The following is a 72,089-nucleotide window of genomic DNA, read 5'->3' as shown; positions in this document are numbered from 1 at the left end:
TTACTTTTTAATACATTGTATATTGTATTGTTTTGTTCTTTGATTATATTAATAAAAGACATTTCGTGTTGCATTTTTACGGCTGAGTTGATTGTTCCCTTAAGATATTGGGCATTCCAGAAGAACTGGAAAATTATTTTATATTAAATATAAATGTATAATTTTCGTCATTGCTAAATATTCAACTAGGAGTTATTTTTCAAAATCCTTAAGTCGACAGAACTCACCTAATTATAGATGGGCTCACCTCTAGTACTAAGAACTCTTCCTCAATGATGCCAACCCGTGGGAAAAATCCCATTTTGTGGGATTGATGACATTAGTTTTTCGGATAGGGATAAAGATAAATAGATTCTTCGTAGAAATCGGCAACATAGATAGGATTTTTCATATATTTATTACATCAACGTAGACAAAATTATCTACGAGTAGGGATGCGCACGAGTCGAGTAGCGTTGTCAACGGCTCGAGCGGCTCGGCTCACTACTCACTCACCAACGAGCCGAGCCAACAGCTCACCAAACTGAGCCGATGGCTCACCTAAGCCGAACCGAGCCGATGGCTCATCGCAACCGAGCCGGCCCGAGGCGATGGCTCAGTTGAACCGAGCCGAGTCGAGTCGAGTCGAGATTTAAGCCTGTCTCGAATCGTCTCGAGAAAATGTTGTCTCGACTCAAAAATATGTTTCTGCCTCGACTCGTCTTTCGACTCGACAGGTTCTGTCTCGACTCGAGCCAAATTCGAGACGAGACATCCCGAAATTCGAGTCCAGACAAAATATACGAGTTAAAATATACGCACACATCAGACAGAACATTATGACTACCTACCTAATTGTCAGTATGTCTACCTTTGGCATGGATAGCAACGGTGACGGGTCATGGCATGGACGCAATGATCCTTGGTAGGTCGCTGGAGAGACTTGGCACCACACACACATGTCACCTAATTCCCATAAATTCCTAGAAGGGGGCGATGCGCTCTGACGTCACGTTCAATCACATACCAGATATGTTCGATTGGGTTCAGATCCGGCGAGTTGGGGACCAGAACATCACTTGGAACTCGCCCCTGTTTTCCTCGAACCACTCCATCACACTCCTGGCCTTGTGACCTAGTGCATTATCTTGTCGAAAAATACCACATTCCGTTGGGAAACATGGTTGTCATGATGCGGTGTAAGTAGTCGGCAAGCAGTGAGCGATACGCCTAGGCCGTCACGGTGCCTTGCTCGAGCTCCAATAGACACCTGGGTTCTCACCTCAATGTTCCCCAGATAATAATTAAGCCGCCGCCAGCTTGTCTCCGTCCCGAAGTACAAGTGTCAAGGAGCTCTTCCCTTGGAACACGACGGATTCGCACCCTCTCATCGTCATATTAAGTTTATGCATTCTATACCTTCTAAAGTGATAAGTGCTGGAATTGGTTTCAAGGCTGTTTCTGAGTGAATACTGTCTTCAAAATAATATTAAAAATTATAGAAAGATTTTTGAGACATTTGAGTCGAGTCGAGATTTTTACGAGCAGTCTCGACTCGTCTCGAAGTTTACAAAGTGTGACTCGACTCGAATTCGAGTCGAGATTCGAGACATGTCTGGAGTAGTGCTCATCCCTATGTACGAGCTAGAAGTAGGCTAATGATACTTGAAATAAACGTGAAATCGCTTGAGTTGATTTTGAGTTTAACGTCCCTTTCAGCAGCGAGGTTGTATGAGACGGGACTTACTTTTTAACGTGGAATCCGAACCACATGAGCTCCCGCCGGGAATCGAACCCGGGTCTTCTACGCCTAAGGTGCGTATGCTAATTGCTTAGCCACGAAGGAACTCAACTTGAAATCAGCGTTCTGAAATTTTGCTATTTGAAAGTTATTTATGCAAGAGAAACAAGCAACCAGGAACATAAATTGAGGAGTTTGATGCAATAAGGGCGTAAGTCTGAAATATGCATTTGGAGGAAAACGATGTTGAAACTTTAAGTAGTGTTTTTTTTCTTTCACATTTTATTTCGATATTGAGTTGAAATTTTGACAGGAGCATGGTGAAAGGCACTTATGTGTTTGATGCAAAATGGGTGTAAGGTTGCTTACGCCCTCATTACGTCAAACTCCTCAACTGTACTCTCGACCTTAAAAACAAATCATGAACGAAAGGAAGTACATTAACACAGCACAAACTGCCAATTTCTAAAACGTCTCACACGGAATAAGTAAAGAATGAACTTTGAGTACGTTATGTTCAGTAGAACATTATGGCACAAAAGCATGATGAAAATTTTAATTTCTCACAACAAAATGTGCTTGTTTTCAACAATTTCTTAAGACTCATTTAATTAAGAAAAATGCTTACTAAGAATTTGAGAGATCTGAATTTACTAATAATTCACTCAAATATCGAAAAAAGTAAGTAGCATATACTAGTTACACTGTTCATATTTTATGAATTTTGAAAATTATGTAATTAGGATAGCGCGTGGAAAACTTATGAGCAAAATGGGAATTTATGCCTTGCAAGGTGTGATTTTATAATGTAGATTGGCATCACTGCTTTTGATTAGCTTCTAGCCCAGTGTTCGTAGTTTGAGGGAAATTTCCCTAATATAGGGAAATTTCGTAGATAATTGTAGGACAGGGAAAAAGGGAATTTTTCAATAAAACGTGAAAATCCAGGGAAATTCTCGCGCTGCCTGATTGACCAATATAAATGCTTAAATTTTTTTGTTTTGTTTTTTATAAATAAGCGAATACAATAGCAACTGTTTATATATATAACTAAATTGATATTATCTCATAACTTTTGTCATAGATATTGAATACTCAACAAACTAGTGAAATTTTGTTGAGAAAAGGGAAAATTTTGAGTCAGTTGACGGAAATTTTCTTAAGGAAACCTACAAACACTGTTCTTCTCCAGTCATGGTCACACCACAGTAGTGGGTCTTCTTGAATCTCCCATTTCCTAAGTCTGTCAATTCTACCATCGTCGTTCTATCGCATTCAGCACCAGCAATTAGATGCCAAAACGGAAAAAAGACAACGAAGCTTTTATAAATTATAAAAGACATGAAGAATTGTAGTCCAATATGGTTTTATTGTTATTACGTATCTCTCGATTTAGCGGGTATTCATCATGGGAGGTATTGTAAGTAAATAATTCAAACTGTAAGTTAGTTACATCTTTTAATCTATTGTGTATGCAAACTAATTAAAATGAAACTTTAGCATTAAAATATCATAGTGTAGGGGAAAAAAGAGAGTGGCAACTGATTCGCATCTTCATCTTCTGGAGTATAAAAGTGAAATACCATAAAATGTCGGATTGAATGTTTGGGAGACACAGTGGCTTCATGATAGATCGCTGGTACAGTACAAACAATTCCTGATTGGATCTCATCCCATGTGAGTTTATAGTAAACAACAGTGACTGTGGGTTTCTTCAGGATTCCGTTCTCTCTATCTCTCCCACATTCTCATTCCACCATAAAAATTATCTTCATTGATCATCCATCCCCTTTAGACTAATATTTCATTCTTTCTCCATCTTCTAATTTTTAAAATCAATATTCTTTCACATTCGAAAGCACAGCTCATTTTAGATTCACAAGGTCATAGAGGTCATTGTGCTCAGGGTACCGTCGTTCTCTCTATTTAATCATTGTTCAAATTAAGTAATAGTAATTAATTTATCATGTACCCCCTTCTGCCCAAATGACTTTGTGATTTGAAAAGAAGTGCAATCACTTTACATTAAATAAAAAAATAATAAAGAATCCTATTCGTTATCTTATTATTATCTTCGAAATTATTTCTTTATAGGCCTACATATTTGTGGGCATTGCCGGCATCTATGGGTTAAGCCCGTATGAAGGATATGATGGATAACGTTCAGCTAGGGTTGGCAATAGCCCGGTATTTCACCTGCCTGGCTGGAAATATTGCTGTTATTTTAATTAAGGCCGGTGAGTGATACAAGCTTCTTACCAGATCCTTAATGACCCGTATTTTGAAATCTGTAATCCAGAATAAAACATCGAACGTCGAAATTCTTCAACAGTGCCTTCACAAATACAAATTTCCGTTGTATTATACATTAAGCGATATTTTTTAATCTATGGTAGTTTTTTTTTATTTATTTAACATAAGAAATTTCATAATTATATTTTGTTGTGAAACACTATTTTTAACAATAGAGACAGAAGTGTATAATTGTTCATAATTTTTCGGCATTAATATAGCGATAAATTTAAATTGTCCATCGATTCTTGGCAAATAACTCCTAGACATTTTTTGCATTGCTTAGTTTCACGTCCATAGCTGCTGCATACGACAACTTTCCTTAAACTTCCAACTTCCTTCCTTAGGACTTCTTAAAGCAATTTCCTGTAGTTGAAATGTAAGTTTAAAGAGTAAATTTCATTTTGTAAATCCAAAATTGTCACGTAAGGATTAATATAATTTTGTTCATCTGTTTCGAATTTAAAATGAGTGTAGCTATTAGTAGGTACAATAAAATGATCAGTACCGACTTTAGTTTCTCGTTTTTAGCACAATGTATGTAATAAGCTTATCAATGAATGTACTAATGATATGCATAATGAAAATCTAATGTACTTTCATCAACGATAGTACATTTCCTTCCAATGAATGGGTCCGAACACAGATAATTAACAATTAAGCCAATGTGATAGGGAATGTTGAGGGGGAGCCTGTAATTTTATTTTCCGGAGTTGGCAACCCTGCGTTTCACAGCGAGCACACCAGCCGGGGGAGAGGAAAGAAAGGAAACTACCTGGAACACGTATGTTAGATATTATTCCGGCATTTGCTTGCCATGAATGAGAAAAACCCAGGAAAATCTCACTCAAGATGGCTGGTCCAAAAAAGCTGTAACAACTTTTCAACCGAGTGTCCCCATGGGGCATCCAAAGTCTTCTAAACTAATAAAAATAGTTCAAGGTATTGCAGTTGGATATCTTTTACCTCTTATTTACGTTATTGTTATTAAGTGGAGAGCTTGAAAACCTAATTGTGTAGTGCTTAGTTCAATACGTTACAATGTTATTAGTATATTGCACTCTACTCATTTTTTTCGTGGGTACAATTGGCTTTAATTCAGGGCGTCATTTAAAGAAGGCAGGTGGGGGCAATTGCCATTCTCCCCAAGAGTTTGAGGAATACATATGCTTTAATCGATTCTCTACTAATATACTAGTACAAAACGTGAGATTCTTATGTTAGTGCTGCTCTTGCCCCTCCCAAGCGAAATCTGAAATGACGCCTCTGCTTTAATTGCTTAAGTGCTTCACGGATCACTATCGTTATTATTAAAAGATGAATAAATATACATTTTACCAAGCACTTCTTTCAGTTTAAGCCCTTGAGGCTAATGGAGACGGATCATTAAGGTCAGTGAATTATGATGGAATGAGATATGTAATTATTTTGTAATTTTGACAACTGTATGCGTGCTCGAGGATACTCTCATTTGTATGCAAAACAGGTAAATAAATAAATAAACAAATAAATTGGGGAAGGAAACTGAAGTATCCCGAAAAAACACGGACACGATAAAACAAACTTGCTTAGCTGGGGATAGAAACAGTTCCCCCATCCACTAGAGGTAAGCGCTCTACCACTGAGCCACCGTGGCCCCCAAAATTTCGTTGCGTTGACGCAAACCGATGCGGAATGAGGCTCATGTAATAGTTCACAAAATGAGATGTAAAGTTCCATGAAGTAAGTGTAAATAATCTTTTAAATAGCCATTATCTATTGCTTTTACATGACAAGCTCGTAACGAGACGAACGGAACAAAAGTCAGGTAAGGATCAAGTAGAGAAACGAAAACGAATTTAAACAACACAACGAGCATTGGGAAGACGTTTTTAAAAAGTGCAAAAAGAGTTGCAGCGTTTTGAAGAGCAAAAGTTAAAATGTTACGAGTTTCGCGGAAAGTCAGGAGAGTAAAGCAATTTAAAGTAATTAGTGAATTTTTTTAATAATCCACGTTAAGGCGCTTGCTTCTACGATACATCACCACGTTTCATGTGGAACTTTAAGTTTGTCTCTGCTCTGAACCGAAGGAGGTAAGGAAGTAAATTATAATTCAAGGATTTCAAGGATGTTATAAAATAGAGGATCTCCCTATACAACAAAATGGTGAAGCCATACGTTAGAGTATCGCCACCCCCACCCTGCCCACGCCGTCCCAAAAAATCGCAATATTTTAAGCCAACTTTCATGGCGGAAACGAAAAATGCTCGGTTGTTTTTTGGCTTCATTGAGTTAATAGAATGAATATATATATATATATATATATATATATATATATATATATATATATATATATATATATATATATATATATATATATATGTATGTATGTATACAGTATATGCTCAGATCATCTATTTTAAAACATCCTTGTTATAATTACTACCATACAAGTTGTTGCCCAGTGTTTCTTCCAGACATGTTTTTGGAGGACACTGCTTCCCGGAGCTCTGAGAGTGCCCTCCCGGAGGAGACCAAAATAATACATCTATAATACAATAATAAATAGAACAACACCAGCAGTGCCCCCCGGAATACTAAGTTTGACCCCTCGGAACATTTTTTTTCTGAAAGAACGACTGGTTCTTGCCTGATTTTTATATTTGTCTGATTTACGCTGTGTGTTAACACTATTTTTATAACCAGTGTTCGAAGTGGAAAAAAAGCAGAGGCAGTATGTTTTATTACGATTTTGACCCGATATACCGGGTACCTAATTGTTGATATGCAGTGGGTGATATGTTGCCTAAAAGATTGCATTTCTATTTACATAAAGATTGAAAATCATTGAAGAGCTTCTCTGTAATTAAGGGGGGGGGTCATGGGGAGACTTTGATCCCTCGCTAACAACTTGCAGAAAATATTAAAATATATATCCCCTTATGTTGTATTATAGAGAATTATACCGAAAATGCTCAAAAGCCTAGTCAATGAACTTAAAAAGTTCGTTACTGAATTCTCTTTGTGTGTCTGTCTGTTATTTGCGATTTTTTCAATCTTGATAGAGCATCCTCCTCCATTCGATAGAGCATCAAAAACTATCTGAGAAAGTGATGGAATATTTCGCGTCACTATTACCTTTCTAAAGATATTGGCAAAAAAAAAAAAAAAAAAAAAAAGAGCCGATTTCTGGAGATTTAAGGAGCCTCGAGAATTGTAAGTCATAGACAGATTATTTTGGTGTTGATCAATACCTAAGAGGAGGATGAACATTTTGGTGCCAATAGTAACCGGTAGCCACTGGACAACTGGCCACCGTTCCCCAGATGTTGGCCAAAAAAGTTCGAATTTCGAGAGTTTTAAGGAGCCATGTCTCGGGAAAGGTAAGTCATAGAGAGATGATATTTTGCGAATTTGTGCCAGAAACAGAAGAAGGTGTGGATAAAAAGATTTGCTTTTAAATGTAGGAAAATTACAGTTATCATTTCGCTCCATCTCTCCATTCTTTTTAAGTTCGTTCTGGCAAAGCTCTTGGAGCATTCTCAACTTTTTTATATATTAACAATTTCGTGCGGAAAAACTCCCGGACCCCCCAACCGACTAAGAAGTATTACAAAGAATATCCGTCCCCCACAGCAGACAACCCGTAAATCCGACCATGCAGAAAACATGACATTTATATGCATTAAGGTAAAAAGACACACCTAAGAATGAAGCAATTCAATATGGCACATTAAAATATAAACTGGATGAACTTCTTTGAAGACAGCTGAAAGAAATAAAATCTTTTTACGTGTAAAGCTATTCGTTAATTAGTGTGTGTAAAAATGGGTTTGTTAAAGGTATTTGGCACGAACTCTCCAATGATGGTATGTCTTGATCACTAAAAAACCAGAGGCAGTATGGCATACCACCGCATACCGTCTCACTTCGATCAGTGTTTTTACACCCTACAGTAGCATCTGTATTGCATATTTTATAAATTGATTGTATATGAGAGCAATCCGCAAGTTTTTTATTTTTAATCATTCATAGACAAGTTTTTTTTTTTTGGAATGTAATTTTCTTGACAGAATTATTTTCTACTTTTTAGTAATATTTCTGTTATTTTTTACTTTTAATATGATTTCTTTTATTTTTTTAAAGGAAAGGGTGTTTCTAGAAACACATTTTATTTTATTTTATTTCTCAATTATAATTTTGATCGGTATCTTTCACGAACTTATGTATACAAAAAGAGGAATTCCACTGTGAAATAAAACATTTAAAGAAAAGAAGAACAACAACAAAATTATTGATCTGAATTATAAAAACACAACAAAATTATTATATACTTTATTGATGTAAAGGTGAAGGAAATGTCGGTGCAAGTTTAGTCGTAATGGAGCAACATTGGAATCTTCAACAGCAGGGGCGCCAATGGAATAACTCGCAACACAATGTGCTTAATGTTTGTTGAGTATCAATGTAATTGTAGATAGAGTATTACATTTTCTGCTGAGAGAGAAGAAAATACCCACAATTCTTTAGCGACGTGACGTCACGTGGAACAGAGCGCGAAGTAAACATTGTAGGAGATTTTAGTACCTGCCGATTGGTGCGTAAAATTTAAATCCAATGCATTGTTATAGTTGCGAATAATAATAATAATAATAATAATAATAATAATAATAATAATAATAATAATAATAATAATAATAATAATAATAATAATAATAATAACTGCTGTTGCTCAACGTGTGAATTGGGGAAAGATGTAATGTTTCATCGCTTTTCAAAAGAGTTACTAATACAAGGGGAGTTCGTGTCTTGATATTAACTCGCAGACATGACTAAATGTAAATAATGCTCGTATTTGTTTTATTAATTTTTACCTGAAGGTTATGAGAAGGACTTACAGCACGAACTTTTTGAGAAACCTTTCAGAGAAAAAGCTCTTTCATGATGCAATTCCTTCCTTGCACACACTGAATTAAATACAGGTATGTTGTTTACTAGTTTACAACATCAGTACAACGAACAATTCTGAATGAAAAGTTTTTTTTGTTTAACGTCATTCGGTTACGCTTCTTTAGGCTAAAGATGATGAATGATTAATGAAAGTGAATGACTTTGAAATTAACCGTCTTATGCAGAGTCGTTTTGACGTATGATTAGCATCATACTAAAGGTCTGACTACAGCAGGAAACATGTTAGTCAAACTCATTAGTATAGCACTAATCAAACGTCAGAACGACTGCATAAGGCCCTAAATATTTTGAACTCTTCCACCAGTAAGTGAAGCAGGGACACATGAGCTGAAGGCACGAGTTAGAATAGAAGGAGGGCGACGAACATAAGTATTCAGATTTTTTTTTAAATATAAGGGGCCATATGCAGAGTCCTTCTGACGTGTGATTAGTGCCATGCTAAAGCGTTCGACTTACATGTGCTTCCTGCAGAAGTCGGGCGTTTAGCATGACGCTAATCATTTGTCAAAACGACTCTGTATAAGGCGGAAGAAATATAGAAGATTCAAAGGGCCTTATGCAGAGTCGTTTTGAAGCGCTATTAGTGCCATACTAAAGAGTTCGACTAAAATAAGTCTCCTGCAGTAGTCAGTATCTTAGTATGTCTCTAATCATACGTCGAAACGACTCTGCATAGGGCGGAAAGAGATTAAAAAAAAAAGAATATAAATACTTAGGACGTTATTCCGTATCGGTTTGCGTCAACGCAACGTAAACAGTGTTGTAATTTGCGATATTCGATATTCAGAGCCATATTTAATGCATGAGTCCGATGATTCACTTGCCTTAGGACCCCTGTATTTCGTGGCTTGTATTCCGTATATAATTTAGTTGTAGGGAGTGCAAGAAACATGTCTCGAATCCATAATGCTGCTAGGAGAATACTGATGATGTCACGTACTTACTAATTTTTGCTATGACGTCACTAAGTCAAATTTTATTCCCTATTGCGTATTGATAGGCAAATGATCGTTTGCAGCCGTTGGGACCGCATTTTTTTCTCACACACAATCATTTATATTTTTCTTAAATGCATATTTTATGTTTTCGGTACGCAAATTGCCGTAGACTGATAGGAAATGAGGCTCATAGTATAGATAAACGTCGAGAAAACTGACTATAGTGAGATGCATACACAGAAATTTTTGTTGGTGATATTGGTCCAAAGTTGAAAATATTTCTACTATTTTTTTTTAAGTTCCTTATTTCTTGTAATACATGTCCTAGTACAATACGTCACTATTATGTTTAGTGCTTAATCAGTGGTTCCAAACGTAGAGCGCACAAGAGGGGAAGAGCGCAAGCTTCTGGCTGAAATAAAATGCGATATTAGGAATAAATTACCATATAATGACCAAATAGAATTTACCTTTAGCAAATTTCATGCATACGACAGACGCTTCGATGTCTTTCTCTTCGGAAGTATATATGCTTGGAATATGCAGGATTTACGAAGAAGGGCACCAGGTAAGCAAGGTTGGAAGCTACTGTGTTAATTGTTTCGATATGCAAAAATAGTATGGAACTTTTATGTTCAGAAATATGTACAAAATATTCCAAAGTTAACAGAAAAACAAGCGAGTCTCCTTTCACTGTATGAAACTACGACAGACTCTACACTATGTGAGTCGAGTTGATTTTAACATCCCGTTCAGCAGAGAGGCTATATGACACGAGAACCTACTAACTAAAGTGGAATCCAAACCCCTGAGCTTTCGCGGGGAATCGAACTCGGATCTCCCACGCCAAAGACGCCTACGCTAACCCTTAGCCACGGAGTAGCTCTCTAGACTATCTGAATTCATTAGTCAAAATTATAATTACTTTATCAGAGGAGTAAAACCAAAAGATAGAACCTGTTTCTCGGACACTTAATCTATCTTTTGCTGTCTCTTACTGTTTTTGCTCTATGGAGAATTATATTGAAACCGGAAGTGCTAATGGAAGTGGAAACCGGATGTCTGTCACTTTCTATTACAGTAGAGGAATAAAATCAAAGCTGAGACATATTCTTTTGGTACTGAATGCATATCAAAAACTGTGTGTTGCTATTTATTTCTCTTTTATCCATTATGCAAGCAGTATTGTAACAGAAAATTGCAAATCACTTCCGGTTTCAACAGATAAATAAGAATCGAGACAAAACTCAGAATCTGTGTAAAGAAAAGTTTTTCAATTTCTTTTTACCATTTCTGCACGATGCAAATAAGTATTGAGCCCAGAACTTCTAGTAAATTCCAATCATTTACCATTTTGCCAATGTTCCGGCTGCTAGTGGTATACCGTATTGTCTTGAGACGCTGAATCCATTGCAAAAAGAACCGCCTCTCGTAATCTATGACCGTCTTTGTTTTATTGCGACCACTTCCGGTTTGAATTGAGGGCTAAGAGTTGAGACGAAGCCTGTTCTTGGGACACTGAATCGTTTAAAAAAGAAAGAATGCTTTGTGGTATCACTTACGCTTTTACTCTTATACCTGTCGACAAAAGGACGGACGAACGGACATGAGACTTCCGACACATTGAAACATATGTTGAAGCAAGCAAGGATATTTATCCGTTAGAGCAGTGATCAATTCACAAGGTTTCTCCTCGGAACAAGTTGAAAGGGATTTAATTGACTAAAGATCATATTTTCGCCGGATTAAAGCGGTACTGCGAAAATATGATAACCCAGGTTAAGAGGCCTCATCCCGGCGAAATTAAAATACCGGTAATTTTACAGTAATTATGTGATATCTTCAAATAGATAAAAGATAATTGAAATGTGGAGCAAGAGCGCCCTAGACAATATTATTTTGCGTGAGGTACCGTTATCACAAGTCACCTAGTGGCTTTCCGTTTTCAGCTGTTTAGAAACGCGAAAATAAATTGCGATTTTCAAAATGGCTTGAAATTGAAAGCAGATAAGTGAGTCGTGATAACGCTATCTAATGTAAAATGATATTGTCTAGGGCGTTCTTGTTCCACATTTCGGTTATCTTTTATCTATTTGAAGATATCACACAATTACTGTGAAATTAGCGGTATTTTAATTTCGCCGGGATGAGGCCTCTTAAGCACGATCGGAGAATCCAGGGGATAATTTCGTAGCTCCGAGCAGAATTCTCCCCGGGGCACCTCCTGGCATCGTCATTGCGTGTGACATATCTCAATAAAAAAATATGGAGCAACCAATGAAGAACAAAAAGAGGCACGGTGGCTCAATGGTAGAACGCTTACCCCTGGTGCGGACGGCCCCTGGTTCAATCCTCGGCGAATTAACTATGCGTTGGACAACATCGCGTTCGCGGGTTTCCTCGAATACTCCCGTTTCCAGTAGCGTACGCAGGAATTTATTTCGGGAGGGGTCCAAACTCAATATGAGGGTATTTTATATTAAAATTCTTAAACTTGCCCCTAAAATTAGGATAAATTTACACAAAAGTAGAAATTTCGGGGGGTTCGGACCCCCAGGACCCACCCCCTGCGTACGTCCTTGCCCGTTTCCTTCGCCAAGTGAACTTTGTGTTGGACAAACACCGTGTGCGTGGGTTTTCTCGGAGTTCTCCTGTTTCCCCCCACTTTCATTCCATCATTTCATTCATCTCTTATCACCACCGTCTCCTTTAGCCTAACCGGCATAATCGTAGGACGTAAAACACAAAGATATCCTTTCATTTTTTGTATCAATATTCCTTATCATTAGTCATTACTAAAATAAACAAATTAATTCAATTGGATTATAATGTTAATTTATATTTATTATTATATAGTAATTTAACTTGCTTATTTGTAATGTTAGAATTAATGATATTTTTATATCTATGTTTATTTTAAAAAATCAAAGAAAATTTGAACTCGTTCAGAGCATAAGAAAAGTATATGATAAAGCAGAAGACGCGATTTCCTCGCTTCCACGTGACGTCACGTACCGAGCGACCAATACCAGTCCGAGTTGCATTGTTGGTGCCACCTAGTTGAGTAAATTCGTTGTTATTTGAAAGTTTAGCTGGTGTGTTGTGTGGACGGTTATGCACGTCGTCGTGCTTTGATATGTCAATAACCGTTATTGTTTTAATTCGATGTTTGCTTTTAAATTGTTCCTTAAACTGATAAATGTGAGCGTCTGTGTTACGTGTGTATAGTTTATTTACGTCAAGATTTGAACTTTTAGACGATGTCGGGTGAACGAAATTTGATGGTTTACGACCGTCGTGGCCAGGACTTCGTGACTAAAAGGGTAAGGAATACTAATAATTAGGGAAGTTCTACTTGAAGTTTTGGATGAACTTTATAATACATGCTCCAGCTACAGATTAATAAATTGGACCGGATTAAAATGGTGCTAGGGTACCGGTCCAACTTAAGGTAGCTTAGGGAAGTGTAGGTCCATTTTGTTAAAATTAATAAGTGTAATTTTTCGTATCAGCGTAAGGTTACCAACTAGAGTAGCTACTGTGAATTTTACCAAAATAATGATGGCATATATTCCGAAGTTGGGCGTCCGCTTTCGTCAAGTTTTTTCGCTGTTATCTCCTTTCCACACTTTCTGCAATTTGTTATTAAGTTCATTAATCCGTGCTCTTCACAACCTTTTAAAAGATTTTGCTCGTTATCAACGTATTGCTTCACAAATGTTAAAACTGCTAGTTCATTGCCCTTGTACATTCGCCATGTTGATAACATAAATGCTCGTTTCTTTCCCACAATGCAACTGTTCGGTTACCTTGCGCCAAGTAGTTCCCTCCGCTCGCCGTATAGTCCCATGTTTATAACCGCTTATATATAACAAATAAACAGGTTTTTCGAGACTTTTATATATTATCAAGCATAGAAACGATCAAATTATCCATATCTTTCCTGTAAATTTTAAAAATTTCGCTGGAAACGGACGCCCAACTTTGGAATTTAACCCATAATGATAATAATATTCAAAGATAAGTTTTAAATATTTCCAATTTAAATTTGACTCAGTAATAAAGATTTATGGATTTTAACAGAAATTGAGATGGGATTTAATGCAGAGATGAACATAACCTCTGCTTGTGTTTAGTACAAGGGTTCCAGGAGCACGTAAAAAACACCAAATTTACAGGAGAAATGAATGATGCAAGTACTTAGACGTAACCTAACGTAACCAAATCTTACCTAACCTAACATAAACTAACCTAAGCTAACCTGAACTAACCTAAACTAACCTAATAGTAGAAATAAGCGAAATTGTACCTTTTTTTTTTTTTTTTTTTTGGAAAATTATGCGGGAACCCTACACTAATATAACAAACTAAACTAAACTAACCTAATCTAACCGGATGCAAACAGAAATTACCAAAATTGTAACATTTTTTAGAGAAGAGAGCAGGACCCCTTCTGCTAAACATAGGCCGAAAAATATGTGTGCGTTATGTCCGATATTTATGGATTGCTCAGTTAGTGCAGCTTTACAATACGGATCCATAGTAGTAATAGTAGTAGTAGTACGAACGGGTTGGAAGTCCCGCAGAGGTTGGCTGGGTTGTGTTCTCGACATAAAATAGACAAATTAAAGACTTGCCCAAATTTTTCTATACATTTTCCAATCTGTGGATCTGTATAGTAAAACTGCACCGACTGTTTTTGCGTCAAAATTCTTGACGTCTGTTGATACGTTTGTTGAGCGGATTGTAAGATTTTTCGGGGAAGGTTCTAGAACACAGGTCCCCCTTCCCATTTAACTATAATAAAGACAAAAAAAAAAGAAGAAAAAAAAATGCCCTGCGGGGCTGTAACCCGCCTTCAGTCGTTCTCTCTCGCTCGGCAATACTATGTGAATTAAATATTGAACTTTGGTACAGAAAGGAACGAACCTAGCTACTAACTTATATGGGGGGACCTGTGTTCTAGAACCTTCCTGATTTTTCGTAACGTTTAGTCTGATTTGTGGACATGTTTTGCGCACAGAACAGCGGTGGCCATGATGTTCTTTAGTCATTTCATACCGTAGTGGTGAGGCTTTTCTCTTCAAATAGTTCGTGCGAGATTATATTGTGTTTTCCAAATGCAAACTTTTAATTGATGATAGGGAGTGTGGAGTATACATAAGTACTTTGCAATCGAATGAGTCGTGTGGTCGGCGCATTAATCTATATCAGTTATGTCTAAACAAGTCCGTCTAACATGTCTTACTTCCTATATTGAATCATGTCATGCTGTAATTATTACAGAGATTATTTACAAAATATAAGCTAAATTATTATTATAGGCATTTTTGGCAGGGTTTGCCCAAGTGGGCCCAGCCTGAAAGAACCCGCTAGGTTTTTGAGCTTCTTGTTATGATATTACTAATGGAAGTTTTGATGTACATAAAGAAAACTGTGCTTTCGATAAAAACCCGCCGTGAAAGAAATGCTTGGGAAATTCCCGCAATTGAACTCGCAAAGCATCGAAAGTCAATGCTTCAAAATAAAACTATTTATTTTACGCTGGAAGATCTTACTTTAAGACATTTTGAAACAATCCTATCATATCATACCATATAACTATATATAAAACTACATGAGCTGACGTAAATTATTGAACACTTCCTGTAGGGCTACCATTATTAAATTTGGCATGATTGTAGCTTTCCGAAACTAACAGACAGGAAAATTGCCCAAACTGAATATTTTTAATTTTTAGGAGGTCTACAGAGGGGATGAAGAATTTCTCCGTGTTATTTAAATGGACCTTTTTTTGGACATATAATCTCATAGTTTAGGTACTTAGAATTGGAATAAAAACTTTCTAAACGTTTTCGTTTGCGTTACCTAAGTGAATTATCAGAAATAAAAAATTCCAACCGTAGAGTGTTTTTATGCAGAACTGAAAAATCTTTCCCATGTTATTTATATTGGACGTCTTCCACACCCCGAAATGTTTAGGCACTTCCGGCAGAAAAGTTGCCAAAAGTGGACATTTTTAATTTTTTAGGGGTCTAAACTGGGACGAAAAAATTCCCATGCTATTTAAATGGGCGTTTTCTTGGGATACTAAATCTTATTTTTTAGACAGTTGAAATAGGAAAAGGAACGATAGAATTGTAGGTTCAAGAGTTGCGAGGCCGTAGGCCGAGCAAATATGAGGTACTGGGGGCGGAGCTCCCAGCTAACGAAGGGCTAGTTAACATTATAAAATATGATTTATAACTTTGATAATTGTTTTAAATTGATTTTCGGTAAAGTACCGTCTTGCAACAAGTGATGGTGAAGTTCCCGTGATTGAACGCACAAAGTATCTAAAGTGAACTTACAAAAGGATGTTTATTTCATATATGGCACTTTGAAAGATTTTTTTTTTTTTTTTTTTTTTTTGTAAAATATGAATTGTAATTAATTATATCTTTGTTTTCAATTAATATATTTGGTATTCATATTTGGCGAACATCACGGAGGCTCCTGGTATGACTTGATCTAAATTTGTTCGTTTGTCTGCCTGTATCATACGCACTACAAGGTACAACTTTCGGTCTAAATTTTCGGAGTACAAGCACGGGACACACTAAATTTCCTGTATAGATTTTGGCAGTATACCAAAGTAAAATTTCAAAATGGCGTGTTTTTATAGCCGGTATCCACGGTACACAGTGCAATTTTTGGTCTTTCGATTTGAAATTTTCAGAGTAGAAGCACGAGACCCTCTAAATTAGCTGTATATATTTTGACGGTGATCCAGTGTAAATTTTCAAAATGACGGCCATTTATATCAAAACGGCAGTTAATAGAAAATTGTTGCAAGTTGATAATCTTAAAATGTAAATCACATTTTAACACTTTTACCCCAAAGACATTGAAATATTTCGAGAAAACCCAATTGAACTCGAAGAAACCAATTAAGCCCGAGAATAACCGGAAAAAACCCTTATGGGCCCAGGTGGGTTGGTTTTTTTTAAAAAATACCAGACTTTTTTCAAACCTTGATTTTCGGAAAACTTTGTATTAAAGAGAACTACTACTTGTAATTTTTTAAATAAATTATTCAAGTCATGTTGTAGGTTTGTTAACGAAACATTTATGAAATATGAACAAATTTTCCACAATCATTTTTGAGTAAATCGTCCGTGAAAAGTTCACCCCCAGGAATAAACTAACGAAAGGAGGAAATAATCAGTTTTTTACATACCAAATCCTCTATAGGTGCAAATTCTAACGTAAAGAATGAAATAAGTGACTGGGCAGGTCTCGAACCTGGGACTTGCGGCATACCGTGCCGATGCAATAACCACTACGCCACCTTGTCCACTTTACGTCCGAATTCGTACTTATAGAGGATTTGGTGTGTTAAAGTAACGCGGTTCCTTCCTTCTTTCATTAGTATGTGTGAAATCACAACCGTCATAAGGTGCTTGGTATATGGACATGGGATTTTCCAATCACAGCAGGGATCTCTGGTATAACCCACGTAGTCAAAGATGAGAGCACCGACGTCGAGGGTGAAAGAATGGGTGGCTGTTCCGGGAAGCGGACCGCGTGCCGTAGTGCTTAATACATCGGCACGGTATGTCGGAGGTTCTGGGTTCAAGTCTCGATCCAGCCGGTCACTTTTTCACTGTTTACCTTGACCCTTCTGGATTTTTTCAGGTAAACGGCATATACCATATTGTAGGGTTGTAAATGAAATATTGCTTTATGAAAACGAAGTAAAATAGAGCAGGTTTTTTTTTCACCCTTCAGTAAACTGCCTTTATTTTTGTGGACAGGAAGGTAATTCGAAAAACCTCTGGAAAATCTCGTAAAAATATAATGATCACCCCACTTTATTGTCTTCTATCATTGCTTGAAAGGAAATATACTGAATGAATTATATTCAAATGTCTAACAGGTTACTGAGTTTTGATGCGTGATCTCGGAATGAAAAAAAAATATGATTACGGGTTCTGTGGAGAAATTTTGTTTCTTTAATCGCACGAGTTGTTGAAGTAAAGGAAGTGAATTTTTCGCATTGTCTTTAAACGAGGTTTTTTTGAAATTTAACTCTCAATGGAGAATGTATAATGATGTGTTAGGTATTGTATAAGGCTTTCAACTATGGTGTGTAGTTGGCAAGGTTCTAGAAAACAGGTCCCCCTTCTCATTTAGCTTTAATAAAGACAGAAAACGTGCACTGCGGGGCTCTAACCCGCCTTCACTCGCTAACGCTCGCGCGACATTACTGTGTGAGTCAAATATTAAACTTCGGTACACAAAGGAACCACCCTGGCTACTAACCTATATGGGGGACAGTGTGTTCTAGAGCCTTCCCTGTGTAGTTTAAGGAAAGATGTTATTTTCGTTCCTTTTTACTTTTGAACGGCGAAAGCGGAGAAGGTATGATTTTGTCAGAAAAAAATGACTTTGAGATTTCAATGGGTTTATACAGTTCATGGCTCCTACATACTGAAAATGTTGTCTTTCGATGCATGTCTCCGTACGTCCCGATGTGTTCACTCGCCTAGACGCCACGTCAATCAACATATCCGTAGTAAATTTCTCAATCCCGGGTTCGAATCTCGGTCCAGTCACTCACTTTTTCACCCTTTACGATAAAATTCGCACCTGTAGAAGATTGTTGTGTAGTATAAGATATCGGTTGTTTCCTCCTTTTATCAGTATATGCCAGAAGGGTTAGTTTATTCCTGGGGGTGAACTATCCTCAAGGACACCCCAAGCAATTTTGTTCGTATTTTGTAAATGAATATTGCATTAATGACTTGACCATATGGCACAACTCCTTTATCCTGAACGTTCATGTCTGGTGCTTGGGGTCCCGGGTTCGATCCCCGTCCCCGCCAAGTGAACTTTGTGGTGGACAAACACCGTGTGCGTGGATTTTCTCGGAATTCTCCCGTTTCCTCCCACTTTCTTCATTCCACCATTCCATTCATTTCTCATAATCACCGTTTCCTTTAGCCTAACCGGCATAGTCGTGGGACGTAAAATTGAAAGATTTCATTTCATTTCGTTTATCCTGAAAAATCCCATGAGGGGTAGTGTAGTCTTGGCAAGAGATTTTTTCCGGACAGTTTTCTCGAAAATGATCACGCGATTTTTCACATTTCATAAATAAATATTTGACTAATAATGCATGATGTTGCGCAAGTTACTAAATGATAATGTTCATAAATGGTAGTTCACTCTAGGGAAAGAGCTCTTTCGAACGTTTCCCGAAGCTTCTTTTTAATTTTGTTTGCAAATAAGTATTCCAGTAGTAAGTTCAGCATAACTTGATTTAGTTCAAGAATCGAGTTGTAGGTGTAGTGGATGGATTATTATTAGTGGATATTCCGCCTTTCGGCAGGTCTTGGCACTAATGAGAATTTTTCAGTTTTAGATCTGGGCCTGGAAATGTTTCTTCCACGTTTCGTGATTTTCAGCTTCTTTTAAATCCCAATATTTCCTTCTATTTTTCAAAATTTTGCGTTCTTCGTATCCAGGTGTAGTTACCGGGTGTAATATCTACACATTTCATATGTATAGTTTTTTGATAATTGACAGGGTTGGCTAGTAAATAAAAGCGAAAAATGCTTTAGATTGTGTGAACTTCATGGTAACGTTTCCGTATACCTAACTATCTGCATTAGTTCTATCTCCTTTTCACCTTTTGATCAAGGCGTCCCATTTTTAATTCTCGGTCGAACCACCACCTTTCTTTCAACTGAAAACCAAGGCGATTCGAGGTGTCACTCTAAGTAAAGGTCTTCTCTGTGATAACCTTGATATTTCATAAGGATGTTAAACCTAAACGTACGAAATGAAACCAAATTATATATATTTCTACTTGAATGAATGCCTGTTGTTTTATAAAGAAGGCAAGGTTGCTTAAATATATTGATAGAAATTGGCAGAATTATCAACTGCCTACGTAGCTTCCAACATCGGCTTGGATTTGACTTTGTTTTAATTTTATTGAATGATATCTACATACCAAATTTGTAATTTAATACCTCAGTTTTAGCGTAGTGATTATGATACGTTGACCTTAACAGTTTACATACAAATACATTTTAATACTAACAGGATTTTCCCAATGGCTAAGGCGGGAGTTTCCCCGGTTTATATATAATTCAATATAATGTTTTTACTTGTGTAACTGTTTATCGTTTTGTCCTTCTGAAATGACTCTTAACAATTATATTAACGACTAGGCCTATGTACAGATCAGTACAACGTATTTTTATCAGGAGTCCTTTGTGAGTGAGTCGGCAATCGCATTTCTGACCAATTAGTCCCTGTTTCGTGTCAAAATGGACAATTTCTCTTGGATGTAAGCCGAGAAACGGTTTGGATTCTTCTTTAAGCTTATGTGACCCCTTCCAGCATAACCTTGTTGTTGTATTATAACACCAAGACGAAACAGACTAATTTCTGTCCATATTTAATTTAAATACATAGAGTAAATTATTTAAACCAAAAAAACGGGTTTAAACCAAAAGTACCTGGTTTTTTGGTTTTTCCAATATAAAGGATGGTTTTTGCAAACCCTGTAAAGAAGCGAAGGTTGCTTAAGCATGTTTGATAGAAATAGGCAAGGTTTATCAATTGGCTACATATAGGGTTTTAGTACATTCACTAATAAGCTTAATAGATACAATGTGCTATAAATTAGGAATGGCCAAAATTTTTCGGATTCCAGATTCTGGAAATTTCACTTTCCGGAATTGGCCATTCCTACTATAAATAAGACACTCAAATCGGTGTTGATCATTTTATTGTATTTATCACCACCTCTTTAAAATTATCGAAACAAAGAACAAATTAATCTTTACGTGACAATTTTGGATTTGGAAAATGAAATTTATTCTTTAAACTTATACTTCAACTATAGGAAATTGCTTTAAGAAGTCCTTTTTTGCTCTCAATAAATGTGTAAAATTCCTTAGAAGTAAATTTCAAATTTTCCGTGATACAGTGCCTGTCATCTCTTTAAAATGATGTAAACAGATGACCAAAATATATTAGTCGTTGATAGATGGTGAAAAGTGACAGTTTTGGGTTTACAAATGAAAGTTGCTTTTCAAGTCTATTCTTCAAACTAGATAAAAGTTTGAAAAAAACGGTCGTAAATGGGCTGGTAAGAAGTTTGCACCGGTCACCGGCTTTAATCAAAATAACAGCAATATTTCCGGCCAGGCCGGTGAAAAACCGGCCAGTTGGCAACCTTAGCTACATAACTTCCGATATTAGCTTGAATTGGACTTTGTGTGCAGACTAAATTGTAATTTAATATCTCAGTTTTAGCGTACTGATTATGATACATTGGCCATAAAATATTACATGTAAAGCAATATCAGGATTTTCCCGGTGGCTGAGGCAGGAGTTTCCAGATTTTAATAAATTTACTGACCGGACCTCCTAAATTTAAAATGGAGGGAGAGAGTCACGGTTTCCGAATAAGCGAATGTACTATTGGTGTTGGAGTGAAGTGGGTGGAACTTCCATTCCAAATGAAGGACAATTTCTCTCGGATGTAAGCCGAGAAGCGGTTTGGATTCCGCTTTAAGCTTATCTGACCCCTTCCAGCATAACACCGTTGTTACATAGTAACACCAAGCCGAAACAAGCTTATTTTTGTCCATATGTAGTATAAATACAGAGAGAAATTATTAGACCAAAAAGTCCGTTTTAAAGAAAAAGAAACCGGATTTTTTGTGTTTCTAAAAAAAATCCGGTGGGGGCACTCGGTCGAAAAATTGTCAAACGCTTTTTCAGACCAGCCACCCTGAATGAGGTTTTCCTGGGTTTTTCTGATTCGCACCAGGAAAATCCCGGGGTGGTACCTAACTTATAGGTCCCATGCCGCTTCCTTCTTTCCCTTTCCCCCGATTGTGTGGTCGACGTGGGACGTCATCCCTCAAAACGTGACGGGTAAATTCCCTTAGATGCCGAAAGTCCAGAAATCTAAATAATAATAATAATAAAAAAAAGTTTTTGCCGACCCTAATAGTTGAAATGTGTAGCTAACTTACTCATGCGCTTGTGTTGTCATCTCTTGATCACGTCTGTGACCACATTTAAAAGCATTTCCAATGATAGAAGATTATACATGGTATAGCAGTACTTTACAGCAAGATGTAAAGAAGCCTTTGTTTTGTATCACTAACACGGAGTGATACTCTTTAAATCCTTGAAAAAAGAAATGAAAGGGAATTTTCGTCGAATTGTTTTACTACTCAGTACGACACCTTCTTTCGTTAAGACCAATGTCATAGGAATTAAAGGTGAAGATTTATAAAAGCATAATTTTACCCATTGTATTGTAGCATTATGATAGTTAATCGCTGTCGAGCAGATACTGGAGAGTTTTCGGAATTGATATCATCACAAAAGTATTTGATGCGTAAAAGGTTGGACAAAGAGGTGTTTGGAAATTTAACGAACACTGAATTTCCAATAGCTACGGTAGGAATAATATGCGAAGCATTGATCTGCGAACTCGACAACCCATTTCCCTATCAATTACTTATTATTCTTAATACTGTTATTTAAATATTAATTTACATGTAAGGAAATAGATTTTGAGAAGGAAGTTGCGCAGAGCGCCATAATGCGTTGTTGCCAAATTTGAACGTTTACTGTGGTAGTCACAATAAGAAAATTCCTGCATTCTAGCGTTGCAGTTTGAAAGGCGGAACTTAGCTGTGAATTGTGGCAAGGGTAGAAAACTAATTTCTGCAGTAATTATCCGAGCATTACTTCCTTTGTTATCTGGCATCAGTAACACTCGACATTATCTGTCAACGCTGCACTATTCAAGCAGCGTTTAGCATGGCACCGAGAACACCTAGTGATCCACCTTAAGTAAATTTGTAAGTATGCGAAACCTACCTCGTACCTTCAATTTCATTCACCTCAGATTTCTAAGGTTGCTGGTTAAAGATTCGAATATTTCAAGTTGAATATATGTATAACGGATGCAGGCATTCTTGAATTCTTTGCAGTCTATTTGAAGGATGATTGCCCAAATCTAAATGAACCATATTGCAGTATTTTATTCTAGAAAGCACTAAGCTTTTCTTTATTTTATTTGTTCATTTTTTCTGACAACCAGAATTTTTCTCAGTCTACTTGTGGAATGAATTGAGTCGGAAGCTTTTCTGCATATATAGTCTACCTGATTTTCCCAGTTCAAATGTTTATCAAATAAGAGCCCTTTTTTTAATCAACAACAGGTAGTATTACGTTATTTACAGTTTGTTTGGGATATTAAAGTCAGTTTTTGACGTAATTCTTTTGAATCCAATGAAAATAACGTAGGATTTATTCGGGTTTATTTTCAGTGTGTTTTCTTTTCAGCACATCTCAATGTTCTGCGGGTCCTAATTTAATTTTATTAATACTTCTCGAGTATTTAGTGGATTTGCTGAGGCATAAAGTTCTTGGTTAGAGCTGTTGCGTGCTATGAAGTTTACAGAAACCAGGTTGAAGGAAAATTATCAGACTATTTTCTTGGAAGAAACTTATCTGCTCGTGAATATTCTAAAATTGTTGATGCTTCTGGTATATTCACAGGTCTATAATCTGAATGCAATGAAGGATAGAAGAGTTTCGCTATTGGCTTTTACAAAAGCTGCTTTCCATTGTTCATGATATATGCCCTTACTAATGCTCTTGTTACATTTATCTCATATAGGCTGCACAATATAATGCAAGATCTTTATTATTAGACTTCATATTTCATCGGGTCTGGTAGCATTTTATTTTATTTTTGACATTGCTGTTACAGTAATATCACAGAAGCTAAGTTGTATTATTTTTGTTCTGCTTAATTCGATTTAGTATATTTCTTTCACATTCAAGCAGGGTTAAACCAGCTGATAAAAAAAAAAAAAAACTAATTTAAACCAAAAGACGAAAAATGTCCGTAAAAGTGTGGGTGTTCGTAAAATCTTGATGAACACACATTTGTGGATTGTTACGTTTCACTCCCGTATAGCCTATTATTCGTATTATGCTCAGACCTAAATTTCCCATTCGTTACTCAAAGAGATTATACTACAAAAGCAACTTTTTTTTTATATATATGTTTATGAATGTTTCTTTTGTGATTTTTTTTTTTTTTTATAGTTTGTTATGCAATTGCAATCACAGAAATTCTAAATATTGTTTCGTGTTAATAATGTTAACTATTGATAAAATACATCGAAATGCCATACTTTTGTTGGGGGAGGGGTCATGCAAACCCCCCGAGAGGCATTTATTGAAATCAGAAGTATGTTTGGTATCTATTTATGTGTAAAAGGGTCAGAGCCAAAGTGGACTCAAATAATTCGTATCTTTAGTCACTTTTCTTAGTAATATGCAAATTAAGTTGTTGTATTTCTTTAACTTGGACTAATAAAAGTCATAGTGAACTAACTTGGACTAAATTAGTTCTTCTGTACTCTGCAGTATTTTGAAATTGTCCATATATAATTCTGTATAATGGTTTCACTTTTGCAACTGTTTATCATTTTGTCCTTCTGAAATGACTCTTGACAATTATATTAACAAGTAGACCTATGTAAAGATCAGTACAACGTATTTTTTTCAGGAATCCTCCTTGAGTGAGTCGGCAATAGCATTTGTGACCAATTAGTCCCGGTTTCGTGTCCAAATTCCTTTTGGATGTAAGCCGAGAAACGGTTTGGATTCAGCTTTAAGCTTATGTGACCCCGCCCAGCATAATCTTGTTGTTGCATAATAACACCAAGGCGAAACAAGCTAATTTCTGTCCATATCTAATATAAATACATAGAGTAAATTATTTAAACCAAAAAAAAACTGTTTTTTTTTTGGTTTTTTCAATAAAAACCATGGTTTTTGCCAACCCTGGTTTAAACCAAAAAACTTTTTATTTTTGTTTTTTAAATAAAAAACGGTTTTTGCAAACCCTGCATTCAAGTCTAAAGTTTGTGAGTTAAATGAGGTCTTTGTTCTACCTAGACTTCTGTATAAAATATAACTGTGGCTTATGACATGGTGACAAATTGAAGAGTTAGGTCATTCTCAGATTATAAATCCACAATTAATAATTTCACAGGACAAAATTTGTTACACTTTTAGTACTGTTGAAATTAACATTATTAACTTTTTGGCCTAAGAGATTTTGTTGTTGAATATTGCTCTATCAATTCGACAAACTATTTGTCTGGACTGGAGACCAGTCCACATTTTTTTGGTCTTAAGATTTTCATTATTGAATGATGGGCTTTTGAATGGTTTTCGTGTTACCGAAGGGGGAAGGGATGTTTTATGTAAATTAGGATTATAAAGGAAAATGTGCAACATTGTAAGGGTAAAGTCTTTGGAGACTTGTTTGCTTTTCTTTCTTAAAAGAGATATTGTACAGAAGAAATTAATCGTGGGTGATGTAGGGGTTCATTGTCGATGATAACTTCAAGGTACAGATTGGTCCGTCACACTGGAGATGGGTCTTTTTATTCTTGTCCATACCAGCAATTGGGTTTTCTGTTACTGTTGCAACGAATATAGCGTTGTTAATCTGGCATGTGTAGTCTATGTCTTGATGTATATCTTGTATTTGTACGTCTAATATTAATTTACTGACTTCCTTTTCTCCTATTTCCAGAGTCGGTGCCCCAAGTTGAAGGGCCCTCCCAGGCTGAAATGTAAGCCTCAGACATTAATGGCAGAAGTCAGTCGCTCTCTGTATACAAGATCAGCGAAAGCAGTGTCGTTCAGTTCTGGTGATTCAGAGAGTATCCTTTGTATATAGCGAAGCTAGTAAATTCAGATTACTTTAAATAATCTAAGGGTTGATATATTGTTTTTGTGTCGCGTTTCTTTCCTGATGCAATCAAGAGGTTAGTAACTATTTGTAGATAATTTGTGGAATGATTGACATTCTGCTGACGTAACCTTAAAAACTCCATTAAGAACATTTGCACTAATTAGTATAGTTATTTCCGATTTCAGTTCAGCAGTCTCGGTGGGGACACTCGATTGAAAAAGGTGCAAAAGCTTTTTCAGGGCAGCCATTCTGAAGTGAGGTTTTCCTCATTTACACGAGGCAAATGCCGGGATGCTACCTAATATAGAGGTCCCAGACCATTTTTTCTTTCCGCAATCCTTTCTTCCTTTCCTTTCCGTGCGTAGTGTGATCACCAAGGGACGTCTTCCCTCATATATGATGGGCTAACATGGCTATAGGCACCGAAAGTCCAGAAATCTGATTCCTAATCCGATTTTAGTTCCTGAATATTCCTTACATCATCAGGTTCTCTGCTTTTCCCAAGAACCTAGTTTACGTAGGCAAAGCAAAGGGCAAAATGTAGGATATAAAAAGGAGTTGTTTTATTTAATCACTGATGTCGAATGCAAGCGATGAGTGCGTTTCTTTTATACCTTACATTTTTGTAGTGTGTGTTTAGAAGTTTCGATGCTATTCCTTATCGGTAACTGCCTGGAACATACCATTAGCGAGTCATGCGTCAGCTGTGTCACAGGACTTACTACCTGTCATGTCTGGCATATCATTTCGAATGGAGTTCATATGGCAGCTCTGCTTTCTTTCACTGGAGCTGCAACCATTTTAGTTGCAAGAGGGAAGTCCGGCAGACCTTTTTATACGCATACTTTGAACAGGAAGTTGATTTTTTTTTTTTTTTAATCGTTCGTACCATGGTCCCCAAGGGAAATCCGAAATTTTAGAAATGTGATGCCTGCTAATAGATTGAAATCGGAAGTGAATAACAGCGTTAATATTATTCTTGAGTGTAGCGCATACTGAATTTTGCATTAATGGACATTTTGGCCTCTATTTTCCTTAACACTTTTTAGGTTTGTCACTAAGTCATCTGTATGATGATAGTATAGACTTACCGTATTTTATACAATGTTTCGACGTGGTTACCAAATTAGGCGAAGGATCCTTCGGAGAGGTGTTTAAAGTTCGTAGCAAGGACGATGGTAATTTCTACGCAATTAAGAAAACAGTGGGAATGTTTCGAAGTCAAAGAGATAGGTAAGTACGACATGCACATTGTAGTGTTTAGATAGTTATTGACTGTGAATATTTATTTTGGTTTTACCTGCTCAGTAAATAGGTGTATTTAATGGTTTAATGGTTACAACCTTGCTTCTGCTATAAGGGTTCCAAATTATCAATGTAGGTGGCTGTTTAACCGGCTTCGTAATGTAAGAGAAGGTGGGGGCAGGGATGGGAGGTTTGTATAAACTCTCGATGAACTATCTTGTATGGATTGTGTGCCACACGGTGATTATAGAATGGATTGGTAGTGGGGTCTTCGTTTCTATTTTGAGCTACTGATGGGTAACGTCGTGTCCCTTGATTTATTGGTGCTCTCGCCTTCGTTCCATTATTATTCACTTGCAGTTCATATGCATCCCATTATGTTAAATATAAGGAACAACAAGTACAAATATATATATATATCAGAATTTTCAATCCTCGTTACTCTGAGCATAGATTTCGTAGTTTAGTTAAAGTTCGGAAGATTACTAAAATTGAACAAGTTTAAACCATACTCGTTTTATACAAAGCTTCTCAAGCTTACAAAACAACATTTAATATTATTACTTGCAAAAACATTGAAGTTTTGAAACATAATATAAGTAATATTAAGGAGAATGCATAAATGCAATGGAATGAAGGACTGGTATATAGAATATTAATGGCATAAGGATGAGAGGGCAGAATTTAGCTAGTTAATTTTTAACATATTTATCTAGATAACTTGATGTATTTCTAAATCCAAAACTGTACTAGAATATGTCAGTTATAAATGGGTTTTCTCATATGTTCAGAATTTCAAATATATGCGATTTATTTTAGGGCAATTTCTGTTGCCGCCTGTTCCTGAAAGTTAGTAGACGGCATTGACAGACTTATACTGCCAAACGGCGGACAGAAACCGCAGTTTTAGAAACTGCCACTAGAGGCGATAGTAATAGTAGTAGTGGTGGACTAGCGTAACGTTCTCATTCCAGTGCATATGTCTTCATGTATAGATAATGATTAGAACTAGATACAATTTATTTCCATTTATGTGTCGATTACGTTACATACTCGAGCGATTTTGTTTGTGTTTCATTAACATCCTCACAATATGGCATAACTAATTTGTCTCGGGGAAAATAAAAAGTCGGAGACCTAATTTGTTCTTGGAGGTGGGCTTTTGTAAGATCCTAAGGGTGGTCCGAGACAAGTTACAAAAAAGATTTGAACCTGAAAGGGGCGTACAGTTTGGAATGTGCATGCATCGACTAATATATTTTGGGTAATTAAGTCATCTACATGTATTTGTTCTTTTGTTGCCAAATGCTTAATTTTCTTGTATGTCGTACGTGTGTCCTTGGTTTGAAATTCCATAAGAGATCACATGGATCAGATCCCAGTAAAACTGTAGGCCACACTGCATATAGCCACGATGCTAAAAAGTGGCATTCAATTTAAGAAACAAAGAGCGAATCGCGAGCACCGTTAAGTGTGGATGTCTTTGAACATGTGCAATAAATCTTGTGTTTAATGTAGTGCTTGAGACAATATGAAAATTATAATAATGCGTAGAATTCTAAGAAGTGTTGATCTGCGTTTAACTGCATGTGGCATATTTTATTTTTATTTATTTATTTATTTTTTTTAATTTATTAGATCGAATAAACTCAAAGAAGTCGAACGACATGAACAGCTTTCAAGACACCCCAATTGTGTTCAGTTGTACAAAGCGTGGGAGGAGCAAGGTCACCTATATTTGCAGTTAGAATTGTGTGTTACTAGTCTTCATTGCCTTTCTCTCCATTATCACGAGACACCAGAAGTTATTATTTGGCAGTGCCTTTCAGATATGTTGCAGGTATGTTGTAGTATTATGGAATTAATTTAACTATTAAATGTGTAATGTGAATTTATTACAATTTATGGTAACTTTTTATACTAAGCATCTTCCTGTACTTTCTCCTTTTCCTCGAGTAATTGATCAGTGAATAAGGGACGAGAAGTTGAATATGTTTTGTAAAGTTGTTTATATAGTTGACCGTCTAAATAATTTCGTCTCATCTGGAGCCCTGTGGTATTGTTCCGTAATTTGACCACTTTGTGTAAGTTGGGCTTTTTATGTGGAGCGAACGGTGGCCATTTTAAACAGGTTTTACTATGATTGGAATGTTTTCACTTGGTGACCTCTGTACTAGTGCACGTTTGAAACTTTAACAGATCACTGTTAAATATTATATTCTCTCCATTGCAAAATACGGTAACAGCCAAATAATCGCACATTCGCCGTTACTGATTTGAAAAAGGTGGCATTGACTGAAGCAACATTGAAGTTTTAGGCGACACCTTTCAGTATTCCACGCATTTAACATCGTACTAAGAAAATACCATCAAGTGATATGCAGATGTTTAGTTCCAGAGAAAGGCAGAGGTCGCGAACGAGAGGACTTAGTGTTTTAACTGGGCAAAATCGCACCCCTTGCCGCAAATATCGGGTAATTTGCCCATGACGTATGCTATTACAGTCAATAACTTTGTGTATGTGGTTCACAAGATGCAGTACAATCAAGAAAGTTTTATCAACAGTAGAGCCATATTTAACGGAATAAAGTGAATGTTTACCTTACAGTTTTATGACTAAATGTAAGAAGAAATTCAAAATAGGTGTGATTGTGTACATTTGGGTACTGGTTGTTTCGATCGACGGAAGTTCGAAGTACTTCATATTCATTCCCAGGCATAAAGCAGTGATTTGCATGTAGGCTTTCCCGCTGGTCTATTGGATAGCGTGGGGGGCGCGGTGGCTCAGTGATAGAGCGTTCACCTCTAGTACTTGGGGTCCCGGGTTCGATCCCAGCTCCCGCCAAGTGAACTTTGTGGTGGACAAACACCGTGCTCGTGGGTTTTCTTGGGGTTCTCCCGTTTCTCCCCACTTTCTTCATTCCACCATTTTATTCATCTCTCATCATCACCGTCTCCTTTAGCCTAAGCGGCATAACCGTGGGACGTAAAACTCAAAGATTTTCTATTGCGTAGCGCGTGTACTCTGGTTGGATTCGGGTGGGAGAACACTAAAAGGTAATTAAACTATCATTAACTTCCATTAATTGTCTGTCTCCTTTGGTCTAAAGGGCACAACAGTGGGACATTAATCTAAAAAATATCATTGTTTTGTTTGTACATGCAAATGCATCTTGTATGAATGTTTATTTTATTTTTTTTCGGGCAGCCACCTCGCTACCACTACACCAAATAGATGGCATGTGTTAACAATTATTTAGTGATGTTGATGTCTGGTAAATAGTTGATTATGAGGATCATGTTCATGAAGTCTGTTTGCCATTTCGGTATTCTTTGATATGAAGCAAAATAGGTCTCGGTAGTACCTTCGATCAGCAAACCACTAGGATGGTTAGTATTAGGTTATCTAAAGAGTATTGATTCTTTCGAGTCAAAATTGAAAACCCATTTATTGTGATTTAAAAATAACATTTGCACTATTTTCTTCGATGACCTGTCATTTTTCCGGCAACATCACAACCCCGTCACTATAGAACCTACGTGGTCTCTGGTCAAAAAATTGTGACATGTGGTCTTCAGATGCCTCTTTTAAAACTCATTAACTCTATTCAAGGAATTCTACAGAGAATAAAACAAATGATACCGTGATTGTGTCGGGTTCAGGTTATACGGTGGGTGCTTTAAAAAAGTTGCACCAAAGTGCTCGCAATTTCTGTCGAGTCCTTAAAGATGCAAGCGGTCTAGTATTATTAGTTTAGTAGGATACATCTTTTTGCATTGACCATTTCGTTTCTTTTGAATTGCTAGCTGCACTCGTGCTAATTCACGCTAGTACAGGTCCGAGTTTATTGATCTGTCCGGCGGCAGTAGCTCTAGCTCGTGATGGCCAATGCCCTTCCAATCCTATCAAACACAGAGCATAATCTTCCTTCTCCAGTATAGGCTTCTCACTTCAGTCGCGATCTTTGTCTCCTACTACATTATTTTTGTAGGTTATCCCCTTTTTATTATTTGTGATCGACCGCTTCGAAAATGGTGCGAGTTCGTTACCTTTCGATTGATTCGTAGATAGAAATTCGATCAAGTCAGATCATGTGGCACATAAACGTTCAACTTCTTTTTTGTAGGCTGCTTTTTCCAGATGGTTTAACACTGTTTGATGATAGGTGTCATGACTGCTTACATGCCGGTTTTGGTCGACTTTTACCAAACTATTGTGCACATTTGCTGTGATTAGTCGCCCACTGCCAGGAACATCTTGGATATTGGTATTTTCAAAACGAAAGCTGCTCAACCATCTTTTGTCTGTTGGTTTTGATAACGTATCTTGTCCATAAACAGTACCTATTTTTCTTCATGGACTGCGTGCCATTTGCTCCTTTATGGAAATAACATTGTAAAATGTAGTGCCATTTTGCGAAAAGTTTACTCATCTTCACGGCGCAATACTTTAAGTCTGATTGTGAGAATTTCACCACTTTTAGCACATCTACAACCTTCAACTATCGGCTGTTCATTGGCATTAGGTCTGACTCACTGCGAGTTATATATTCTGAGATTTGGGACACTAACCGCATCTCGTGCGCAAAAGACTCAATACTTTTTAAACTACCTGATATATATTGTACATAATTGATGAGATCAGATGTTGAGGAAACTTAGCATGGTGGTAGACCTTGACGAGCTTAGGAAGCGTGTGAAGTATTACAATGTGGAGAACTTCGGTTCTAAGTTACGGGCAATCAAAAAAAATGAAATGAAATCTTTCAGTCCCACACTTCAGTGCCGGTTAGGCTAAAGGAGACGATGATTATGAGAAATGAGTGAAATGGTGGAATGAAGAAAGTGGGAGGAAACGGGAGAACCCCGAGAAAACCCACAAACACGGTGTTTATGTACAACAAAGTCCACACGGCGCGAGCTGGGATCGAACCAGGGATCCCAAGCACCGGAGGTGAACGCTCTATCACTGAGCCACCGCGCCCCCATGGGCAATCAACGTTAGGGTTTCGACTTAGTCAAGTTTTCGGGGTGGGGGTTGCTATGTAGAACAAAGATAAGAGGAACAAATCTGTTATGAAAAGTAAATTTTACGACATAAGAATGTGGATGCTGAAACTGTTCACTACCTATGTTGTAAATGCAGTACCTACTTATAAATAAGGATTTTTCAAAACTCTGAAGGACGTTTTTTTTTCCGTAATACGGGAGCTTACAGAGTAGAATAAATGGTGTTGAGGTTAAAATATAGTAGACTCGAGTATCTAGCCTAATGTGGCAGAAGGGCATGCTGAATAATAATAATAAAAAAAAAAAAACGGATAGGCCGGAGTTCTATGAACTCATTAAGCATACCCCAAGAACAATTTACGAATACAGTACTGTACAGTTATAATTAGGAACAGTGGCAGTGGTACTGACACAGTGACGAAACAACGAACAAGGAGTAGAACGCTGCTCTTTTCGTGCCACAACTTGTAGTTTGCACACGACACGTAGGAGGATCGTAGCAGATTCTCGCTTCCAATGCCTTGGCAATGTTGCCTACGCAACGCCTTGCCTTCCTTATTTAATTACGATAAAAGAAAACTAGCCCGGGATACTCGTGAGTCTACTGTATATCATATTGTGAAACCCAATATAGCAAATCTGTGTGCCACATTTCGAAACGAATGAGTATTGGTTTGAATTAAAATTTTCTGCTTATACGAAAGATGAGAAAGGAGTATTTCTAATCAGAATGTCTAGTTACGACGGCTGTTTTTACTCCTTGTATAGTGATTCTTCCCTTTTACTTTATTGTGCGTGTATCTGTATATATGGGAATAGTGTCTTTCATAAATGGATTTACATTGCTCTTTTTCTAGAGAATATTTTCTTCATTCTCCTCCTTCCCCCTCGAAAATTTTTTTTCTTGTTTGCAAGAAGATGTTTTACTCAAAAGTCCTAGGCAAAAACTAATGCCATATCTGAATTCAGGGCATCAAATTCATATGAAGTCAGCTCCATATGCCCCACCACCAAAACAACTGCTGGCTTTGTTAAGAAATAGTGTGTTCTTTTTAAAAAGAGTAATGTAAACCCTATTAATGTTTGGGGAAAAAATTAATGTGGTATCATTGGGTGATAAACATGAAGCCTATGGATACAAGTTTTAAAATGTTACCATTAAATGCGGTATTATTTTCCGTTGTAATTATTGTAGTACAGAGAAAGTTTAGACTATGAGATGTCAATATAAAGGGAACGGAATAATTCATACGATTTGATTGCGGGGATTTGTTACAATGTGGTCACGACATTTTAAGTGACCTAGATTCTCTTTTCTCCGCACTACACTTTCGTTGTTTAGCTTGATTGTTTGCGTTTTAGCTTTCGAGCCACAATGGACACCTCTTCTAAGCATACTGAAGAAGAAAGTGAAGCAGAAAAAAAAAAAGATTGAGTTAGTCAATATCAAAATAAATGTTGTGTCATGCGAAATCCCATTTAGTTTTTAATAAATCTAAAATGTAATAATACTGAAGTTAGTTCTAAGTAACCTCATGACGTCTAGGAGTGTCTGAAGTAACTTTCAATCAGTTTCTCAGTGCATTACTGGAGTTCCACCGTACAAATTTCAGTGTACGGCATCAGGAATGAGAATGGAAATGGAAGACTTTTTATACTAAATCTCTGGGACTAGAAAATAAGTGTCCTTTGCTGCCTCAGAAGTATAAGAGTAGTAATATGTAGCTCAGGGGAATGTGTTCCTATGCTCTATTAGATGTCGCACCGTAGTAAGTTCAATACTATCCGAAAGCTTAATTGCATTGCCAGCTCTTGAAGGAAATAACATCGTGAAAATTTGAAACAAAAAGATGCTTACTTAATGCACAAGTTCATGAGTTAGTATTATAGGTAAGCTCTCTTCCTATAGCTAGTAGCCACAAAGTTTAAATGTTTCAGAATTAATTTTTCTCAAGATCTGTTACTGCGTATTTTTCTTTGAGCAGAATGGCTTTTGTATAAGAAAATCAAGATTCGCCGTATCCAAAGGGTTTATGTTATATCAAATAGATTCAAATATTGGAGAGAAAACATTATGTGAGATTAACTATAATATGGTGTTATTTATTGTTAGTTTTTCCTAAGATTTTCTGGAGCAAATGTATGGTATCTGTTTCCTTAATAAAATGTGTATCTTGTTGTTTCTTAATCTCTGATGTAAGCGGAATCTTGCTGTTACAATCTTCTTATCTGTCTTTCATTCAAAATTCCAGAAGTAAAAATAAAATACTGAGGATAGTGTATGATTAAGTGGGTAAGTACTCCCTTACATGTGTGTATTTTACTTGTTACGTGCTGTCTGATTTTCGAAGCTGTTCTTGTTCTTTCCTTTCAGTGGATGTAAATATAAGTGTTCATAACATTTATCGAAGCTGGAGGAAGGAAAATGAAAACCCCAGAAAGATTTCTTAAATAATGTCGTTCTTTAGCCAGTGAGCTAGTGAATATTCTCAATATAGTTTCGTCTTTGATTAGGGATGAAAGTTAGATTGTTTAGAAGTTACAAATATGTTTACATAAAAATCTGGTGATGGACTTACCGCCCCAGGGTGTCGTGGGCAAAACGGGTAAGGACCTCGCTTCATAGTTAAGAGGTTCCCGTTCGAATCTCTAGTCTCTGAGTGAGGGATTTTTTCAAAATATTTCTCAATTCCACTACACGAATGCTGGCAGGAATTATTGTAGATCATCACCACATAACGTAGTTTACTGATTATCGCTTCCGCTTTTGCTTCATCACATAGGCAAACCAGCTCAAGAATTTTTGTAACTATTTCCAATACAATCTATCAGCTTAAGCTAAATGCTTAGCATTATTGATTTGTAGTTCGGAGGTCCTATATTCTGATATCATTGGCTATTCTGGCTAAACTGACTGATTTGTGTTAACGTCCTGCCAGCAGGAAAACTATAGGATGAAACCCAGTTAAAAATCTAAACCACTGTGGTGCGTTCGATGCTTTTCCAGCTTGTGCTTCAGAGACATACACGCTAGATCCTGGATAAGGTTTTTCTAGAGTTTTTCCTTAGTTTCACTAGGCGATTGTGCCTGAAAGTATAGGTGTGGCTGGCTCCTACAAATTCCGTCTCCTTGTTAAAGTTGTGAATCTGAGTTTTTAGTTTAAAATTGCTGTTTTAATGGATAAAAGCCAGTACGTACAGCTTGAAGCTGAAGGATAAAAGGTAGAATGATAATTGAGAATGTAGTTAATTACGGTAGTCCATTATAAAATGATAGTTCAAAATAACGGAAGAAAATTCCTAGTACGAATAAATAAACAATTCAGTGATTCAATTAACATAAACATTGAAATACAAGTCCCCTTCCCCCTGGGAAGGAGAGAATAGGAAGATCGACGCGCGTGATTTATAGCTTTGTGGAGTTGATTTCACATTTATGCAATTTTGCTCCCACTTTTTTCTGAGTGCTAACGCAATTATTGGTAATTGGTCAAGCACTAAACTTTGGAGCATTTGGAGAAAGGGATTGGACGTAAATATTTGCAAAGCATAAACAGTAAATTTGTGTGCAATATGCTGCAGGCGGGTACGTGAAGTAATTGCATAACATATCGTTTGTTTACGATTATGCTTTCAGTTAAATAAATCAAGAGATGTTCATAACTGTGAGTTCGTCTTGCGTTCTTGTGTCTAACGTACGTGTGTATTGTTTGTGTTGCACATGTGAACAAGTGGACTTCATTTATCTTGTCTTTTGCTTAAACATCTGCTTTCTTGTGCTTACTGAACATTTGTTAAGTGTTTGAAATGATAATAAAATTATATGTGATATTATTCAACGTTCTGTGTATGTATGTTCTTATATATGTGTGTTACTCATATTGACTTATCGTTTATGTGTTCTGTTTGTATTGTTTTTGTATCTGGTCCGCCTGAAAAAAACAGTAATTTGTAGTTAATCTATTGATTGTAACCTTGATAATCTCTTTCGTTTACTAATATTTTTAGTTATTAAGTGATTTATTAGAAGAGTTAATCGTTATTTTTCGAATTACTGAAAATGTGTGCTGCATAAGGTATCCGTATTTAAACGTAGACAAATTTCGATTAAATACTACACGAAATGCCCGTTCTTTGGACAATGGATTTATGGTAAAATATTTCAACTACCTTTTTCCTCTTGTGATACACATTTCAGTAATAGTATAATTATTAAAACCCATAAGGTATTATATTTTTCCCATAAATTTGGGACTTCCTTACTCCCTTAGGATACGCCCCGTTAATCAATATGACGTTGTAAAAACCTGGTGGCACGATCTATGTTCCAAGCTTCATTTCAAACGGGGAATCCGTTTTGTGTGATGCGATTACAGGTAACAGATAACATGTATTCCAATCTGGCGGAGAAATATGAAAATTGCACCTCCATCACTTAAAACCAAATAATAATAATAATAATAATAATAATAATAATAATAATAATAATAATAAGTCACGTGTCCACTTATTTATAATTAGGAGATTATATACATATGGGAACATCCTTGTCTAGTGGTTAGAGCGTGGTCCCGGGTTTGATTCCCGGCCGGTGCTTCCCGAATTTTCGGCGTCCACCCAGCGTCGTGAGGCCAACTGGGGAATCACGTGAATAAAAGACGTGATGGCCACTAGGTCTAGAAAACTCCCGATACGTCAGTTAGCGATGGGGCGACGCGACGCGCTGACTACGCGTTCACCGCTAACTTGGACGTAGTTTTACCAGTCGCTAACAGATGGCGTGGAGCGGCTCAGGCCCACAAATCGGGCTGTTACACCAGGTGTTAATTTTCCTAACGTGAGATACTCTGTTTTTCTTTTTTTTCATTCATTAGTATCAGTGTTTCTTCCAGACATTTTTTTTGGGGAGGAATTGGCACTGCCTTTCCTGGAGCTCTTGAGTGTGTCCCCGGGGGAGACCAAAATAACACGTCTATAATATGATAATAAATAGAATAGTACCGTGTGAAAATAACATCTGCCCCTCCGTATACTATAAATAAGTGTGCCCTCCCGAAACATTTTTTCTGAAAGAAACACTGTTTAGGATACACGTAACTCGAGTAAGATACTGTGGTACCATTTATTCACCAGCCATTTTCATCATTTATTATGAGGCCATAAGTGTGTTAAGTGTTCCTAAGGAAAGTAAAGTGAAGTATTCTTAAACTAGACACAAATGAAAAACATGTGTTGAATTTTAGGTTCCATGATTTTTCCATCACTCAGTCTATTCACAGTGTCTTATCTTATTCGTTCATCGCCATATAAAATGTAGTACTAGCCGAAACAAAACAAACACATGTTTCAGAAGTCCCACGATTACAAATGTACGCTGTATACAACCCGCTTTTTATTATTTTCTTTCGGGTTGCATAACCTCCTGACCACAAACAAGATAACAAAAATATGTCTTGTGTATGTATGTTTTAATAGTGCATATTATATACATTTTTTTTTATAGGCTGTCAAGCATATTCATGACCACAATTTTGTACACTTGGATATTAAGTTAGAGAATATCTTCATCACCTCAAGGGGCCGTTTCAAACTAGGAGACTTTGGATTAATACTCGACTTAGACAAGGTATAGTATAGTTCATTTTAACAATACTAATGCTTTTGAGCTTCTTTTGAGTGGTGTGTTGACTATCGCTTCTTCTCTTCTGTTGTCTTATTTCTGTTTCTTTCAGGATGTCAGTTCTGGTTGAGTCGTATATTAAAAGAAAGATACTAGTTTTTATTTATTTATTTATTTATTAGGTTTCAACTTCATAGAAAATCATTTTTGTGTCTGTGTGTGTATCGGAAACATAAAGTTAAAAATCTTCAATAAAAATATAAAATGAGTTAAGCAAATCCCATAACTATTCATATGGGCTTCATACAAGAGCAAAACAGAAAGGGGCAAACGTATGGCTAGAGGGAGAGAAAATCGAAGACGTTAAGACGTTCTCCTATGTAGCAAGTCGAATATCTTTGGACGGAAGAAATGAGAGACATAAGTTCCAGAACAGCACAGGCTAAACAAGCAATAGGAAAAGAGGACTACTGACATCAAGAAATGTGTCGTTGGACGTTGAAAAATGATTTATTAAGACCCTATTATGGAGTGTGGCGCTTTATTGATAAGAGACGTGGACGAGGAAAGCTGAAATATCCAAGCTGGAAGTATTTGAAATGAGAAAAGCTGAAATATCCAAGCTGGAAGTATTTGAAATGAGAAAAGCTGAAATATCCAAGCTGGAAATATTTGAAATGAAAAGAGCTGAAATATCCAAGCTGGAAGTATTTGAAATGAGATAAGCTGAAATATCCAAGCTGGAAGTATTTGAAATGAGAAAAGCTGAAATATCCAAGCTGGAAGCATTTGAAATGTGATGTTGCCGCAGAATGTTGCGCATATCATGGACCGAAGGGAAGAGGAATGAGGACGTACTAAAAGAAGCTAATGAAGGACGACAGATCATGAAGATAATAGGAAAAAGAAGGAAACAGCATGCTTGACCATCTTATTCGGCACTTCAATTGGGTCACTGTGCTGATAGAGGGAAAGGCAGAGGCAAACCAGTAAGAGGAAGACCAAGGTTAGAATATCTAGATGCAGTTATAAAAAAAGAGACCTTACCAAAGTATGAAACAGATCTCCTAAGAGACAGAAAAGATTTTAAAGTTTCCATGTTGCCCACCAACCTGTGGTTGAGGCGGAAAGAAGACCAGCTTCGTAAATGAAATGTACGTGAACTATGTGAGACAATCCTTCAGCGTTAAGAGTAATTTTAATTATTCATAAAATTATTTGCTGATCTAAATTTTAAGAGCACTACTTTGGTTCTTTTTGATTTCCAAGCTTGGAATAACTGTATCACGATCAAAATACAATCAGTAACAAGAGTCAGTTAAACTAAATGTTAACAGTTCCACTTACCGATCGTATTGATTTGTCGGACGATGTGAGTCAATAGAGACGAAAAAGTTTGTGAACATAGGTAACAATTGTTTGGACATTGGACTATTAGTTGCTCAACTAACACTTCTTGTGAGAAACTTGTACCTATTTTTACCTACATAAGAGGCTTTATCCTAAATGCTCGATGCTATGGCAGTTTCCTGTGACACCTTGTGCTTTTCAAATTACGTTATTCATCAAACAAGATCCACTAACTTCTTTGTAAATGAACTAACAGTTGTCAGAAAAAGTGCATATGTATCTCTCCAACGTGTTTACATGTGCGTAATTTGATTTGATTTCAGTTTGAATTTTGCGTCGCTTTGAGCAGCGAGGCTATATGACACTTGGACCTATAGCTTCACATGGGATCCGAAGCACATGAGCTCCCACTGGGAGTCGAACCGGGTCTCCCTCGCCAAAGACACGTACGCTAACTGCTTAGCCACAAGGGAGTTCGTGTAATTCCAGGAGTTTGGATAAGAGAATATATAAGAATTTAGTATGTATTCGCTAATGAGCGTTTTCAGGCTTTATTGTGCATCGTTTTGTGCTGTGTGCAATTGTCTTCTTACTCATAGCGTTGTATCATTTGACATTTTTTTTACCTTCCGACAGCTACATTAATGAGTTGTCAACTACCAACATAAGCAGTTGGGTGTAGATAATCATCAGGAGCAGCTAATAAGTATCGGCTCAGGTAGGATATCTGCAATAATTCAGTGCGGTACAGGTAAAAGAAAGAAAGAATAAAAAGCTGTCATCCTTGATGGTATCTTGCTGAAGACTGAAAATCTAGAAACAAGGAAGGCTTGTGGAACAGGAATGATCCGGTGCCGTAAGTGGAAGTTAGTTTCACATCCTGTGTTCGCAATCATGATGCTACCTTAATATTCCTTTTTTCCTCTTATCCATATGTTAAGTTAATTGTAGATTTTATAAGTTTTATACCTAATTCAACCTTATATAATTCACTAAATTCTGTAAAGGTTTTATTATGAGAAGGGGTTCATGTCAAACTGGGAAATTTGTTTCATACTTGTAGAGCCTAATCCATGCTGTTAGTCATGCTTCGATATATATAAGGTACAAATGTCTTAGAGTATTGTATGGTGCGTTATGTTACTTGTGTTACTTGTTACTTGTTGGGAATGGTGCACATAGAATGAAAAAGTACATGACTGAACCGGGACTCGAAACTGGGATCTTCGGCGTACCGTGCCCATGCGTTAACCAGTACTACTCAGCCCACCCCGTGAACAGCCATACACTCTCTCACTTGAAGTCTGTGTTCTGTCACTCAGACCACACGGTTTGTACCACAACGCCCTGTTGTGCTTTTTTTTTTTTTTTTTTTTTTAAAGCATGTGTAACGTTTTTTTCCATTAACAGTCTTGCAATATGGAGTAAGTCGTTCTTTGGTGAAACTGTCTTAAGGAGTAGTTTAGTCTACAAATGGGTTTCCCTCTAAAAATCGTTCAGGCGATTTTGTTAATATTTTATTAAGGACTTTACAACATGGCATCCTGTAATTTGAGAAGTGAGACCCAGGAAGGACCTACACTTTTCTTATGGAGAAACAGATTCGGTTAATTAAAAGAAAAAAGAAAATGTATTACAGTATTTCGATTTTTCACATTTTACTGAGAAAATGTCATATTGGACACAACCACCGGAAAGGCCTCCTGATCCGTCTAATCGAGCCTTCAATTATTATTAGGATCACGCAAATGAGACTTCTAACTAGGGAAGGTCGTGCGGGTGTTACTCTGAGTTCATATCGATATTATGCTTAGTCGACGCTTTTTTACATACGAAACAATTAAGCAACGAGGGGGCGCGGTGGCTCAGTGGTAGAGCGTTTACCTCCGGTGCTTGGGGTCCCTGGTTCCATCCCAGCTTGCGCCGTGTTGACTTTGTGGTGGACAAACACCGTGCTCGTGGGTTTTCTCGGGGTTCTCCCGTTTCCTCCCACTTTCTTCATTCCACCATTTCACTTATCTCTGATCCTTTGGCATAACCGTGGGACGTAAAACATTAAAGATTTCATTTCATTTTTCAATTAGGCAACCGGAGAAATCTTCGATCGCAAGCGTGTTCGAATCATGACCGTTAAAAGTTAAAAATTGAACAGATTTTGCAGAAAATTTGAAGTAACCATTTTTTTTTAGATAAACGCTTCATTTTTGGTATTGTGGAGTTTTCTTGGGTGCCCAAGACAGTGATAAGATCAAAACGTACGCATTTGCAAGATAAGGGCATTTATTGGAGGGAGCGTGAAGGGTAATGGCGTCTTACAACTTGCAAATTGCCTCCCATTTGGCATAATGAGTCAATAGTCTAATAATATGTATTTGCCACCCCTATTCAACTGTACTGTCATTTAAATGTCACTTTCCTGTGTGGCCACCTTCAGATTTGTTTCCGCAACGCTTTGTCGCGGAACTAACGTGAACGGGACTCCCAACCCAGCCGGCCTTCTGTTTATGCATTGTGGAAAAAATAAAATCTTTCAGTTTAACGTCCCACCATTTTGCCCTTTAGGCTAAGGGAGACGATGATGGCATAATTTCATTTTTATACTTCAATTCTAAGGTTGATTGCGCTTTCTTGTCTCATAATAATGTGCCATTCGCAAATATATTTTTCTTGTTCTCTTTTTGTGGAGACTTGTTCTAAGAATATTATGTTTGGTATTTTACATTTCTAGGATGACGTGAAAGATGCCCTTGAAGGCGACTCTAGATACCTTGCCCCAGAGCTCTTGTATGGTTCTTTCACGAAGGCAGCTGATATTTTCAGTCTAGGAATTTCCATCTTAGAGTTAACTTGCGATTTAGAACTACCAGGTCAAGGCGAACTGTGGCATGCCTTGAGGCAGAAAAGGATCCCTAGGTACCTGAGAACTGGTGAGTATTAAACTTTTAAAAACAGCTTTCAAATGCAGGATTCTGTATTCGATGAATATTTTTATATCTTATGATATGTATAAAGGTAACCAAGAAAGTTCTGTCGCAATTTCACCAACCACGTTCGAACATCGATATGTCACCTAAGACGTACCCAGAGGATCAAAAATAGTCCCCATCAGCATTGATGACCTGCCAACGTTCTGAAAGGCCATGGGTTCGTTCCCGGTAGAACTTGGTAGGCCGTGAAGTGAAGAAGGTATCAAATGCATTTTGCACCTCTACTAGGGATTTGAATTGGCGTCGTGTAAGGTGATTGTCCAAGAAATGAAACAGGTGATAATCGGATGATGCAATGTCCGGGGAGTATGGCGGATGTAGTAGTGTTTCTCATCCAAGGCGTAGAATGGTGTCCCGGGTCATCCTAGTCACGTGGGGCTTAGCGTTGTCCTGTAACAGGAGGACCACTTTGCGATTCAGGACTGTTGGCTCCAGAGTTTTGAGTTTTTCTTGAACAAGGCTGAACTGCTGACAGTAGACAGTTGCATCGATGCTCTGACCAGCTGGTAGCAGTTCCCGATATACGATGCCGCGAGCAGTTCACCAAACACAGGAGGACCTTCTGGTGCAGTGCTGGTTTCGGCCGTTTTGGAACCGGTTCATGGGATGCTAACCAATGATGATGACGCCGTGGAGCTTCGTACAGGACCCACTTCTCATCACATGTCAACAGGCTGTCCAAAAATGGTTCCTTCCTTATACTAGATAGCAAAGAGACACAGGTTACCTTCTAGTCCGGAGTCAAATCGTGTGGGACCCATCGGCCCAACTTGTAGTGCTTCCCAATTTGATGTAAGTGCTGTCGAATGGTTTCTCCACTCACACTGAGTTGTAGTTTCAGTTCCTCACATATCTGGGAACTATTCGCCTCAATTCCTGCCTGAAGACCTTCATTTTCTACATGTTGTGGTCTTCCGGCACATGATGCGTGTTCAAGTGTTTCAACACCGTCCTTAAACTTGTTAAGCCAGCGCTGCAGCGGCGTTTGACCCGAGTTTGAACTCCTACAGCATACACACCCTTATGACGCTCTGTGGAAGTCCCATGCTCATTCTGTCCTTATGCAAGTTCACGGTGTAACTGAACTGCCACAACCAGGTAGTATGTTGGATATACCCACACCTTCCCCTTATCTCCATTCTCATTCAACTCACGGTATGAGGGCCAGTTGAGGACAGACCTCCATAAAAAGCGACAGGACTTTCTTGGTTACCTTTATAGAATCACTGCATGGATTTTTGTTAAAGCCACAGATTCTGTACATGTAGTTTGCGAAGAACGATATCTCAGGCATTTCTCTCTTTAACATAAAGAGAAATTTCGATTTAAGGTCTTCGATCTGGGATAATGGGATTGATAGCCGCAAGAGGGCAGTTAAAGGAGGAAGCTGAAGATCGCGAAACACGGAAAAAACATTTCCAGACCATAATCTAAGAGGGGTGGGATCTCCTTTTAATTCCAGGATCTACCAATAGGCAGAATACTTAATAACGAGATAATAATGATATGCAGAGCAATAGTAACTCAGTTGATTGTGTGTGAAAACTTTGTACAGTAAATGTGGAAAATTGAATTGCGTTGGTCTCCTGAGATGTGGCTTCTAGTTAAGTTGTAAACAACAAAGATGATACAATGGCATGTTTGGTTGTGAATACAGGTAGTGGTAAGATCTCAAAAGATAGATTCACTATTTTAAAAGGGCGTATAAAAAGTTTCCGCGACATTCGATAGGGCGTCGGTAGTCGATAGTGTTATCACTAATGTCATGAGTAATACAATTTTGCCAACTTTCTACAAAATTGTTTTCAAGTAATACTATTTCAAGTTATCGAGAAGCTTGTAAACAGTGAAAAAACATATCTAATATTTTTGCACGCATTGTTTCGAATGACAAAGCGTTATTAAGTTTGGCCAAAGTCATGTGAGCGGATGGTAGACCTTGATCTGCTATATTATGTTGTGTAGGCTTTGGGTTCCCGAGTAATAGCCGGTCGAATTTTAGGTCATATTTAAAAATAAAAATAAAAATAAAAAAAAAAAAAAAAAAAAACAATTAACTCTATGGCCTATGGAACCCGGAGGTTCAATGCGCCATTCACAAAAGCTCTCCATTGACTCCTGTCGTTAGCCAATTGGATCTAGTTTCTACGTTGTATTCCTATTTCTGCGAGATCCATCGAAATATTGTTCTCCCATCTACACCTAGGTCTTCTTAATGATCGTTTCTCCATTGGATTTCCAGTTAAAACTTTGAAAGCGTTCCTACTTTCTTGCATTCTGGCTACATGACCTCCCACCTAAGCCTCCTAGATTTGATGACCCTAACAATGTTTGGTAAACAGTACAAATTATGTAGTTCCTCGTTTCCGCCATTCTCCATACCCATTCCTCTTGGGTCCGAATATTCGTCTCAGGATCTTGTTTTCAAATACTTTATCTACGATCTTCCGCCAGAGTAAGTTTTGGATCGTACTGTACATTTAATAAGTATTTGTAAAAGTTCTTCCACATTCTGTTTCTCTCACGAACAGTATTTTGAGGGTAACACTATATTCTTAACGTAAAATAGTACTGGGCTCGGAAGCTCAATGATGGAGTGTTCACCTCTGGTGCGTGGGGTATCTGGTTTGATGTCAGCTCTCACCAAGTGAACTTTGTGGTGAACAAATACTGTGTGCGTCGGTTTTCTCGGGGTTCTGTCATTTCCTCCCACTTACTTCATTTCACCATTATTGTCATCCATTTCATTATCATAATCTTTCTTGCCCTCGGTGGATAATCGTTGGACGTTAAACTAAAATAAATAATTAAAATAAAAATAAAATCAGTTGAGAACACTCCAAGAACATTGTCAGAACAAACTTAAAAAGAATGGAGAGATGGAGCGGGAAGGATAACTGTCATTGGTCCTAGAAGTAAACGCAATTTTTTTTTATCCGCACCTTCTCTGTTTTTCGCAAAAATTCGCAAAATATCTCTCTACGACTTACAGTTCCCGAGACATGGCTCCGTAAATCTCTCGAAATTCGAACTTTTTTGGCCAATATCTGGGGAACGGTGGCCAGTTGTCCAGTGGCTGCCGGTTACTATTTGGTACCAAAATGTTCATCATCCTCTTAGGTGTTCATCAACACCAATATAATCTCTCTATGACTTATGGATTCCCGAGATATGGCCTCTTAAATCTGCGGAAATCGGCCATTTTAAGTTCGTTGAAAACTAATATATATATATATATATATATATATATATATATATATATAATGTCCTGCAGTATAAGCGTGTGAAATACTGTTGTGCGGTGTCTTGGCTTCCTGAGTAATGGATGGTCTATTTTTGTTTCAGAGATTCCAAAACGAGAACCCAATGCACCCAACTCATCGGATTGGAATCAAACTTTTCATGCTCATAAGACTTTGATGTGTCTCAAATATTACGTTGTGCGAACTTTGCGTTCCCGAGTTACATACAATTGAATTTCTAAATCATTGGACATGACAAAAACACAATAAATACCGTTTGAATAGTAGTTAAAGATCAGTATTGGACAGAAAAAATGAAAATCTAATGAAAGACTTTTTTTTTTTTTTTTTTTTTTTTTTTTTTTTTTTTTTTTTTTTTTTTTTTTTTTTTTTTTACGGCAATCCGTCCAAATTCTTCGTGTAAGAAACGTATACGTATTTTGTGTGTCATTATTGATCAATTCTGAATGTGCAAGTGACTGTTTGGAAATAAAATTCGTGGTGTCGATTTGACAACACTACTTTGGTTAAACGATTCGTGATTGAACTTGTGGATATGCAGTATAGTATCATCTCTACCCACCTCAGCAGTTACTCTATAACGAGATACTTTGTATCGATTCATAATTGCATATATCTCGGGCAGAAAGTGCTTTTACACAAGCACTATACATATTATAATGTTAATTAAAATAATAAAAGAAGAATGTTCTAACATAAGGAATATATATTATTGTTTTGTGGGTTGCTAGGTCGTTGTTTGTTTACTCTTACTTAACATGTTTGATTGCAAGACAGTTTGTGTGAATATACGTTAAAGGGGAATCAAAGAATAAATTATTTAATATTTATCATGAACTTGTAATTTCGTTAAAAGGTGATCATCTTAGTGAATATAACATCAGAAGATATTTTAAGGTATAAACGAGTATTGCCACTAGAGATATACTTATATTAACTGAACCAGGGTTAACGGCTACCTTTGGTGAGTCGTTGTAAAATTTTTTGGTTCAGTTAATATAAGTATATCTCTAGTGGCAATACTCATTTATACCTTAAAATATCTTCTGATGTTATATTCACTAAGATGATCACCTTTTAACGAAATTACAAGTTCATGATAAATATTAAATAATTTATTCTTTGATTCCCCTTTAACGTATATTCACACAAACTGTCTTGCAATCAAACATGTTAAGTAAGAGTAAACAAACAACGACCTAGCAACCCACAAAACAATAATATATATTCCTTATGTTAGAACATTCTTCTTTTATTATTTTAATTAACATTATAATATGTATAGTGCTTGTGTAAAAGCACTTTCTGCCCGAGATATATGCAATTATGAATCGATACAAAGTATCTCGTTATAACTCCTTGGTTACTTACATGTATTTCAAGACATTCGCTTTAGCGTTAAAGATTTCACGATTCACAGACTCTATTCCGGCGCAATTTAGTTATGACAATTAGAAATCACAGTTTTGCCAAGTGTCTGTACCCTCAAAATATCTACTAAATCCACATATGTGATTTTATAAATTCGCTTTATACTTTGACTCCATTTCTTACAAGTCCTTTATGTTACGTGGAAATCATTTCTACTTCCGAGTGTGTCCAACATCGGGAGTTTGGCCTTAAGTCATTGACACAACGCTGAAGCCGCGAATCTGTGAAATTCTGGTTTTTGAAAGAGTTGTGTTTAAAAGTTCTCACGTCAGCTTACTAAAAGTCGAGAAAATAAATTGTTTAGTACATAAAATTTGTTTTGAGAAGTTGTACATACAGCTTTAAGACATGGTAATTTTCCAAGATGATAATATATGAAGTTGTTCTACGGTTCCAGGAAAGAGTGTTCGTCATACAGAAAGTCCAACTTCGAACGTTATTTGAATGGAAAATACTTCACTAGTAACAATAAATTTGTTATACCGATATAGTGATATTTTATATTTTTTTAGTTTCAGGTCCAAACATTGTGGCCTGTGTATATAATAGGATTTTAGATTTTTTGTTCTTGTTACATAGGCCAAAGATGAATCTAGTTTTTTTCATCCTTTGCAGGAGTGTCCAATGAACTCTATGAGATAATAACGTGGATGATGGATCCAGATCCTTCAAAAAGGCCAACAGTTGATGACGTGCTGTGCCACCCATCGTTCGTCACCAGTGTTAAAGCCCTCTCCGTGGATATGGTCGACCAGTTGGTAAATATTCTTATTAATTCTTGTATTACTTGTTTTATACAGAAACAAATATATAAAAGAAGAGATTAAGTTACTTGATTTTATTCAAAATAGCGTTAAAAATAACTTTTGTTCTATTATTTCAACATTTAGGAGTTTAGCCTTTATTGGAAGCCCTCAGCTAACCTGTTTTTCGTTTCACCATATTTTCTGCTACGCTCCTCAGAATAGTTCTTTCTCAGCTAATACTCCAACAGGGTGTCTGTCGTTCCCAAATTCAGAAAACGACAAGAAAAGGTCACGAGGTTAAGTGTTGTTTTTACAAATATAAGTAGAGATTGGAAAATTTTGTTCTATAAAACGTCAAAATTCACCGGCAAAGATGTCTGCGCGGCCGGTTTTACACGCTACCAAATCGCAACGAAAACACGTTTCTATCGCATTCATGAAAATTCGGCCGAATTCGCACCCAAATTCGCTCTTGAGATTGTCCTTCAGCTGGCATCATTGAGCAGTGGCTATATAAATCTCATAGCATCTAACCAGTTTATTCAACTGTGAGAAGACACCAAGTTTTTATCGCTCCAGGGAACAGTCTTTGAAAGTGGAGATAAGATAAAGATAAGTGCTAAAGAATATATAGATACTGTTAGTAACTTTTCAATGTTACGAAAGTTTATGGTTTGGTAAAGAAAAGGTCACGAAATTTCATTTTGGAATTTTAGTTGACACCCTGTCCAATCAGTTTCTCTTCTTCTGTTTTTTCTTAACTGCATCGAATATTGCCTGCTCGTCCCCTACTATTCCAATTAGTTTTCCGTTCGAGCCACCCAATGCTCTTCGTCCTTCTTCGGAGGCATGCTGGATCAGTGGATTTCTGGTGCGAGAGGTCCCTGATTAGATCCTAGATCATCTGAGTTTGTGGTGTACAACACCATGTCCGTTTTCTTCTACCGATTCTTTCATAATAATTAGTCGTGTCTCTTAGCCCAGCGGTCGTAAGTGTGGGACGGAAATATGATTACTCTATTTAAACCTTCTCCACCCCACATTTTGAAAGCCTTAATTTAGTGTTTCCCAATCTGTGTTCCGTGGACCACTGGGAGCCGGAGAAATTGAAAGTGAGTCCGTTGGATGTTTTATTTTCGTTTAACTGTCTTCTTATGTTGCTCACATCTCGGATATTTGTAATGAACATTACGTTTCAACTAATTAAGAATAGAAATGAAATTAAATGAAATCTTTGAGTTTTACGTCCCACGGTTATGCCGGTTAGGCTAAAGGAGACGGTGATAATGAGTAATGAATGAAATGGTGGAATGAAGAAAGTGGGAGGAAACGGGAGAACCCCGAGAAAACCCACGCACACGGTGTTTGTCCACCACAAAGTTCACTTGGCGGGGGCTGGGATCGAACCCGGGACCCCAAGCACCAGAGGTGAACGCTCTACTACTGAGCCGCCGCGGCCCCCTAATTAAGAATAGAATAGTAAAAGAGAAGAACATTGGGAATGATCCAAAAAATGGATCAAAAGATTGCGATCTTGGTCAATAATTAGTTTTTGAATCAGGGGCCACAAATTTTTTGAACGGTTCCTAAATCTTTTTTTTTTTTTTTTTTTTTTAACGGAATAAGCACATCATACTGAGTTAAGTGATAGTTTTGGTTTGGCTGCACTATATGTAGTTCTCGAGATATAAGCCCTACAAGAAAATTTTTGCCTGAAATATATTTGATCTTTTGATCCAATAAATAACGTAATGGCTGATGCATCTTTTAAGAGGCCTCATCCCGTCGAAATTAAAATAGCGCTAATTTTACAGTAATTATGTGATATCTTCAAATAGATTAAAGATAATCGAAATGTGGAACAAGAGCGTCCTAGACAATATTATTTTACATGAGAAACCGTTATCACTACTCACTTATCTGCTTTAGATTTCGAGCCATTTTGAATATCGGCATTTATTTTCGCGTTTCTAAACAGCTGAAAACCGAAAGCCACTAGGTGACTTGTGATAACGGTACCTCACGCAAAATAATATTGTCTAGGGCGCTCTTGTTCCATATTTCAATTATCTTTTATCTATTTGAAGATATCACATACTGTAAAATTAGCGGTATTTTAATTTGGCCGGGATGAGGCCTGTTAAGTGAACGTTCAATTCATGTTAAGCCTAACTGCTATAATGGAATATTTGTAATGTTTTCATTGTCATAAATGACATAATTGGAAGGACACTTATTCTAGTGGTTAGAGCGTTGGATTCATATCCGCTTAGTCCCAGGTTCGATTCCCGGCCGATGCTTCCCCAATTTTCGGCGTTCACCCAGCGTCGTGAGGCAAACCGGGAAGTTCTAGGGTAGACGTAGTTCCACCAGTCACTAACAGATGGCTTGGAGCGGTTCAGGCCCACAAATCGGGCCGTTACGCCAAGTGGGTTTGGTTAAATGACACAATTAGTGTCGTAAAACTATAATTTATCATTTCATTTTTATGATATATAATATATTAGCATAAATTACTAGCATCAATACCCCGCTTCGCTGGATTAAATTAAGAAAAAAAATAGCAATATGTTTCGTTAGTCAGTCACCTTTTATTGTTACTAAAGCGCTCCTTGATATTGGTCATTTTCGATGATTTTTATATATCCTCTCTCCTACCCATGTTGCTTGCCACGGCATCGGAAGTGTCATTGTTCATCTCAGCGACCCCGAAAACTATGAATTCGACACTGATATTGGTCGTTTCGATCATTTATATATCATCCTCCCCCAAGTTGCGAGGCTGAATTTGGATTTAAACGGCATCAGAAGTGTCACTGTTCATCTTAGCGATCCCGAGAACTATGGATTCGACACTAACACCGGTTATTTTCTTTCATTTTTAAATGTCTCTTCCCTCTCCCACTTTAACTTACACCGTCAAAGTGATGTGACAAAAACCATCTCAGGTGTAAACTTCATCTAGGTTGTAAATTTGATCGAGATCTGCCCGGTGGTTCAAGATTTATTAAGTTTTATTTACTTTTATACATCTTTCCTCCTATCCCCCTCCCGTAAGTTCTACCGTCAAAATAAAATAAGAAACGTCTCAGGCCCGAACCTAATCTATGTTGAAAATTTGATCGAGACCGTTCGGGTGGTTCAAGAGTGATGAAGTCAGTCACTTTAATTTTTTTAATATATATCTTCTCCTCCCCTACGTTGCACTCTCAGTTAAATGACGAAAATTATCCCAGACCCAAACGTCATCTGTGTTGAAAGTTTGATTGAGATCGGTCGGATGGTTCAAGAGTTATTAACTCACGAACATAGTCACTTTTATTTTTATATACATGGATTTTAGTATATCTGCCCCACCTCCACCTCTCCTACGCTGCTCCATCAAAGTAAAATTATTGAAAACATATTAGGCCCGAACCTTATCTATGTTGAAAGTTTGATCGAGATCCGTCGGGCGATTCAAAAGATTAAGAGTCACAAACATAGACACTTTCAATTTTATAATATAGACTAGCCACTGGCTAGCTGGGGGCTCTGCCTCCAGCCTCCCGAGTTTGTTAGGCCTACCACCTCGCATTTCTTATCTATCGGCGTTTGCATCAACAATGAATTTCGTGAACTTCCTCTTCATATTTCCTGAATGTACCCATCCGAGGGCTTCGCCCTCACACACTGTCACTCACGTACAGCCTCGCACCTCTTGAACCCACAATTCTATCGTTTCTTTTCCTATTTCAACTATCTAAAAGATAAGATTTTGTATCCCAAGAAAACCCCCATTTAAATAACATGGGAATTTCTTCATCCCAGTTTAGATCCCTAAAAAATTAAAATGTTCGCCTTTGGCAATTTTCCTGCCGGTAAGTCATGGAAGGCTACAACTATGCGTAATTTCATCATTCGAATCCTGCCGGAAGTGCCTAAACATTTTGAGGTATAGAAGACGTCCAATATAAATAACATGGGAAAGATTTTTCAGTTCTGCATAAAACCACTCTACGCTTGGAAATATTTATTTCTGATGATTCACTTAGGTAACGCTAACGAAAACGTTTAGAAAGTTGGTATTCCAATTCTAAGAACCTAAAATATGAGATTATATGTCCAAAAAACAGGCCAATTTAAATAACATGGAGAAATTCTTCATCCCCTCTTTAGACCTCCTAAAAATTAAAAATATTCGGTTTTGGCAATTTTCCTGTCGGTTACTTTCGGAAAGCTACAATCATGCCAAATTTAATAATCGTAGCCCTTCAGGAAGTGCTCAGTAATTTATGTCAGCTCATGTAGTTTTATATATAGTTAAGATTTGGAAAGAAATAGTTTCTAATTTGATGAGGAGCCGTGGAGAAATAACAGTGCTTACAAGGTGTCCGCGATATCGGAAAGATTGAGAAACTCCACCTCAACTCATTTGTTGTAACTTTTGCGTAATATCCGTGTGAAGTAAAATATAATAATCCACGCGAAATATATCTTAGTTCTTTATTTGAAGACAAAAAATGTGCTTTCTTTTTTCCCTTTTTTTTCCATTCATTCGTATTCTTGCTTTTGCTTTACATCAATAATGTAGGTGGTTATAAGATCGTGGGGTGCCCATTTCACATTTTTTCTAAGTTGGTTGCATTTACTGTAATCAGGCAGAAGTTAATTGTTTGAGTGCACCATGATTTTGTGGTCAAACAATATTACGAAATATTTAATATATTTTTTTTTCCATACATTTTTGGAGTAAAATCATGTCATGTCTTTTTACATATTTTATAACTATCATTTATTAATTAATTAGTTCAACCAAATAATGCATCTTTGTTAAAAGTCAAAGTAGTTTTTCAGCGACATGATTGCTATTAAAACTAAAGTTGGTGGTAAGAATAGTTTTCAGTAACTGATTCAGACGTCCTCAGTGTCAGATTATCTTCAGTTCTCAAATTTTGAATTTTGAAATAATTAAAACATGCATCAAACAGAATCGATGGATTGTTGTATTTTTTTTTTTTTCTTCAACATTTGGGCAAACAGCGAAAAAGATTTGAATGGATGAATGCAGTACAGGTTTGCATCCAAATTCATAGAGAAAAAAGCCATTATAATTTGACAGAAGTATTGAAAACCTTAGGAGGCGAATAAATGGAGAGCGCAGAAATTGAAATTAACAGTTTTCTAGTTCTAATTCGCCCTGAGAATACATGGAAATTTTTTCTCTTTATAGTAGACATTGTGGAAAAGAATCTCAGTTTTTATAGCTTTTATCAGTGCTGTGAATTTATTTTGCCCTAATGGAATTAATCACGACAACGTTGTTGTCTTGCTGTCTGATGCAGCCATATACATGAGGAAAGCAGATGAGACCAACGCTACATCTTGACGTGCTTAGCACACACCTTACACAGGATTGCAAAGAAAGTTCGCGCATCCTTCCCGGACATTGACAAACTTGTTTCTAATGTAAAAAGATATTTTTAAATCACCTGCTAGAGTGTTACGATTGCACCAGATATATCAGTGGCTTCTAGTCCAGTTCTGACGAGATGGTGAACCTTGTTAAGTGCAAATTGATATTATGCCGAGCATTTCGAGAGAGTTACGAAGTTCGTTGACGCTTTTGATGAAGAGAATACTTCTTCCATTCGAATTTCTCGTGTAGAAACGATCTCGCATTCATATCTGTACCTCTTGCCAGATACCAATTTCAATATCTTCCCTGGAAGGGCAGAATTTGGAGCTGGTGGCTTCTGTGAGTGTCTGATGGTGTGATTTAAAAAAAGAAAGAAAAAAAATCTGGTACTCTGGGAGAGAAAAATCAAAAACATTTCTAAAATTTTACAGTTTACAATTTTGTGAAATTAAATTTTCACAAAATGTTGACTTGTTATATAAATGTATAAAATATTACTGTGTGCAGGCTTTTGATTTCCAAGTTACTGGCAGTCATATTTTGCGTTCTGCATTCCAAGAGAAAGGCTCATAGTTCGGAACTCATCTCATCGGGGTCAAATTTGATAGAATGGTAAACCTTGATGCGTTTATTATCGTTTGAAATATTGCGTTGTGCAGACTTTAGGTTCCCGAGTTATGGACAATCTAATTTCTAAATTCCCTAATCATTCAGGGAATTTCTAACAGTATTCTAAATTCCCTTTTCATAAACATAATTTATTAATCAGTACCACAATCTTCACCGAAGATGAAAGCGTTTAATGTGAAATTTTGATAATGTAATGACATGAGCACAGTGAATATATTCATTTTTGCAATTTAAACTGCTATTACTAACATTTATTTTGCCTGCCGTTTTTTGGTGCGTTATTTTTGCATCAATTTTTGGTCTTTAGTAACCACTTTTTTAAAAATATATTTTCGTAGTTCTTAAGTAACGGAGTACATACAATATAACAGTATCCAGACTTTTGTTATTTTGTCGTTAGCTACATTTTTTTTTTTTTCGTCCATTCGCATTCACCCACCGTACCTAGGAAATTTCGTTACTTCTGACTAGACAGAGGTGTCAGTTGGAAGAAAATTCTAATGTATTTAATTCCTTTCTAAAGCTCCCACCTTCACACCCTTATTATGAGAGTTTTTCCTGAAACACATCGTTGTTCCATCGAAGATATGGTAGAAGCTCAGTCGTATATTCGATGTGACTGTGACCTTCGAACAATAAAGAAGGTAATATGCACTGTCCACCCTTCTGTAGCGCCACCTTTGATTCACATCAGGAATCATCAATACTTCTGGAGCACCCAAATTTCCCATCGACGTGTCTCAAAGTATTGCATTTAACCACACCTTTCACGTAGCTTCAAAATATTTTCCCCAAACTTTTATGTGCGAATTTTCGCTTCTTCACGACTACCCGTCCGTCCCATGTATTATCTCCCGCCACTAATTTCAGTCTGGTAACTTGTCACGTGATCCTACATCCCATCGTGTCGCTCATCTGGGCGCTTCTATAATTTTTTCTTAACACTTTCTTTCCCTCGCTGTCTGATAAGTTTTTCTTCATTGATTCATTGAGAAGTCGGTGTTTAGAAAATTATTTAACGAATGGAAAGCAACTTAATTGGAAGACACTAAAAAAAAAAAAAAAAAAAAAAGTTGAAAATATGGCATTTATTCCGAAGTTGGGCGTCCGCTTTCGCCACGTTTTTTCGCTGTTATCTCCTTTCTACATATTCTGCAATTTGTTATTAGGTTCATTAAACCATGCTCTTCACAAACTTTTAAAATATTTTGCTCGTTATCAACGTATTGCTTTACAAATGTAAAAACTGTTACTTCATTGCCCTTGTACATTCGCCATGTTGATAACATAAATGCTCGTTACTTTCCCACAATGTGCAATTGTTCGGTTACCTTGCGCCAAGTAGTTCCCTCCACTCGCCGTATAGTCCCATGTTTATGACCGCTTATATATAACAAATAAACAGATTTTTCGAGACCCTTATATATTATCAAGCACACAAACGATCAAATTATCCATATCTTTCCTGTAAATTTTTAAAATTTTCATTGAAACGGACGTCCAACTTTGGAAGTTAACCCGAAAATAGTATATGATTTTTCTTTCTTCTTGTATTTTAATTTGATGTAAGTTGAGAACAGCATTGTGTTTATTAAGAGTTAACGTTATTCTGATTATTACAGGTAGCCGAGGCAGAAGTTAGCGCACAGCAGGAAAGCGAAAGTGATCTCAGACCAGTATACGGTAAGAGTGAATAATTTTCTATGCTTGTGGGTTTTCCTGTAGTTGCATGTGCGTCTTAGTAGTTCACATGACACTGACATTAAACGTGAGAACTAAGTGCTGAGTCATGGTTTGTGCTGCCCTTAACATGTAGATTTTGTTCAAGTACCTTGTGCAAAGTCCTCTACAAACTTCGAATTGGCCACATCGTAATTCTTCTTCTCTTGAAAGTTTGATATTTTATATTTGAACTATAAATCGTGGCAGATGATGTCAGGGAGCATAATTGAGAATTTTTAATACGGAATTCTATTGAAATAATTATTCAGTTATTGTGTTAATGATTTCTCTTCTCTTCGTGCTGATAATACACTGCTTGATAAAGCTTAAGCAACTTGGTATTACCGTGGCATAAAGTACAACACAACCACCATTGTCGTTTCGACTGCATTACATCAGTCACAGTTAACAACACTTGTTCTGTCACAGTGGATGTTGTAGTATCATCTAATCCGTGAAGCAGTGGACTGTAGCATCTGGAAATGAATCGTAAATATAGTGACATTGACCGTGATAGAATCACTGAGACTTAGTCTCAGGCGAAAGTGGCTAGGGAATTCAGTTTAAATAAAAGCACCGGTTCAGCGTTATGAGAGTGCTTTCAGCTTTGTTCTACTGTTAATAGACTTCGCGCAGGAGACCGTCCGACAACAGTAGACTACTGGTTGCTTTCTGTCATCGCAAAGAGAACGGCTAGCGGTAGTGCTCTGAAATGGCAAATTGTCATTCGCATTCCACAGGGTGGCGTTTTAGCCATGAAACTTCACGGACGGTTAAATAAACAGGGACTCCATAGCAGGAAGCTGGTGGTGTGTTGCCATTGCTCGTCGTTGCTTACAACAAACGTAAATAATACACATGTCAGGAAGATCTTGGATGGGGAGGGAATCAATGAGGGCGAGTAAATGTGTACTCAGATGAAACTCGCTTCAGTCTGTCGTCCGGTGTAGGACGGCATTTCGTTTCGCGAGAGCCAGGAATGCGGCATCATACTAACTTCATCATTCAGAGGCGTTTTGTGGGCAGTGGTTCCATCACGGTGTAGGTTGATTCATGGTGGATGAGTAAACAGAGCGCCGTATTGTTGAAAAGGAAACAGACGATTTAGCGTTATCGTGATGGCATTTTGTGCCCTTATGATCATAATTTTAATGTATATAGTTTGAAGATCTTGTTTATTGATGTTGCTGCACGCCCGCTCCGTGTACATATTGTATCTGGATTTCTGGAAACCGATAACATTACTCATAATAAGTGACCTGCGTGCTCGTCAAACCACAATCCTGTCAAGCATGTCCACGATGCTCTTGGACGAGGAAGCACGTAGCGTAACCCATCATCACTAACCTTTCCTGAGCTGAGGAGCCCTCATCCGTCAGGGCCGCGGTGGCTCAGTGGTAGAGCGTTCACCTCTGGTGCTTGGGGTCCCGGGTCCGATCCCAGCCCCCGCCAAGTGAACTTTGTGGTGGACAAACACCGTGTGCGTGGGTTTTCTCGGGGTTCTCCCGTTTCCTCCCACTTTATTCATTCCACCATTTCATTCATTACTCATCATCACCGTCTCCTTATAACCATGGGACGTAAAACTCAAAGATTTCATTTCATTTTTTCCCCTCATCCTTCAAGGATTGATTATCATCTTTACCCAGAACATGGAGGTCAGAATAAATGTTTATTCGAGGTATTTACGATCTTAAGCTGTCACATTTCAGTTCATTCTTAAGGGTTTTAGTATTTCTGAAAGGACCGTACAGAAAAGCATTGCATTTCCTCGTCTGTCCGATTTGGGTAATTTTTGGATATATTGTAGCTGAGGGCTCCCTGGTCAATTGTTTATATGAGACCAACTCCCTACGGTCAACCCTGTGACCTCCAGAGGTCAACAAAGGTCACGCCGTACAAAACACTACTAAATAAGTATCGCCCCACCATTGAAATGACGGGTGTGACGCCTGAATTTGCTAAGAAGATGCTTGACCTGGAAAAGGAACCAAATGTTTTGAAAGCTCGGTTGAACAACGCCGTGCTCGTGGGTTTTCTCGGGGTTCTCCCGTTTCCTCCCACTTTCTTCATTCCACCATTTCACTCATCTCTCATCATCACCGTCTCCTTTAGCCTAACCGGCATAACCGTGGGACGTAAAACTCAAAGATTTCATTTCATTTCGGTTGGACAACGGGGATCTAAAACGGCGAAATGACTGGGTTCCCATGATAGAGCACTCGTCAAGATTTGCAGTGCTTTCAATATACGTTTGAGGTTCAATTAGAGGAGGCTGGTATTCTGCGTGCGCGAATGTTCTTCTGGTTTTCAGGTTCCGTCAAACATCAACTTTAGGTTGCATTTAAAGAACCCAGCTACATGCACCCCGAAGACGGTACTAAGCAATTATTCAAAGATCCAATATTAGGTTGGTACTGCACTTGAAAAAGCGGAGCCAGAAGTATTGGTTGCTGCGCACACGTTGCTAGTGTACTGTGATACATGGGTTACGCTAGGAATGTATCACGTATTCACTATCTCAGCAACAGACTTCTGCCTACCTTCTTTGATGCTGCAAAACCTGATTTGCCCGTGATTTTTCAAGGAGGGGAGGTTGAAAGTTCTGGTTTTGAAGGTATAAAGTTTGAACCTGATGACTAGTTGTACGGCATAATGTAGCAAGACAGGGCAACCGGCTGTCCCAGTTGACAAGTGTGCCGAGGGAACAGAGTCATCGTTCCTCTTTCCACACGTACCGGAAGGAGAAAGTCACCGGCTGGCTCAGAGGCCGGGGGTGTGGAAAGTACTAGTACTGTAGTAACGTGGGGATAGGGGTCCAAGTTTCCCGCTCCGGACAGCGGTAGGACTGATCTGCCGGCTGACGTCTCCAACATCACGTTTCGATTTGTGACCTTCCACTACATCAGTCCTGCATTTTATATGCCAAGTTTGCAACAGTTTCCAGAAAACCTGTTGTATGACCATTGGTGACCTCTGGAGGTCACAGGGTTGGCCATAGAGAGTTGGCTCCATTTAAAAAATTGACCGGGGGACCCTCAGCTACAACATAATCCAAGAATCACCCAAATCGTACAGACGAGGAAATGTAATGCTTTTTGTACAGTGTTCTTTATAAACACCATATTATACTATATGCTGTTTATTTTCTTGCATGTTTATTAGTATCCATGAATCTGTATGAAACGTTTTTTTCCCATTTTTGTTTATATCTGCTACCATGTGTTGTTTAAGTTTTGTGGAGCACGGATTTTTGATCAAATGTTTTTCAGCTTTAGTTAACAGTAAATTAAAACCGTTATCTCATTGCTGCTGTTACAGTTTGCTCTCAAGATCGGATCATATAAGGATTTTGTATGGTTAAGGTTTAGTGAAGCCGTTTATGTTTAATTGTAATCCATAAGTGTATTTCCACATTACACAATTTGATTACTAAGAAGCTGTTAGATTTACAGTTGTACGTTTGTGGCAAAAGAGGGACATAGTCATAAAATTTTTGTTGCATTGTCAATACACTTTCTTTGTTGCCTCCAATACGGCTAAGTGATATTCGATTTTTTGCCAAGTACTTTGCAACATTTGTGGGTTTACATTAGCTATAGGCCTACTGTTGAGCAATTAGTCTCAGTGTGTCCAAAGCAAGCGTGTGTTGCGTAAAATCTACCGATGACATAACCTCACTGGAAAATGTCGAGAGAGGGTAATGTATAAAGGGATCACGATTTTAAGTTGGTTAGTCTGCCTGTTACTTTTCCTATTTGACAGTTGATCTGTTCTTCGAATTTTAGGTCTGAGTCTAATGTTACTTCTAAGTATTTGACTTTTTTTGTGCATTGTACTTGAGTAGCCGTCCTTAAATCCAAATTGTTCATTTATCAGGGTGTCTACTGGTCATGAAAGTCACGAAAGTCATGAAAAAGTCATATATTTTGCTTAGTGGTCATGAAAGCCATGAAAAAGTCCTTTATTTACCCAACTGATCATGAAAATCTGAAATCTCAGAGTATATTTTTATACTTCATTCTTTTATACCTCATACTGCATGTACTAAAAACAGTTGTATCAGGTCAGTAATTGTGAGAATTTCCCCCACCAGTTAGTGCTGGCTAACTGGTACTTTACTGTCTTCCTAGCTGCTCCCCATTTCATCTTCTAGTCTCTGTAATATAGTAACAACTTTTTACTGTCCAACTTTCTGATCTGCTATTTCTTTACTTCTAAGAAATGTAAATTGTGTATTTTGGGGCCTTTAGACTTATGCAAATAATATTATTCGTTTGAGTTTGCAGATTTTAAATTTGATGATCTATTTTTTTAAAACGAATTTCTTTTATAATTTGTTCTGTCTTTGGGCAGTTCTCTGAGTGCTTAATTTCAGACAAATTTCTGCTACATGGATAATTATACTCAGAATTTAAAACTTCAAATACAATATAGAGTGATTCACTGGTAAGAGCAGACCCGTATTTAGGTAAGTGCTATTCTGTGCTCGAGCACAAGGCGGCAGAATTTTAGATTCTTTCTTTAAGATTCACAATAAGTGATATTTAAGACTAGCAACCCGCATAGTTCCGATGCACCACTGATGGTAGGGGTTTATTATTACTAATGGTAAATTTTTATCGCCATGGTCATGAAAATTTGAACAAAAAGGTCATGAAAAGTCATGAATTTACTTTCTGGTATTCCAGTAGACACCCTGTTTATAATAGAGTTTTGATTTTTTTTAAAATAATGTTTCGTAATTCTATTTAATATTACAGATTCTGTTAGTTTAGCCCTTCGCACATAATAAGCTAATCAGTCTGTAATTTTTGGGCCCGGAAATATGGGGGCTTATGTATAGTGACTATGTAGAGGCGGAGTTTGTTGCATGCCTTTTTAATAAATGAGAAGTTTTCTTAGGCAGCAGCGGAATTTTGCTTCTCTGTGCTTTATATAAATCAAAGATGGCCATATAACAGAAAAAAATTAATTTCATTACGTTTAATAAGCAAAACTAAAATAAAGACTTCTGTTAATACCGTAATTTTAAGATTCCGCATAAAGAAAGTTTTGTGATAGTTCTTGTATTTATAAGTAATATCAAAATTGTAGTTTAATTTTAGTCACATATTTTAACAAAACCATTAATTCTAACTAAAACCAAATACTTATCCATTTGATAATGTAATTGAAGCAATTCAGTGAGTAAAAATTCAATTTCCATCAGAAAAGTACGTCACTTCACCAACATTTAATTCACTAATTTCCGTATATTTTTCCAAACTGTACACTTTCAATACAATCAGCACTGTAAGCGTGATATTACTTTTGATATGTCTACGTTGTTTCAGATACATAATTTAGCAAGGTTATTCATGTCCGATTAGAACAATTTTGTAGACGTATTGACACTTGTTTCTACGATTCACTTTTTGTTTCTACGCAAGAAATTTCTAGATGGTAGCACCTACTGACCTTCATACCAAACTAGCAGACTGAAAGTGAAGTTCAAGGTCATCACCTTGACAACTAACAATTTTGATACACTAAGAAGCTTATCATTACCTTTTTTTTTTTTTTTTTTTCCTTTTTACGACAACTAAATGAAATAGCGTAACAAACTATGAATGGGGGCCTGTGAGGGAAACGGTGGCTCCTGATTGGCTGTCGTGGTTACGAGAAGTGCCTTTGTTCAACGCCTGTTTTTTGTTCCTGAAAAGGACTGACCAGATAGGACTGAGTTGAAACCCATTGTCTGTATTGAGATTGTTGCTGTGAAGTGAAATAGTTATTCATTATTCTGTCCCAAAAATTGCTGCAATTGGCTACTATGGTAATATTTGTAAGATTGATTCTGTCCCAGCTCTAAGCTGGGCTCTTCTAGTCCTGACTTTTCGGGTTGCTGAAGTCTGACGTAGCTGTTGGGTGCTTTGCATCTTTCTATGGTGCGTCCAGTTTACCCCGTGTATGATCCGCCACATTCACAAGGTATGCAACGTAATTCCAGGGGTGCGTAGGTGTAGGTTGTCCTTCACTGGTGTGAATAACTCTTATACCATGTCTGGCAAGTATTCTGCTGGGTTTACTAAAGATGTGGAGAGAGAGAGAGGCTACACTCTTGACTTTCCTATTGGATTATAGACAGAGTTAGTCAAAATCCAGGTTACATAAGGGTTCATAGTTCAATGTGTATACCTTCAATATCAATAGACGTGTAAGCGATGTTTACAGTTCTCCAGGGCTTTCGACAGAACGTCCGACATAATCACTTCTGCACATTGTACAATACTTTACTTCAGATGCTTGGTATTCAGAATTTTAACTAAATTTACTAAAACTATTTCTAATAGGAACTCACTTTCAATAAATAAATAAACAAGTAAATAACAAAAAGCATTCATACATTTTTTTACATGTTTAGTTTTACGTTAGATATGATAATGTTACATTCTCGAAAGTTTTTCATCACAACGCCATTATTTAAGTGCTGTGACATGAGGGATCATTCTCCTGCTCGTCATCTTGTTTTGAAACTAAAAGCAAACCCGTTCAAAAGAATTAGTCGATTTCTGTATGTGATACATTATCTTTATTTTGTTTCTTTTCAGAGGGTTTCAAGTTAGTGGATACAGACATCGTTCTTCCAAATACGCCACAGACTGATGCGAAGCCTTTTAGACCTACTACAAGTAAACAGCTATCGCTTCCTATACCAGAGAATCGAACATCAACTCCACGTGATGACAGAAATGTTTTGGCGCCATCTTTCAGTATGTGCCACAGTTTGAAACTGTCTTGTTCAACAGATGATAGTATCGTAAGCCTGTCAACAGGAGACGACGACTCTTATTCAAACGTAGAAGATAACGACCAATCGTTTGACTTTAGTAGTCAAGATTCAATTGGATATTGTTCCAGCAATGATAATCATGACAGATACTTGGAGAAGAATAATAACTTACAATTCCGGAATGAGAATATAGACATTCCTCAAATCAATGTGATTAGCTCTACACCACCAAGAAATCGTTTGATTAGATCCAAGAAGTCTTTGTGCCAAAGCACCTCAGATGCAGATAGGGAAAGGTCTCCACGGGAAAACCCATGGTAAGAACTGCTGAAATTGTTACATTTTTCTATTTTCTATATTCTTAAGCGCGCCTGTGTATCTTAGATATGATTTTTCCTGCTTTACAAATGTGTAAGTTATTTAGTAGTATATTTCTGTCGCACGATTCCAGAGAACCGCACGCAAACAAAGGATTTAGTGTTTCATGTGGGAACTCAAAAATACACAAGATTAGTGCTGCAGTTTTGTTTCCTAATTCTTGTAATATAGGTGGTAAGGTGAATAACGTCAAATTTCAACCAAGTTGTATGAAAGTGGTCGCCTTAACAAATTCATACCTGTTGGTCCGTTCTATGTCTACGTTTAATTCCTATTAGAATGCATGATGTTGGTCTGTAGATTCACTTTTGACATAATTTCGGTTCCACAAAAAGGCGTTAAATTCTAAAATTAGTCTTGTTAATATTATTAGAATTAATTTAATTGGTGATCATCTTAACATGTAACCTGTTGTTTTAAGTGTTAGAAAAGATTCTCGTGTATTAACGGACACACTATATGAAATATATAAACATTACATTTTCTGAGAAAGCGTGCCCAAACTAGCAGCACAACAGATGCCGTATAGGATTGCTCGGAAGGCGACAGTACTATTACATCTCCGTGCATACCACATCCACTGTGCAAGAACAAAGATTCGGACATTTTTAAACGAATTTCGAACTATAGATATCTTGACTACATTAGTGAGACATCACGACGTACTTCTATTGGATGAAGTATTTTTCAGTAATGTGACGTAATTTCATCTGGGTGGGAGCATCAACGGTCAAAATAATTATTGGTTAACAGATAATTCACATGTTCTATGAAACGCGTTATATTCTTTGAAAGTAAAGGTGTGGTGTATACTTCACGACGATGAATAGTGAGGTCCACACTTTGTGGCACGATCCTCATCAGCCAGTTCTACAGTGTCATAATTTGCAATTTGTTAATCTTCTTGAAGTAAATAAACATTGTTGTTACTCGAAAGAAGTTAGGGTAACGTCTCATGTAGTATAGTTTCTTGAAGGAATATTTGATGACTACCTGATGTGGCTTGGACGTTCCAGATCACATGATTTATCACTACTTGATTTTTGCTTTTGGGGGTATCGCAGGGGTTGTTTATGCTAATCTAATCCACGCAGTTGTGAAGCAGAGCATTGCAAAATAGTTTTTTTTTTTCTTCTTTTCTCAACTGTACAGGGAAAGATTTTTCAGTTCCCCATAAAAAACATTCTAAAGTTGGACATTTTTATTTTTGGTTATTTACTTGGATAACGCTAACGAAAACGTATAAACATGCAAACTTTAAAGTTTTTATTCCAATTCCAAGCGCTTAAAATATCAGATTATATGTCAAAAAATAATGGAAATAATTAATTAACATGGGAATTACTTCATCCCCCTTTAGACCCCCTAAAAACTAAAAATATTCAGATTTGGAAATTTTCCTGTGGGTTAGTCCCTGAAAGTTACAATCGTGCCAAATTTCAATTTTCCACATCAGCCGGAAGTATCCCTTTATTTTATGTCAGTTCATGTAGTTTTATATATAGTTAAGATACATGATGAACCTGGGTTGCGTAATTAGTTAGTTTTTCATTGTGATAAACTTGTCATTTAAATTGTCTAAATGGTCGTAAACCGCTCGAACCATTGCCAAGATTCGCTCTCAACGTTGGGAAAGGTATTCATCTGTGGTGTACATGAATTTCTAAAGTTTTACTTGCTTTTGAAATGTCAGTACTTTCAATTATCTTTTCTGCGAAATAATTCTAATACAATTTGAATTTCATTGTATTTATATTTGTTGTTGAATCTGAAGAGCATTATTTTCCTTTTTAGCATTGCTTGGGACAGTGTCTTCGATGAGCCTGAGTCACCTATGACACCGACCTTCTCCAGAGAAATGCTGATTCGAAGAGCACAATCAACACCCAAGAATCTTGCCTATCAATTCGATTTCCTAGGGGAGGAGCCAGAGGAGATGTAGGCAGCTGGGTACCAGTTCTCTTCACTCCTTTCCTGTGTTTTTCAACTCTTTCCATTTAAGTGTGTGTTTTGTTATCTCTTGAAACCAAAGTTTATCTTTTTAATTCTCTTTTATTATTGTATGTGCATGTGTATAATAATGTATATTGTTCTCTTTGTGTGTATGTGTTTGTATATATATACATATATGTGTATGTAAAATAAAATATATTTTATTTATTAATCTAGTCGTAACGTGCAAGTACCTTCTAAAAAGTTTGTGATAAAGACTGCACTGATGCGATATTGTTTGCTGTGTCCATCTGCCAGGCACAATACGTGGCATAATTGTTAATTCCTAGTTTGTGTATTTTTAATTTCTTCGTCAGTAGTGTGTATGTGTGTGTATATGTATATATATATATATATGTGTGTGTTATTTCAAATTTAACCGAAAATATTTGAATTTTAGTTAAGTGTTGTGTGTGTACGGGTCACTCCAAGAGTATAGTAAAGGCACTGGTTGGTGCTGAAGTTTTATAGTTGAGAGTTGACTGTTTAAGGCAAAGTTATTGAGAGAGTCTGCATGTTTCTTTCTTTGATTGTTTATTGTTGGTAGTTTATTTGTATGATGGTTGATATCATTGTCATACCATATATATATTATCATGTTTTCAGAGTTTAAACATATGTATATATTCATTATTCATTATCGATACTGTTTTAGCTTGATATCGCGAGCTACTTTCAGATGTTACAATAAATCCCGGAATTAATTTATCTGTAATAAAGAAATAGAATTATAATTTAAAAAAGATACGTACATCAAAAATCAAACACATGACTGTTTCTGATTTTTTAAGAAATCAAGGCGTTCGTGCATCTTTACGTTGGAGTACTTGCCAATTATATATATTGTGTATTCGTAATTTTAAAATTGTTATAGTGAGCTCAAAGCTGAATGTCGTAATGCGTTCTTCCGAAATTATCAAACTTTGAACATATCTTGAGAGGGGAAAGAAAGATTCCGAAAGAAAGAAAATAGCTGGAGTCAGAAGATTGCAAGGACCAATAGGGCTTGCCAACAATTAATCTCAGGTTTTCTTGTGATAAAGTGTTCGTCAAATTTGCGTTTTTTATATAGAGAACTTAAGTGTTAGTAGCTAAATGTGTCGCATTTCTTTATTATTGCGAACTAGTCTGATTTTTCTAGTATAGGGGAAAAAATTACATCAAGTTGATCCAATTTGACCTCCGTTTAGGCTGTCAGCACCTAAAGATCTCCATAAATGTATTATTTTGTGTTGTGTTAATTAGATGTATACAGGAGATTTTTTGTAATGTTGAAATATAAATTGAATTGTAAAAAAATTCAATTTTAATGTAACTGAGATATAATTCAGGAATTTGACTGCTGTTTTAACTTAGGTGCCAGTAGTTTTAATTTTTTGTACGCATGTAACTACTGAGAGATAATAATCGTTATCATTATAGATTATTGTTCAAAATCAGGACGTCTGTGTACCCGAAAATCACGAAACTTACTTTGGGACTGAACTTTTATGACTAGAATGCGTCTAATTTTGACTAGAAATCACCGTTTAAGAAAGAACAGTTTTTGAGCTGTACTGAATTTGACTTGCAATGCGAGTTTTAAATAACTTAATAGTTTAATTATACTGAAAGCCCAATATGAATCCCAGTGATGAAAGACAAAATTGAACTTTCAGAAAAATTGTATATGATACACTAAGGGGATATTGGGAATGTAGACATTGAAAGCTTTCATTATAGCTATTTTAATTCTTGCAATTTACTTAACTCAGGGTTTAATTTTTGTAACTGACGTTCCAGTAAGGAATATACATTCTGTTGTAACAGTACTCTCTGTAAAATCTCCTTGCAATATTCATTTCTAGTGACTGCAGACAAGTGTGTTCCAGTAGTAATATTAGTATTTTATATATCATGTAAGTTTACACTATAGAGTTTTGCTATTTTTGCGTATACGTAGTACTTGAATAATATCAGTATGTAATTTGTTGGTGCTAATATTATACTTTGGGTCATAAATCATGAAACATTCATTCCGATTCTGCACATTGTTACTTGTAGGGGAAGATTTTATTTCTCTAATTTTTTTTTTTTTTAAAAAAAAAACATGTATTTATAAGTATACTTTCTTGAAAATGAACCTTGAACACCAAGTATGACTTATTTTACTTGAGTTTCTATGTATCCTGTAAAAGCAATCTTTGGTTATTAGTAGGGCAACCCAAAAGCATAACAGCAATTTACACATCTGGTTGGTACCTTCAACATGGTTGTGGTTGTCTAAAGGTCCAGAAGAAACTAATTTTAAAAGCATAATTTTGGAAAATAAAGCATAATTTAAAATATATACCACAATTCTTGGAAAATTCTGTCATATCTATCGATATTTATACAGGGTGTTTCAGAACAACAACAACAACGTTTGGGAGGTGATTCCTGACACCAAGATAAGAAGAAAAGTATAGACCAACCTGGGTACAGAAATCCGTCATTTCGGAGTTATAGGCTACCGAAAACATGTAAAATGAATTTTAAAGATTTATAGCTCAAAAACTATGGGATCTACCGTAGTCGGGTCAAGACTTCACTTAGGAACTAATATGTACGCTATCCAAAATACATGTTTCAGAATCCTGCGCTACTCACGCAACAATTTTTATAGAGTTTGGCTGCGGGTATATAATTTGAAGTACTCATTAACTACCTCTATAAAAATTGTTGCGGAAGTACCTTAGGATTCTGAAACATGGATATTTGGATAGGGCACATACTAAACGGCGTGACAAACATCTTGGCATTTGAAGGCGGCGCTTCAAGTTCCCTCTAAATGCTACTAGCAAATGAGAGGCCAGCGGTATTGCCACGTTTATATTGTACACATCCACGTCTATCCCCTGTCAGCTGATCGCGCTGTAGTTTGTCTGCTTACCCGTAGCCACACCCCTTTACCACTTGGCAACGTCACAGCAGAGCTAGCGTTTTATTTGTTTAGCTGAAATGCCAAGATGTTTGTCACAGGCCTTAGTTTCTAAGTGAAGTCTTGACCCGACTACGGTAAGTTCTATACTTTTGCAGCTATGGACCTTGAAAGTTCATTTTCCATGTTTTTGGCAGCCTATAACTCCGAAATGGCGGATTTCTGCACCCAAGTTGGTCTATACTTTTTGCCTTATTTTGGTGTCAGGAATCACCTCCCAAACGTTGTCGGTGTTGTTCTGAAACCCCCTGTAGATGACATGACATCCAAATGTCTTTAAAAGAAAAGGTACGAAAGAGTAGTGTGATATTTACGTTGAAGTTTAAAAAAAAAAAAATTCTAATACACATTTCTTAAAATTAAATCTGGAATATTACGTTGCAAATTTAAACTAACATTAAAGATTTCAAGGAAGGGGAGGGGGGGACCAATATTTGTTATTTATACCACTGTTCCTGTCTATAGTATTATATAGAATAGGAGAGAGAGGTGTTGATTTTAATTGTGCCGGTTGTTTTGATAATGACAATCAACCATTTGCACTAAGATGACTCAAATTGTTAAATGACTTGTTGAATTTTGAAATGACTCCTACAGTTATTCACATGAAGATGAAACTGTAAGTGACGTTTAGCACAACAAGTACAAGTAGCGGGATATTTGAACGTTTCTGTTTGTCTTTTTTTTTTTTTTAAATAATTAAATTATAGAGTTTACAAACTAATTGATTATTAGAATAATATAATAGTATCAACGTAATTGCAGTTGCATATCTGTTTTCCTAGTTGTTTTCACATTCAGGGTATACTATTTTTCAAAAAGTTGTGATCACTCATTGAAAAAGCTTGTACCCATATTCATAAGTAAACCAAACCAATTTCAATGTTCTGTTTGGTTGTTTAATATTTTTTTCCGTGGAATAGTTTTACTTAGGTTAGAAGAGTATGGTCCTTCAAATATTTTTTTATTATAATAAAGTATAAGCTCAAATTATTTCCAATATGCACACATTTACTGACGGTAGTTTGTAAAGTACAAATATAGTGCAAATTTTTTGAATTGAAAATGTGCCAAAAGTTGCAGACTTCAGACAATTTACGGAACATTATCAAACTTGCACAACTAATGTCCATACAAACTTCTTTTAAATGATCCACAATTTCTTAGTTTCATTGCCTGAAAATTTCACCAATAGAACTAAGACACGAAAAGCTGTAGAATTTTTGCTGAAATACGCGTCATTGCTTTTGTGAAAGTGGTACAAATGTATGGCATCTTTAAAAATTTGCACGAAGTACAATGTGGTATTTCTTAACCAATAAAACCGTCCTGTAGATTGCAAATAATCTATATTTTGTATGATTTCCTTTTTCGAACATTGCCTTCGAAAATGGAGGGGAAAGAAGCAAATATTTTTGAAATTTCTTTAGAGTTTGTGATGTTTCTTAGATTATTGTATGTTTAATGTTCACTTAATTGAGTATTTGTTTATCGTTGGAAATGAAAGAGTAAGGCAAGAATTGCGGGTTCTGAGAGTAAATGACAGTGCTTATGGGCATCGGATTCTTGTGTTTGGATTGTTGATCAATCCTCAGAAGACTGACGATATAACAGGAGTAGTAAAAAAGTATATTTTTGTTAGTTAATTTGAATAATTGACTGTGATAACTGGACTATAGTTAACAATTCTCCGTAATATAAACTGATGTTCCTACTAGATATATATTGACTTCCTGTAAGATCAAATACGGAGGATTATGTTGTTAACATAACTTTTTTTTAAAAAATCCTTTTGTTAACTTCAAGTGATATTAATAAAAATATATTAACTTTTAAACTTGTTTCTTTTTTTGTTTTATCAATGGTACTTTCTTAACTGGAATGTCGCAAAAGTTTTTAGAATTTTAAGTTAAATTTTGACATCCGGAAGGCCTATAATTTTATATATATACATAGGGTATTTTTTTTAACTCATGAATTTCATTTGGGTCTAAAATTTCTAACTGAAATAAGATTTTCATGCGGTTTGTGGCAAATGATGAAGGAAGAATGTGAGATTTATGGGGTGTTTACTGGTTTAAACTCATCCTGGGTAATATCGGCCACGCCTCAAGAGAAACAACAAATATTCGCCAGTGTACCTTACAATTGGAATGAGGTGTGGTACGGTGCAGAGGTTTGTTTTTTCTCCGTTAGATGGCAACCTTGCCAAGGTCAACAGGAAACTGGGCCATTGTATTGGAAATTGCGTTGTATAATTCTGTGTTACTATGTGAGTATGACCAGGACACAGTGAGAATAGTGTACTCTTTGGAGCAACATTTGTTTATCGTTAAAAGTTTTGAAGAACAGAATCTGTTGTTGCTACGCAAAGAGCATTTAGAAACAAATTTTTCTCACGTTCTGCCACAGACAGAAACATAATACTGTCGCTAGTGCGCAAATTGGAAGAAATAGGATCACTTCTGAGTGAAGAAAGGGAACCATCGGACTCCGCAGGTGGGTGTTCAAGATGTGAGTTATCGACTCCTTCGGTCACCCAAGAAATCTCTCCGTCTCGTTTGTAAGCAAGAAGCCAGCTATACCTATCCAACATGTGATTTATGGGCATTACCACTAACACTTAATTTGTATTCTGCAATTTTACTTCAAAAATTCAAAACCTCATTCCAGTTGTAAGATACACTGGCGAATATTTGCCATTTTTCTTGAGCCGTGGCCGATATTAGCCGGGACGAATTTAAGCAAGTAAAATATGTCCCATCCTTCATCATTTTTCACAAACCGTATGAAAACCAGTTAGAAATTCTAGACCCAAATGAAATTCATGAGTTTTTTAAAAAAAAAAATCACCGGCAGCTACAATGCTCACTTCTAACCCAAGTTTTTGTCGTCGTAAGTTCGATAAAGTATGTCGTCTGTCAAAAGAGGTTGAGTAGCGCTGATTTAAGGCTAGTCATCAGTTCTCATTTTATTCTTTCACGTTTCTCCAAATATTGTAGAAATGAAACTATGTTAAATCTTCTCTGTGTAAATTTAGTATCTAGAAAATACTACTTTGTGTTGATGTTTTCCACGACTAAATTATGACGACACACACTGAGGTGATGAATTGAGTAACAACGAAGATTATCTCAAAACACGACTAAAAAGTTTTTGAGCTACTCACGATGCAAGTTTTTCTCGCCGAATCTTAGGTTTCCTGCTCATAGTGTATATGTTCGTAAGGCCTTATAATAAATTTTACACTATTAGCTTTTTCTTTTAGATATTGAATATTGTAGTGGACAAGGTGCTGATTGAAGTGAACAAAGATGCGCTGATCCAATACCTTCTGAAAACGGGCATGGTTTGATTATACACGGCATTCACAACACGATTGATACATTAGGGAAGGATGCTCCATATTATTTCACTATGAAAAAGTGGGTAGCAGAATTCAAGAGTGTAAACACCTATAGCTAAGATTAGCCTTTCGCAGTGGAAGACCAGCAACAGCCACTACGGAGGAAAAACATCAGAGCAATCCAGGATCTCGTCCTTGCAGACCGGCGAATGACAGAACGTTTCATCGCAAAGAAGGTGGAAATGTTCCAGGAATGAATTGGGATACAATCTATCAATTGTACTGTACATGCACAAGGCATCATGTCTGAGGGTCTTGAAAATGTTGAATTGAAAACACGTGCGAGAATGTTGTCTGCCGCAAACTTGACTCCTTTTGAGGCAGGTCTTGTGACATTTTCTCGAGCGTCTTGCGATCGTGGATGAACCATGAGTCCACCACTTTCAGCTAGAAATCAAGATCCAATCAAACAAGTGGAAACAACCCTCCTCTCCAATCCCCAAAAAGTTCGTTAGTCCTTCTGGTGGCAAAATGATGGTCCTTTTTTTGGGAGGGGGGAGTGAAATGATGGGTGTCCATCTTGGCTGAGTACCTCAAAAAGAGTGAAATAATAAGCAGTGCGTATTATGCTGCTCAATGAAATCATTTGAGGGAGGTCATCAAGGCGAAACGTTGTGGAATGTTGCAGAAACGTGTGTTGACACTCCCGTGCGCACAGATCCACCATTGCACAGTGTATACCATCGAGTTCTGTGGCTTCGAAATTCTTCCGCACTTTCCTTATTCGCTAGATTTGGCTCCCTCAGACTTACCTCTTTCCAAAGCTCAAATACCTCACTGGAACCCACTTTCAATCAGTTGATGACGTTATAGCTATGATGGAGGACATTTTGAACATGAAGGATATATATATTTTATTTTATATATATATATTTTATGCACAAGCAGCACTGCTGGCAAAAGTATGTTCCGCTAAAAGAAGACTCCGTTGAAAAATAGCTCTGGACCATCCTTGTGTGGTAGGCCGAAAAATTTCCAGTTACCCCTCATAATATTTGTTTCGTGCTACTGGTAGAAAATTGCGCAGAGAAATGATTATATTTTCGGTTGATTTCTGCAATGTCTTGAGAAAAGTTAGAAAAAAGAAAGAAAGTAAAAGGAAGCTGAAGAACTCCTTTCAATTTTTTTGATAGCGATTTTAAGATGATATTACATACGTTCATGACGAAAAGTCCGACTTATAAGAAAGGCCGTACGGCAGACTGCTGTAAATCAACTTGTGTAAAAATGTGCAAACTATAAATTCGACACTGATAGTCGCCAATTTCGATCATTTTTATATATCTCTCCCCCAAGTGGCGGAGCTAATTTTGTATTTAAACTGAATCGGAAATGTCACTGTTCATGTGAATGATTCCGAAAACTGTGGATTAGATACTAATATTGGTCATTTTCGATCATTTTTAAATGTTTATCCCCCTCCCCTTCGTTGTAGCCTCACCTCCCCAACTACCAGACCCGAACTTGGATTG

At 36.8% G+C, this 72,089-nt stretch overlaps 1 protein-coding gene across 1 annotated transcript; it reads left to right on the top strand.

Annotated features, from left to right (window-relative positions):
- The first annotated feature begins 12,970 nt into the window (after positions 1–12,970).
- On the top strand, positions 12,971–68,819 carry LOC145687841 (uncharacterized). Its single transcript, XM_081761299.1, has 10 exons — positions 12,971–13,223; positions 25,544–25,673; positions 26,755–26,938; positions 28,589–28,790; positions 37,464–37,586; positions 41,659–41,857; positions 47,227–47,369; positions 55,008–55,068; positions 61,701–62,199; positions 64,055–68,819. The coding sequence occupies exons 1-10, from the start codon at positions 13,161–13,163 to the stop codon at positions 64,200–64,202; spliced, it is 1,752 nt and encodes a 583-aa protein (XP_081617425.1). The 5' UTR covers positions 12,971–13,160; the 3' UTR covers positions 64,203–68,819.
- Positions 68,820–72,089: the final 3,270 nt, after the last annotated feature.

The sequence above is a fragment of the Thermobia domestica genome, chromosome 6, assembly GCF_964235325.1.
Source record: "Thermobia domestica chromosome 6, izTheDome1.hap1.1, whole genome shotgun sequence".
Taxonomy (NCBI): domain Eukaryota; kingdom Metazoa; phylum Arthropoda; class Insecta; order Zygentoma; family Lepismatidae; genus Thermobia; species Thermobia domestica.
The sequence above is the reverse complement of the archived record's forward strand: the minus strand, read 5'-3'. Positions and strand labels throughout refer to the sequence as shown.

Bases quoted from the DNA above. Each gene is read 5' to 3' on its own strand.
- LOC145687841 (XM_081761299.1), top strand. From the start codon at position 13,161: ATGTCGGGTGAACGAAATTTGATGGTTTACGACCGTCGTGGCCAGGAC. The intron at 41,858-47,226 runs GTGAGTATTAAA...CATCCTTTGCAG, and splicing joins CCCTAGGTACCTGAGAACTG to GAGTGTCCAATGAACTCTAT. The intron at 62,200-64,054 runs GTAAGAACTGCT...TTTCCTTTTTAG, and splicing joins TCTCCACGGGAAAACCCATG to CATTGCTTGGGACAGTGTCT.